Below are 72,089 nucleotides of genomic sequence, written 5' to 3'. Positions count from 1 at the left end.
AACCCAGGGATTGGAAAAGAAAGAAAGGGGAAAAAATGACAGATTTACAGGTCACCTTTTAGTTTGATGGTTCGACTTGAGCTCTGCTCGAGCGGCAACCTCTCCAAGAGGTGACATCTGGAGTTTGTAAGTGTTGCAATACAGAGAGACAGCAGGAAAGCTGGTCTGGAATGAAGGCTATCAGATAGACGGGCAGTCAAAAAGATCACAGTGAGACAGAAAGGAGAAAATGTGGAGCGTATCCCTGCTTGAGGAGGAACAGGCATCAGACAGGAAAAACAAGCAGGCAAACAGGGAGCAGAACAGGAATACAGAAGTCTGGTGTACAGGCGTGCAGGTTTATGCAAAGAATACGACTGAAAGCGACCTTGGGCAGCAAGAAAGTCCAAGAGACAGGATGTAATTCCACGTAAACTATCCACGACCTCTTTCATGATCAACATCTGGATCGCGTTAAAGGAGATATTTCAGGTGTGGGACGATTTCATATTAGATTTTTTTTAGTGGACACATCTTACTCGTTCACTGACTGTCAGACAAAGCAGTGGAAATGGGTAACTTTGAGGAGAGTCTGCCTTAGCTTCCAACTTTTATTCTTACTTTTCATGTAAGATATACTGATTCCCCCAGTAAAAGGATGGATTGGTGAAAATATACGGATAGCCGCCCAAAATAAGGCTCAAATTAAAAATGGGTGTGGGTGATGGTCAGATGTGTGTCCCCTCAAGTAATTTTTTAAAATAATAATATATAATAATATAAAATAAATAATAATATAATAATACCTTGATTTAAATCAGCTTGTGCCGAACTCCACCACATCCCATTTTTATCCCTAATTTTCTGTCTCCTCTATACTATCATAAAGATTTTCTTAGAGAAAAGCCCAGGAAAACGATAACATAAGAAAGTCCCTCCCAGCGCATGGGTCAACTAATCAGATCTGTTGTTTGTTGTGTGTGCAGATGTTAATGCGTCTATATCTTCTTCCGATAGACTTTATAAAGGAGTTGCAGGCTACTGCAGTGCATATCGTGGAGATGTTTGCCGCAATGTCCTGCGAGACGATTCACTGGTGTTCTTCAACTCCTCCCTCTCGGACCCAGAGGACATGCAGGAGTACCTGGTGCAAAGCTGGTGGGCAGAGCTGGAAGGACTTAGTGGCCTATGTAGCCCTGCAATACGCTCACTCCTGTGCCACTCCTCCTTCCCTGACTGCAATCCATCAGGGTTGGGACCTGCACCGAAACCGGTCTGCAGGTAGCACCTCTCTCATTGGTGTTTGTTTCTCTTTGAGCAATATGCGGAGGGAATGAATAGATATAACATACAGTGAACATTAAATGGATTGGATACACATAGTTAATTATCAAAAATAAAGGATCAGTGTTTTGAAATAATGAACATGGAATGTAATCATTTGTCTCTTCTTTTTTTAAAACAGAGAACATTGCCTGGCAGTGAAGGAGCTGTACTGCCATAAGGAATGGTTGGTACTAGAGGGCAGCTTTTCAGTCCAGCCTGGGCTCTTCAGCTCTATTATAGGGTCCCAAACTTCCAGTTCACTGCTGCCCAACTGTCAGGCCTTACCAAGTCTCCACATAGACCCTGATGCTTGCACCTATGTTCCTTTTGTAGGTAAGATATCACTTATAATGCTCTCCCATTACATTGTAAGGTGCGGTAGGGTATGGTAGAGCTCGATTATAGGTAGTACCACTTAACTGATGCCATTAGTATTTGGAAACACTGCAGAGCGCTGATTGGTTATAGAGCACCATCCTATGTGGGTGTAAAGAACCCACCAGCAGCACACACACTGACACACTTCCTTGTTCCACAAAGTGGTTTGAAGACAATTTACAACATAAATCCCGGATTTCTCATTTGTGTGCATGGATCGCATTGTGTCAATGACTAATGCATACATGAACATGTTTATTAACAACAAGTAGGGATTTATTCTCTCAGTGGTAATGATCTTTCCAAAAGATATTCAAAGCTTTTGAGCTAAAAGTCTGTCGCACACTCATTACTTCTCAAATGCAAGTTGCTTTAAAACACAAAATCTGCTAAATCAGTCCTCTTCTTCTTCTTCTTCTTCTTCTTCTTCTTCTGCATCACCTCACACAGTGAGATAAATAACTGATCCGGCACACAGTGAGGGAATACTGCCTGTAATGTTAGAACAAAGCTTTGAAGAACCGTCCCCAGTCTATATGCACTGTACAGGACCATGTAATGGAAAAATGTGCTGTGTAGTTTTTCATGGCATATGCAGTGGCATATGAAAGACCCCTCTGTTCATAGGCATGGGTTGCCTACTGCTGAAATGTTTGTCAATGTAGTGATTGTGTCTTTGTGGTGGTAGTGTGTTGAAGAAAACCAGGAGTTGGCTAGCTTTAGTTACTTGAGTATGCTGTGGACCAAATAAAGCCTGGCCGACTGCACCTGAGGCCACTGACACCGATGAGGTCATGAGAAAGGTTTAACTGAAATGTGCCTAAATACACAGATGTGTGCGAGTGTGTCATACTAAGTGCATTCCATGTGTTCGCTTTATAATGTAATCTTAAGGGATCTGAATTAACTATCTTATTTTGTACATCAAAACGTCTGCTTCCTCTTAATGTATATTTATTAATTTAATTTCCTATTTTCTTTATTTCAGACATGAAGATGGATCAGATCACAAGTAAGTATAAAAGGTGTCAAAGTTCATCAACAACATATTTGAATCCAAATGTCGTGCAGATATTTATCTTTTTGAAATAGTTGTTGTCACAAATAATAGTGTAATGCTACAATATATCCTTTCTGTTGGTTTCTACAGCAACATGTTACAATGACAGAGGTCGTTTCTACCAAGGTAGTGTGAATGTGACGAGGTCAGGGGTACCATGTCAGCCATGGAATCAACAGGTATTGGGGCCTGTGTGTGTGTGTGTGTGTGTGTGTGTGTGTATTCCCAAAGCAACAGAAAAGCACAGGTTTATTGAGTGATGTAATGTTAAATATGTCAGTGCAAGTACAAAATGTGAATAACTCTTAAAAAAAAAATGGGGGGAATTTGATTACTGACTAATAAACTGCATATGAATGTTCAGATCACAGCACCAATCAGTTTCTATCATTTTGAAGCAGAATCTACCAAGCTAAGGTTTGTTCATACACCAATAGGGAGCATGAGCTAGATTTAGACTGTGAGAGAGGTTGTTTCTTTTTTCCTCCTAAAAAACCCCAAAAACTTTTCAAATAGCTCATATTTTACACCTTTCCCTCATTTGATATGTTTGGTTCTTTGAAAATACATATTGGCCGGGCCAAGCTTAGGTTTAATTCTAAAATCCAGTTTTTAGGGGAGATAAAACTTGCCATTTCTTTCACAAGCTGATGCAATTTCCAGAGGTCTTAAAGACATTTCCTTGAGATACTTTGGTCAAACTAGCACAACTCTAAAGTACCACAACGCTCTTCTCAAACTTGATTAAATAGCGCTATTCCAAAACAGGTGCTTTTCAGCTGGGTTAGCTTTTTTATCTTTTAGATGAGTGAAACAGCTTTCACCTACAATACAAATGAAAATTTGGATTCAAATTACGCTTAGCCTAAGGGTTCACACTAGCACACACAGCAAATTAGGCTCAAAGGTGTGTTGAAGGTTTTGAGTTGGCTGTCACTTCAGATACAATCAAACCGTTTTTTTTATCTCCTTTTTTCATATTAACTTCTTATTTTGTTGATGTCTTTAAGTTTTTGTTTTTCTAAACAGAATTGCTTTGCATGTAGATAATGTTGAAATATTTTATTTCATTGGAGGGGTTTTAAACGGATGCACACAAAGATTTCTGATGAACTTTCAATATACCTGACATCCCTGAACATTTAAACAGATAAAAGTTAGAAGTTGTACTGATATTGTGTGTGAATGTTTAATATAAAACACCCCATTAACATTTACTCAAAAGCTGAAACAGACACACACAAAAGTGCATACAAGTGCAAACACATCACACACAGACACACACATATATGTGTTAAACACTGAGGCGCGCACACTCCCCATAGCCCAAAAGCCATTTTATGTTTTTACGGCTTTGCTCAGTGAGAGGGTCTGTTTGGGTGAACTGTTACTGCTACCCTCTGCAGATTTTTTTGTATTTATGTGTGTGTAAGCGTGTGTGCCAGGTCAGCAGAGAGGGAGGGGCTCTTCATGTCACATCCTGCCTCTGGAAGCAATTAGCTTTCACACGCATATGGGCCACAGACTTCAGTTCAGGCACACACACACACACACACACACACACACACACACACTCTAGTGTATTATGTTTCTACATATCCAAAGACAAACGTTATCTGCGTTAGATAGATAGATATACGTTAACTGCTGTAACGATTGCTATCTAATGCAATGCAAGTGTTAGTTCATTTCTTTCTACTCTCTACTTTTGGCTTGCTACTAAACTTATTTTCCCACATGACTTTTTTTTTTTTTTACTTCTGCACATACACAGACACACACCCAAATCCACATGCACATGAGATCACTTATTGCCAGATAATAGGAATGGTAAATTGAAGTATCTGACAAGTGCAAACACATTATCATCTCCATGATCTTGCTGAAAAGACATTATAGTTTAACTGTTTACTTTCAGGTGTTATCTCTCTCTGCTGGATGGCCCATCATGTCTGTGTTTCCTCTGTGTGTCAGTTTCATTCATGTTCCTCCATAAGCGTTCATTCCAACCTCCTTAAATATGGGGAGTGTATTCCTGGGTACTCAAGGAAGTGCAGTGCTCAATTATAAGTGACATGGATAAGTGATTTACTTATTGTGGCTAAAAATGCTTTCTCATCACTTTGGTAGAGTAGATCGACTGAAGGGATGCTGCACTCTGCAAAAATCAGTTTGTTTGCGAAACAGCTGTGATTGTTTATCTTGTTGTCAGCAGCCTTTTTTCATCAGAGGGTACTGACATCACCTTAAACTGTTTCCAACAAGCACTGGCTTGCATCTTTTGGTGTTGTCCTCTTTTCAAAGCAGTCTTTATAACCCAAAGAAGTGTAATCGCTGGAGCTTGCTTCAGGAAAGCCTCAATACAATTGTCTACTTTTTTCTACAGTCCAGAGCCGCTAACGGACCCCTTCACTTTTGCAGTTCCAGTTCCAGCAACTATTACTCAGTAGCATTGGAATTTTTTTGAGCAATGCTTATGAAATCTAAGAAAAAAGCAGTAGTCTTAATACATGACTGTTTACCAAAAAAGTCAAGAGCAGAACTGTAAGAGAATGATTAAACTCTTTTCGTAAATCTTATGAAGTTTGGCTAGTTAGCATGACAGCTAACCGCTTTAAGCTTGAGTAATAGCCTAGCATTTTACTACATACAAGGCCATGGCCTTTAATTAATTTCTAAGGAAACATACAACATCTTGTAAATGCCCCTTTGATAGCTAACACATTTACGACAGCATTTCCCTGCCATGTCAGAGCTGATCTTAAATTCTATTCGACTTGGGCTAAAACCAACTAAGACCTACCCTCAAATTAGATTTAGGCTAATTTACTCTCTAGCAGTCGAATGTGCTATTTGACATTGAGCTAATTACATTACTTAGTTCTCTTGTTGAAAAGCCTTATCAAATGTAATGTTTGCAATAAAACAGTCAGCGGGGTGCCTCTACTTCTCACCTTGTAGGACATGCTTTCCTCATACAAGTCCTTGCCACTTCAAGCTTGTGTTAAGCCGGACCCCGTTTCACTTACTCCACATCACTCCCACTATACTGATGATATTTTAAGATATGAAGGTGTAAAAGCCTGAAATAAAGCTGTTCTTTAACTGTTCTAATCAAATCTTAGCTATTTAGATGTAGCTTTTAATCCTTCAACTCCTATAAGCATATTGTTTACAGAACGCCTCCTGTAAAGAGAAGTGAGCTTGAAAAACACTGCTTTTTTACAACATTTCCAAAAATGTTAGAACACTGTGTAAACACAAATAAGAACAGAACTAAATTATTTGTAAATCTCATAAAACAAAATTCAATTCACAATAGAAAACAAAAGACTTATCAAATCTTAGAAGTGAGACGTTTCACTATTTTATGAAAAATAATAGCTCATCTTTAGGTTAATGGCCGCTACATATCAGAGAAAGTTGGGGCAGGATCAACTGCTTTTTGCTAATGTAATTAGGGTGTTGCTTTATGAGATTTGAAAACAAATTTTTGCATTTTGTTTTCATTTATATTTTACACAGCATCCCGCTCTTTTTGTAATTGGGGTCGTAATAAATCCATTAGGTTGCAGCCAATAAAGCAGTGAAACAGTGGACCCATTCTTTCAAAGCTAAACTGAGAGGCAACATTTTTATTTGCTGTGAGGGCTTGACAAATGTAGCGGCACTAAAACGGAACAGGGACCAGCAAACTGCCAGTGACTGTGGTAGTGATGTGTTGTTTACATAGAGGCAGTAAGATTTAAAGTAGGTGAAAAGATGAAGTGACAACAGGAAGTTAGACTGTAGCATGTGCTGCTTTTAGCTGAGAACTTGGACTTGATCATATATCCTGGCCGAACATTAGTCAGAAGACAGGCTATTAAACACAAGTGAATTATTCTGATGATTAGGCTAAAATCCCTGTCTGGAACCAAATCTTTCATTTCCTTATTCTTTTTATAGTAATAGCATCATATGGATAATTTCTGTTGGAATGGCTCTCCCAGAGGGCAGTGCTGCGATTGAACTATTTTGAGCTCAAAGGGTCTGTGTGTAAGCCAGTAGATGAGCAAGGCCAAGAAAAAGATATGACAAATGACCACAATATTTGGCTGTATTGATTTTTAACTCTGGTTCGCTCATCAAATTTCTCGTGTGTCGACCTGTAAATCTATTACAAAAACGTTTGGAGGTCAAATGTTAAAATCAGGCTGAAATCTCATCTGTGAGTCCTCCTCAAATGTCTGTTTTCAATTAGGTTTCACCCATGACCTCATAGTAGTAAAGACGAAGACTGAGTGTGCAAGACTAGAGTAAGCACAACTGGAAAAAGAATCACGTATAGAAAACTGAAGAGTTTTCTGTGATTCTGTGATTTTCAGAAACACTGACTTATCCATAGCCTACCAAGCCAGACCCGTACAGCAAAAAGCTGTACAGGGGTCTAGTGACGCTAGATAGCAATGTGGGCGGGATAAACGGTTGTCTGTCAAGTTGCCTCTGCACTCAACGCCACGCAATAGGATGGCGCAACAACGAATCAGAGCGATGAAGAAGGATTACATAGTCAGTGCAACGGACCAACAGAGCAAGCTGGTAAATTAAACTTTTACCGTACCCGGTGGGCAAAACTCCGAAAACGTCCTTTTTAAAAAAAAAAAAACTCAAGTGCAGTTATCTGTTCGTCTCGCAAAGAAAACTGTATATCTAAATTTTCTAGAATCGCTGCCAAAGCCAAATCGAAAGACTGTTCGCTGGGCGCAGCCATTGTTTAAATCTCTTTGGAACTACACACTGAAACGTCGCACCTCTGTCGTCACTAGGTAGCCCGGCCTCCGACCCCGCTCCTCACAATTTGATTGGCCCGATTAAGTTTCGATTTGCAGCCTCGCAAAACGACCACAAGTGACTAGACTAGCCCCGGAGCAAATTCAATTTGCGGTCGCTAGGGGCGTCTAAATTTCTAGGCTAACTTATCCACTGAATCAAAGAAAATCAGTCCAGGAAAAGAACAGAATGTTTTATATATGTAAGTTTAAATATGGTTGTTTGTGGCTGTTATATATTTCCTTTTTTGACTCATTTTGACGAATTGAAAAATCGAGTTTTACAATTCTGAGCAATGACTTAAACTTGAAAATAATGATGTTGTTATTCTGACCAAAACCAGACTTCAAAAATGCATTTCAACGTGTTACTTTGATTCAAAAAATCATGCAAAACTGAGGCTCTCAGAACAATACACCCAGATAGTTGGCGGTTTAATCACTCAACTAGCAATACACTCAGCTAGACGAAAGTTAAATCAGGCACTCTGCCAGTGCACCAAAGTTACACTATTTTGCCAAAAGTATTCGCTCATCTGCCTTTTCACGCATATGAACTTAAGTTGCATCCCATTCTTTATCCATAAGGTTTAATACGTCTGCTCACCCTTTTCAGCTATAACCAAGCCTAGAAACTGAAAAACAAGCCCACACCATAATCCCCCCTCCACCAAACTTTACACTTGGCACAACGCAGTCGGACAAGTACCGTTCCCCTGGCAACCGCCAAACCCAGACTCGTCTATCAAATTGCCAGATGGAGAAGCGAGATTTGTCACTCCACTGCTCTAGAGTCCAGTGGCGGCCTGCTTTACATCACTGCATCCAACGCTTTGCATTGCACTTGGTGATGTATGGCTTGGATGCAGCTGCTCGGCCATGGAAACCCATTCCATGAAGCTCTCTACGATCTGCCCTGGAGCTAATCTGAAGGCCACATGAAGTTTGGATGTCTGTAGCGATTGACTCTGCAGAAAGTTGGTGCCCTCTGTACACTTTGCGCCTCAGCATCCGCTGACCCCGCTCTGTCTTTTTCCGTGGCCCACCGCTTCATGGCCGAGTGGCTGTCGTTCCCAATCACTTCCACTTTGTTATAATACCACTGACAGTTGACTGTTTAATATTTAGCAGTGAGGAAATTTCACGACCGGACTTGTTGCACAGGTGGCACCCTATCACGCTATCATTCTGGAATTTACTGAGCTCCTGAGAGCTACCCATTCTTTCACCAATGTTTGTAGACGCAGTCTGCATGCCTAGGTGCTTGAATTTATACAGCTGTGGCCATGGAAGTGATTGGAACACCTGCATTTAATTATTTGGGTGGGTGAGTGAATACTTTTGGTGATAAAGTGTATTTTTTCAGCTTTCTTTGTAAAAACAGTGTAACTTGAATGTATGTTACTACAGCCAAATTCCCAATAAAGCTGCTCTCATTCATATTTTTTTCTGTTTTGATGACGTGCCATCATGCAGTAACTTGGACAATTTCTGAGACTTTCACTCTTTCACTCTCCTGATTTTATAACTGCTGCATCGTCTTACAAAAATCCCCATTCAAGTGACTTAAAATTAACTGTACAGAGATGTCTGCTAATTTTACATGTGGGATGAGTTCCAACAGAGAAATTGGAAGCAGCAGAATGTCTTGAATGTTTTCAGTCCACAACGTTGTGGCATTTGACATACATCAATAACTTGAATCCCATGTACATGCAATGAGAAAATGGCAGTGGTCCAATTAAATGGCCAGATCAAACTGTAACCAATGCTCGACCAAACTGTGCATGTACCGGTACTGACTGTAGGGTGGAGCAATTTGATCGATACTGCGATATATATCGATATTTCGTTTCCCGATAAAGTATCGATTTTTCAGCTACGAGTATCGATTTTTCTTAAAAATGATTTTTTTTTTTAATTAAATTTTTTTTTTCAAAGCAAACTTTATTGAAAAGTCAGACGTTACAATTAGTGAAAACATAAAACATTAAGGTAATACAATACAATGCCAGGGGGTCACATTATACAAAACAGTGATAAATTAGTTCATAAAAATGTTATATAAAGTGCACAGCTCTCACGTTTGTTCAAATGTTGGACCACCAGTCCAATTAGCGACGATTCATGTCAAATCACACTGTCCCTTTTTTTCCCCCAGAAAATGATGTAATCGTATGTAATCGTATCGTAGGCTGAATATCGTGTATCGTATTGTATCGTGAGATTAGAGTATCGCTACAGCCCTAACTGACTGTCTAACATATTTCACTCCTTATCCACGATGCTTTGTTTTTGTACTGAAGTTGGGAAGATGGATGCAGAAATTAAGCAATGAGTACATTGTACCCAACTCAGCGACCAGAAGCAACTGCTTAATGTTTTGTCAGTTGTATTCATACAAACCGCAACTCAAAATCACTCATTGAGGCCACATTTTAAAGTAAACCTTTACTTTCTGCTCATCAGAAAGCAGCCGCTTTATCCTGCTCAGGGTTGTGGGGAGATGGATTTTATCTCAATTGACACTGAGCCACAGGTGGGGTACACCACAGGCATGTCACCAGTTCGTCACAGAGCTGTTTGTGTATGTTGGAAATAAGCACGTTAAACTTTGACACACCATTTGCTATCCTCTGCAAAATCCCATTATATTAACCACATCATGTATAGTGTTGAAGGACATGTTGTATGTACAGTATGACAAGTTCACATTGGGCTGGGTCGTAAAGATGCATTACAATCAAACTCTGAGTCAGTTTATTGCACAGATGTGGAAAATACTAATAAATGATAACTAGTCGCATACTGTCATTCTGATGGTATGTTGAATGAGTCATTCAGACAACGTATGCATTCAAAATGTTGAGAAAATGTAACAATAAATAAATCGCCACCACTCCTACTTCAGAAAATGACACATTTAATGGTATATTTCCCATTCTGTGCAGTTTGAGTCAGGGTTTTTCAGGTTGAATTTTGACCTATTATGGGGTAATGCATGCTGGTTGATGCACTTGTAAAGCAGTTTACAACATCATGTGTCTTGCAAAAGGCTCATTGACATGGTCAGAGTGCTGCAAAAAAACCTGAAGGATGAGGGTGTTGATGGATGGTTAAAAGGACAAAGTAGATATAGAGACTTGTAACCCATTTCCTGCCAAGAGTCGCGGAATTCATATGAAAGTCTGTGACAAATCCCCTAACTTCTCACTTTGGTATGGAAACTTGTTGTTTTTAACATTCCTGGCACTCAACTCTTTGAGCAATTTGCTTGACACATTAAGCTTTAGGAACACATATTGAATCCAGCCTTCTCAGCTCATATCTTCCTGTCCCCCGGGATAGATTTGACCATTACTCTTCTTTAATATTATAGCTCATGACACAAGAGGACACCAGATGCTCAATATTTGAGTTGGCAGGCTAAATTGCAGGCATAATAATGACACCCCTAATGTACCCCACAGCGGAACATTTTATGGCCCCTGGTTTTCAAGTTATAACCATGTTCTTGATCCACCTAAGAACCGCCTGATTTATTTTCTAAAGGTCATCTGTGTTTAATTTGATATAAGGCAATTAAAAAACTTCCTCCCTCTCATCATTATTTTTTGTCCTGTAGGTTCCCCACCAGCACCGCCTGTCGGTTGACGTCATTCCCGAGTTGAAGAACTCTGACAGCCACTGTAGGAACCCAGGAGGAATCAGTGAGAAGCCCTGGTGCTACACCTCCAGTCCCAACATACGCTGGGAGTATTGTGCTGTGCCCCACTGTGGGGAAACAGGCACAGCGCCAGGTGCTGCCTGCTGTTTTCTCTTGTGCTTTATCCATATTTTCTTCATTCTTACTTCTGTCTTACATGCAAATGAGGGTCATGGCTTAGACTAGCAGACACAGTTAGGACATTCAGGCATGCTTTGACTTAGTAAGAAACTGGATTTGTCATTCAGTAGCAATAACCTGGTGACATCCCTGCCACTGTTTCTGATAGTGATGAAGCCAGAGTTGACGGGGCCTCATAAGATTCCTCGCCTTCCTCCCACAAGCACCGCATCGTCTCCCGCTTACTCCATGTCCATCATTGTTATCGTCTTGACCTCGCTTGCAGCTGCAGTCTTCTTCGCCATTATCATCCTCAGCTGCCATAGGCGGAGGAAGCAGTGGAGGAACCGAAAGAGGTAAAAAGATGAGAGAAAGTTGTGATATCCTCAATGCCATTCTATCTTTTTTACCCCTCACCATTTCTGTCTTTTAAAAAGGGAGATGGAGACCCCAACACTGAGTGCGCTTCCATCAGAGCTCCTGCTGGATCGACTCCATCCCAACCCTATGTACCAGCGAGTTCCTCTGCTACTGAATTCAAAGCTGCTGGCCCTTGAATACCCTCGAAACAATATCCAATATGTCCGCGATATTGGGGAGGGAGCATTTGGACGTGTTTTCCAAGCCAGGTTAGAAGGAGAGATGAATATAAAGGAGGATGGTCAGAAAGGGGGAATGGATGTGCTTTTTATTATCTGTCCAATTTGATCATAATAAGTGGAACAGGATAAGGCAAGGCAACAAGAGGTTAAAGAGCCTTCAGAGACTGTAGGAAAGGTTTACTTGCTTGAGCTTTTGCATTACTCAGACAAGTTCTGCCATTATGATGTGGGCCTTTGTCAAGCAGAGAAAGAGAAGAAGGGGTCAGACAAGACTGAGACAATGGGGAGGATAGCCTGATCATTCTGTGAACTGCTGCGTCATTCACAGAGTCACAGAGAGAGCTGTCACAGGCGCAACATGCAGTGCACTCTGAACCTGTTAACAGTAGAGCCAAATGTCTCATACTAATCTCTTTCATCAGACTCAGTATCCAACCTGAGTCATTAGTTGGTAGGTTTATTTCTAAATTGTCATAAATCTGTTGACAACAGGTTCGTCTTTAGAGCTTGAGGTTTACCCAACTATAGTTAAAGCTTGAAATATGGCTAGTACTGTCCCTCATCTTGCAATGCTTGCAAGCTTATGGTCAGGTAATTTACTGAATATTACAATTTTGGCTCGTTTTCATGGAAAAGAGAAAAAAAGAAATCACTTAAAATCAAGCCACTTTTGACAGGGAAAAAAATGACCTCTTTGAATACTGTGTATTTACCACGATTCACAGTCGCAGGAGGTCAGCACATTCATATAGCCAGTTGAAATCCTAGCACAGGAATTCAGGGCATTATAAATACTAAAATACTAATTTCTGTGTTTTTCTAATCTTGTTTGAAACCTCCCTCTTACCCTTTAATAGATTTAATATTATTCTGTACTTGATGCAAAAGTAAACTAAAATAAATGGCTTATTTGGCATCATAGGACTTATACATGATAAAAAAAAAAAGGAAATTGGAGTCTGGTTATGTTATTCGACACAGATGCAGCTGCTTGTTTACAGGGCATTTTTAGAAGCACAACAGTGGGCAGTTGAGAATTCTCTCCTTCTGCCAATGATGTCTCATGGACTCTACACCCAGCTAATGCCAATATGTAGGGCAAAGCAGACAAATGGGCATACAGAGACAGATGATATGACAGCTGGGACACAGCACAGGACTGTAATAGTTTGTGGCATTTTAACAGTAGCACCTGCAGCATGTAGCTAAACAAATCTGAGAGAGGTCCTTAAGGCTAACTGGTAATCCTTTAGTAAAACCCGGAATGGAATGGTGCAGTATACGGACACCCCTGGGAATACAATATATACACACATTCTTATGTACACGTTCGTGTGTGTCTATATATCAGGATGTTGATTTAGATTGTGTAACACAAACCCACAAAAACTTGTATGTTTATGTCATGTTATATGGTCCAAACGGACCTTTTAGAATACTTTCTAACCTCTCTGGAATTGGGGTTTACAGTTGTTATTATTTAACGCAGCCTAACCTTTACTCTAACCATCCAAAACCTCTTTCAGGAAGTATGGACTGACCAGAATGTCTTTATTCGCAGCAACATTGTTACTATCAAACAGTCTACTATCTACAGTTGTAAATGGGCCTTGCAAAGACAGCACAAGAGTCCCAACACACAAACATTCTAACTCACATACACAGCATACACAGCATATACACGCTGCTTTAACCTGTGTCCAAATACGGGCTGTTTCCTGTACGTGCATACACTCAGCGGTACACATAAATATTCATATGAAATTAGAGGCAGCGTGTGCATTTAGACATGGGCCAACACACACATATACGCACACACACACTTAAATAGGCCCAAGGAGTAAATAAGTTCTTCCTTGACAGATGGTCTTTAATCTTTAGTTTCGCAGTGTGTCACTGAGAGGGTGAGTGTTTCCATATGTATGTATACAGCTTGCGTGTGTGTTTTGTGTGTGAAATCTATAAATCCACGCTGAGGGACTTTGGTTTGCCCCAATGTGAGCCAACACAGGAAGTGTGGATAGTTTTGCATCCATGTGTGTTTCATGTTGATTTCCTCCAAATTACTGACAGTACACTTGCACGTTGGCTTCTTATTTGTAGAATTACAGAACGCAACAGAAATCTGGTTCGTGGTTTCCTTAAGAATAGAGGAAAATACAGTAGTTTCAATGAAAATTCTTCATCTGCTGAAGTGTCCTGTGTGACGTTTGCAGGGCGCCAGGCCTGCTGCCAATGGAGTCCTTCACAATGGTGGCTGTGAAGATGCTGAAGGAAGAAGCATCAGTTGACATGCAGAATGATTTCCAGAGAGAGGCAGCGCTCATGGCCGAATTTGACCATCCAAACATCGTTCGGCTCTTAGGTCAGTGTGTTTGTATGTAAGAGAGAGAGAGAGAGAGAGAGAGAAAAAAAACTGTGCTGGCTCAAGATTTCCAAAGAAACTGCAATCACAGCTGGAATTTACATTGGATAACAGCTGGATCTGTGTGTTTGCTAGAGGGAGAGAGAAAGTGCAAAAACAGATACTGAACCAGAGGAAAGAAGGAAAGGAAAGAAACCAAGAGACATAGAAAAGGCAGAATTAGACAAAAAGCCCATTGTATGAATTCAGTGGACATGATATATGGCAAGGAAAAGACATAGATTAACCAAAAACACTGGCAGTAACTTTATTTGATTACGTTCTGGCAAAAAAGAGAAAAAAAAGACCTACACACAGACTACCTCTTCCTTTTAAATAAATCCAGTCTTTCATCATGGCCAAAGCACAAGATCCAGTTTTATACATTTTAACACAGCACTTTTTAGCAGGCCTTAAGGATGACATGTTCACTCTTTCGCGCCGTAGTCGTAGTCCAATGCCAGGACAATCTAGGATTAATGCTTTCATTGGAGAATCTAAAAGTATTATTCTTCAAAAGCAATGCATCTAGATTTGCACTTTGATTTTGGCAAGTACATCTCCCAGTTCCTTAAAAAAAGAAAACATCAGATAACTTTCCTTAAAAACTGGACCTACCAAACAATGAGTAGAAACAGTCTCAGCAGGAGCTCTTTCGTTCAAATTTATTCTACCAGTTTCCACTCAAATACAGTAATTCTCCCGAATGAGGTCATTTTCCTCAGATCTTCCCTGTGTTACAATCAAACGACTCCAGACACGACAGTTTGTCCGTAAACAAGTTTGACAGCTAACAAGCTTTTGTTGGCCTGAGTGAAACAAATGTCCTCTATTAAACTTTATCTACTCTAATATAAGCCTATCTTATCTAATACAAACAGCTCCCATCCAAATATACTTTTAGGAAGAAATATAGAGAGAGATACAGCACGCTCCTTTTGGCGCAGGCAGTGGGTAAACAGAGCCATCGGTCATTGGCTGTGCTGAACGAAGGTTATACAGCTCTGGTGGTTGTGAAATATTTTTAAAGCCAACATTCCCTCACTCACATTTCAGTACTGACTACAGGATCTGATATTTTCTTTAAGCTCAGCTCTGAGTGACATTCGTTTCAGAGAGTCATTTGGAGTGTGACACACTGAACAGCACAATCTCTGGTGCACATGGGGGTAGTGTTGATTAGATTATTTGCTTAACCTCCAATCATCCTCAAGACTAAAAATACACAGGAAATCATGTGTAAAAATATATGCAGCATTCATATCATGTACAAGTCAAAATTAGAGATACCATTTGTCGCCATATCATGACTTGGTCACGTGTGTGCTGCATGTCTTCCATTTATTAAGTGATTTTAATCCAGCTACTGACCTCAGCCAAGGTTGCTACTGTTGAATTACACCATGCTGTAACAAGAACCACTCACACACAAACTCAAACTCATAAGTTTGGACACATGTCTTTATTAAGACAATGTTCTTTCTTCCACTACTTTTGTAAACAAAACTACAACCATTACCAATACATGTCAAACCCTAACCTTTCACAGAGCACCACAGAAATCACGCTCTCAGCAAGGTTATAAAAGTTATATATTTATGCATATTATATTTAATTTGTATGTATACAAATGGTATAAACAAGTACATATTTGTTTAAATGAGAGGTTGAGAAAATCACAATTCAAATTCTTCTAATTATTATTGTCATTGTTGTTGTATATATACTAATATAGTCCAAAATTATGTGAATAAGCATGTAGGCTACATTGCGTAGTTTTAGTGAAATAACCTATGCCTCATTGCCTCTGGAAACATACATGTAGGAAAAACCCTGCAACTCACTTGACAGTAAAATTATACATCTCTCTAATGACAAAAGAAACATATAGAAACAAAAAGAAGCCATACATACAGGCATACAGACATACTTTCCCCCCTCAGCACACTGTGTGTGGTTAATTAGCGGCTATAACTTATGAGAGTGTGTGCAGGGTCAGACGCACACACACAGGATGCTGCTCACTTTACTAACTTCGTCATTCATCTTGCAAGAATACACTGTGGCGTGCAGAAACAAATACCGCTGCAAAACCTACTCACCGGACCGTCAGTTGTGCTCTCTCTGTCTCTAGCAGCGTAGCAGCGCCTAGCTGCAGGGCAAGTCGTCAGGGCAGTGAGGGCATGTCTATGTGGATCATGTGACCGACCTAGGGTAGATCTAAATTATTATTATTTTGGGCCAGACAGACAGACTTTCCCACAAACACTTACAAAAAAATAAATAAATAATTGACAAAAGGGCATTTTGGGCAGAAAGAGCCAAAGGGACAGGTGCACCCCCCCCCCTGCACGCGCCTGTTTGGAAAGGTTGTGATATTGTGATATATAACAAAAGTCAAATTCCCAATGAGGCAATAAAAATTAGCACGCACACACGCACACACGCACGCACACACACACACACACACACACACACACGCACACACACACACACACACACAGCAGTCTGAGTCAGTTTTCTGGTGAGCTGTTTCACTCTGCGACCCACAGGACATGAGCTAACTGAGCATGAACTCCACATATCTTCAACTTGCCAAACGTTTCACAAAAGCATTTTGCAGTTCTTTGTCTCGTCTGGATATTACAGTTAGATTGCAGTGAAAAATTTTCTTTTCAGATGAAGTCTGAAAAGACTTCATCTGAAAAGTTTGTTAATACTGTTAGATTTTCAGTTTAAGAGTGATGCTTGTTTGACTCACCACATTGCAGTCAGCTAGGCTTTGAATTGTAACTTGACCACCAGTGATCTGGAAATTTCACAGGCAGCAGATGGTTTGTCTTTTTCCACCGAGGTGTGTGTTTACCTCAGCATTAACATTCACATCATTATGTGTCTGGTATTTATATAAATTATTTAATCTCCTTTTTCATGTTCTTTGGTCCTGGATATGTTTCTAATGATACAAACAACCATCATATCATATTTGCTTGAAAAAACGTTTTAAGAGATTCAGTCATCTGCCGATGACCTGCTGCCAAAGTAAATGTTTTGTCATTAAGAATATGACGTCATTTTAGAAATCCCCTGCTGAAGTTTCCTCTTCACAGCGCCCTCCTCCTGCACTTTGCATCTCTTGAGGGGAGTGTCCTGTGTAGTCCAGCTTTTAACTGAAAACTGATTCCCCTCTCAATTCTTGCAAAGTTCAGACTGATGTATTTTTATTCTCAAAGGTTTTGGAATCACCACAAGAAAAGGAACTAAATATCTTGGGTTACAACAAAGTATGAAAGCATTTCAAATGGCTTTGCTGCCGGCAGGTCATTGAGCTTCGGATTTCTTCTCACAAAAACAGAAGCTTTGAAGCGCAATGTATCAAAAAGATGTCTCTTGCCAATAGTCAGTTCATGTAAATGCACTGACCACATAAAGGGTGCTAGTTGTGCACTAAACTAAAAGGAGAGAAAGTAAAACTACAATTAAAGTTCTCGTGGGATATTTATTTTCTTTTGGACGAGTTTGGTTGTTTAGAAAAGACTTAAAGAAATGACATTGGTGCGTTACCCTTGTGAATATCAGATTACATGAATGGAACATCTGTAGCTTATGCAGGCTCGTTAGGGCTCTGCCCAGTCTAAACAGTGTCTGCTCTAATTCACACTGCAAAAAAACATTCACATACATCAAAACTTTCCACATCGAAAACACAAACTGGAAAATGTGTGAGACCTCTTCATTACAACAATTCCCAACAGCGGCACATGCAAGCTCAAAGAAACAGGGTTAATTAAGCCATGCACACAGTTCAGTGGGTTTTTGTATCAACAGTATGTTTATGTTGATTACATATTCTGTATCACAGGTCATTAAGTAGTTGTGTATGTCTTCTCCTCAGGTGTGTGTGCTGTGGGTAAGCCAATGTGTCTGATGTTTGAGTACATGGCCCATGGAGATCTCAATGAGTTCCTGCGCCTCCGATCTCCGACCCAGTCGGTGCGCACCCTCAGCCGGGCCAGCCTGTCAGGTCGGAGTTTCTCCTCCGATCTGGAGGCGGGACCTCTTTCCTGTGATGAGCAGTTATCCATTTCCAAGCAAATAGCCGCAGGAATGGCCTACCTGTCAGAGCGCAAGTTCGTCCACCGTGACCTGGCAACCCGTAACTGTCTGGTCGGAGAGGAAATGGTGGTGAAGATTGCCGATTTTGGCCTCTCCAGAAATATCTACTCAGCTGATTATTACAAAGCCAATGAGAATGATGCCATCCCCATTCGCTGGATGCCTCCTGAGTCCATCTTCTACAACCGCTACACGACAGAATCAGATGTTTGGGCCTATGGTGTGGTGTTGTGGGAGATTTTCTCTCATGCAATCCAACCATATTACGGCATGGGTCACGAGGAGGTCATTTACTATGTGAGGGATGGTCACATCCTTTCCTGTCCTGAGAATTGTCCTCTGGAGCTGTATAATCTGATGAGGCTCTGCTGGAGCACCCACCCATCAGATAGACCGAGCTTCAGTAGTATACACCGGATACTGGAACGTATGCATCAAAACAACCTCAGCTTGAATGCAGACACTGAGGCTTACTCCTAACTTTCCCTGAAACGCTTGTCCCTGAGCAGCAAAGCATCAAGTTATGTGCTAATTTGGTGCCTGGAAACACATTTTAAGTGACACTAAAGAGACACTGAGCACAAGCCTGCCTACTGTACTCAGATAATCTCATCAAGTTGTTTTCCTCCTCCAGGACATCCAATCCCAATCGAGTATTTTCTTTTTTTTGTATGACAGATATACTGTATTTTAATCATTTGTGTTAGAATTATTTTTCATTTCAGAACCTCACTTTGTGACGTTTACCTGGAGCTGTCCATCAGACAGGCCTGCTATAAATATGGAAAACATTATCTACACGATAGAACCAAATACCCATATCCCCGAGCCTTTACTGTTTGCTGGGACATCTCACAACATTCGTGCTAGATGTTACCTTCAACTGAAACGTAGTCTCAAGTGTTAACCCATCCAAAATGACAGAGGAGAATGTTGGATTACTCGGAAAAAAAGAGAGCATGAAGACAAACTACCACTGATAACATCCCCTGCAGCAGGTTCGCCAATAAAAATTAACTTGGCGTTGCATTACTGCAATGATATACTGTGCAGATCTAGGCAGCCACTGTAAGATGAAACATGAAGTAGTAGATTACCACAGCCATGCATCATTTTTGACTTGGTAAGTAACCAGCAAAAGCATTAGCAACGCTCAACATTTCCTGCCTTCAAATTTACAGTCACAATTGAACGGATCCCTACAATACGTTCAATTTTAGAAGAAACTGAAGAAATTCGAGCAGAAGAAATGTGAGCTTTGAATATACTCTTAGTATGTTTCTGGAGGTGTAATCATGTTTATATTTATAGAAGAGCCAAGAAGAGCTCTCTTTTCCCCAAAAAATTGTGATTGGTTGAATTCTCTTGTGACAAGCTACATTTTTTTTACAGCTTTGAAACTATGCAAAGAGGATCTGTAGAAAGTAGTAGTGTGTTTTTTCAGAGCACTTTGATTGCAGTCTACAATACAATACAATTTATCTAGAAGTGACAAAAAAAGTTCTGCCTTAAAGATTTGAAACTTATGCATGCAAATATACCATAGCTCCTTTGCATTTAACTGACTTTTTCTCTCCTTGATTTTGGGACAGTTTTACCGTGTTGTTTCGTGGTCACAATGAGAGGCAGAGTGTAGAAAGTTATTCCTTTGATAGTGTCAGAAAAAGGAGTTGATGATACTGACTCGTACGTGCTTTTTTTAAAACCTTCTTTTTAAGTCAACTCTAGCTAATTCCATGTTGGCACACAATCACTTTAAACCATGGCTGTTGATTATTTTGTAGACAAGTTGCTATTCCATTTTTCGGGCATTCTCTGTTTTCTCTTTTTTTTCCCCTCTTATTATGATACAAGTTGGTCTGTGTTGTTGATTTTTGTTTGAAATCCAAATCAATGCTCACCTGGCATAAGTTATTTCAACTCACTGAGATACATTCATGACAATGATTTAGAAACTGTAAATTTCACAAATGTGCAAACTATGAATAGAACTGAATTTGGGCTGTACTGTCACACATTACGGGCCGTAATGTGTGACAGTACAGCCCAAATTCCATAAATTACAGGCCGTAATTTACGGCTACAGCATGAATGTTGAATCACTAAACAGGTCAATATCACATTGAAGACTGATTCATTTTCAAATTAAGTTAAAATAACCACAAAAGACATCCAAAATGTATCAATGTAACTGTAACAATTGTTATTTACTGCTCACAAATAAACAATAATGTATTTGAGATCTGGGCAAGAATTACATTGTGGGAATGACACTAGCTCATTTTGCTTATGCTGGTGTTTTATAGGTGTCATGTTTGCCTAAGTCATACATTTACTGTGTTGATGCTAACAAATAGCACAGATAGCATAAAGCAAGAAGTTCATCTGAGTCTTTTAGTAGGTATGCCTTAAAGTAAAAGTTTTCAGAATTATGCTATCAGTCCCTCACATCGTAGAGGAATTTTGGCTCACTCTTCTTTACGTTGCTTCAGTCACTTGAAGTTTGCAGGCGTTTGTTTATGCACAGCTCTCTTGAGGTCCTGCCAATCAGATTGAAGTCCTTTACTGGGTCATTGCATCAACACCTTAGTTATTTTCTTTTTCAGTTGTAATCTGACCCAAGTTCAGCCAACCTTTAACTGCCAGATGGATGGCCTCCCATTTGGAGGAGTTCAGGATCCACTCAATGACCACAAGGTACCCGGGGCCTGTGGCTGCAGGACCTTTTGGTTTTGGTTTTGGCCAAACGTGTGTAACTGTTCACTATGATCAAACATCTCTTCTTCCGTCTCTTCTGTTAAAGGACATTGTTCATGACGTCTTATGGTACTGGGGGTCTGGAATGTCCAAACATTTGAAATCCCTGTTTATCATCAGGACCGAACCATGCTCTAAATGAAGATGGCCACGTTAACTGCCATGTCTGGCTCTGAATTTTTTTTCTTTCTTTAAACCGGTCACAATGGTTTGATCTGAAAAATGCAGAACCTTTATCTGGGGGGATCGCTCCCGACAGCAGTGAGAAGCTTTCAATCCCAAATATAGAAAAACACCTGCCCTCTTTCTACCAAATCATTGTTCATTTTGAGGTGAACAGGGATTTCACAAGTGTGGATGTTTTCCTCTCTGCGCTGTTTGTTCAGATTCAACTTTGCAAACCTAAGCTGCGCTGTCATGTTATTTTTAAAGAGACAGAGCTTTCATCTGGCAACCCTCCCTTGTCCAGATTTCTTTTCAAATTGTACGGTCTTAAACTTTAACAGTAAGACACTAACTGAGCCCTGTAGAGTCTGAGCTCTTGTGTTTTTGACAGCTGATCTGAGCATTACTCAGTCTGAGCTTGGACAATCTTTCTGGGACTCCTAGGAAGACTTGCAACCTGAATATTTTCCACTTATGCATGATCTTCCGGGTTTGAAAATTTGAAAATGGTCCTATTACTCTTCCCAGACTGTTGAGCAGCAACAATTGCTTGTCCAAGATCATTCTTGTGAAGGATTGCCATCTTTCCCTGCTTGACATTGTGTTAACACACCTGAATGCTGCAGAACGGCAAACAGTGAAAACTTCTGCTTTTATAGATGTGGCCACACCTTCTGATGATCAGTCAATCAGGTGCATTTGATTGGCAGCACCTGGCTGCAACTGCCTCTCATGGTTCCTGTTTAAGTAGTCAAGGTGCACTCCATTTTTCACATGCTACTTAGTTTTTGTAAAATCACACTCAATCGACAGAATTTCCGTGTCTTATTAGGTAAACTTTAGAAATGAAAGAGGGCATGCTTTCTTATGCTTTCTTATTCACATTGCAGAGATATCCCCCTGAAAAAAAAACCCAAACCTCTTGAGAAAAACATTTGCCATAGGACAAAATTCAACAGCGACCCTTTTGAAACCTTATTGGATATTTACATGCTGACCGTGTTTATGGAGAACCTGCTGGCCCACTCCCTGATGAGTCAGTAAAGCTTGTGAGAATCAGCAGCTGGAGGCCCTGTGCGTAATGTGTTTTACATTAAGTCACAAGACTTCATCAATTTGCTCATAAAAAAGAACAGTCATGGCAAAACGTTTAATCTAGGAGCAGGAAATGACCGTCAGACAAAGGTTTTTGTCTTTCATTTTACCTCTAGGAGGTAAGGTTCCTGATTGCTAATTGTGCTTTTTATCATTGCCATTATTTTTCTTTTTTTTTTCTGGGGTCGTGGAGGTCTCATTGAGAGTGCAGCAGAATAAACCTTTTATCTGAATATGCATACTGGATCTTCGAAACCTCGTTACTCATTACAACTTGATATTTCTTGTGCCTCAAATTGTTATTTGATCCCAACAGTAAGCTGCAAAATGTTCAACGAAAAAGAAAAGAAAATATAAGATGGAGACCAGGAAAGTATAACATACTGATCAAGATATGTCATTAACTTAAATTTGAGCAGAGACAAGCCAAGAAATGAAGACCGCTGTGTCTCCAGTCTTTTAGTATTGATTGCAATTAGTAAATTTTACACTGAGGGTAAGAAGAACTTCAGCTCAGACTACACATTTCTTTTTTCCTCTTTTCAAATGTCTTTATTACTCTGCTGTTTCGTCCATGAACCTTCCCAAGTGCAATAAGTGTTTTACCATGTGGATGCAATGATATTTATCACCACAGGAGGGATCAGAGAGGTGGTCTGCAGCAGAAAGAAAGGTCTGTGCCATGCAGAACGTTATACAGTCAACTTCTGTGTGCAAAGCTGAGAAACATTCTGTAAGGGTCCCACTTATTTGAGCTGGTTTTTACATCATCGTCAACATGTCTGAGTTTGCTTGTCAGTTGGTAAGTGTGCCTGTGCAAGCTTTATAGAGGAGATGTGCTTGTGTGCATGTGTGTGTTTTGGGGTTGCACAGTGTAAACTGTTTAAAGAAGATAGCATGGAGTTTGGCCTTGGACTGGTCATCCCTCATCTGCTCGATCTAAACTGTGGCTCAGACTCTTCCTCTCCCACTTCCTCCTGTGTCGCCTCACTCTTCAACTCCTACATTTTCTACGTCTGGACCATATTTGAGGCTGCGTTTCCTTTCCTTTCCAGAATGTAATACTTTTTTTTTGTTTTCCGAGGCAGCTTAATGTCGTTCCTTTATATGTCACCAAGTGACTTTCATCGTCACCATCGGTCACTTAATCGTACACATTAAAACACAGGACAGTTGATCAAAATAAATCAAATATAATTCATTTTGATTTCGGTGAATACCCTGAAATAATGAGGTACTCACATCACGTGTACAAGTGTGTTTAACTATGCATGCAGGTCGAGAGATTTAGCATTTTGTTGTTGTTTGCTTGATTATTTGGGATGTTATCAAAGGATATAATAGCCGCTTTCGGACAGACTGTTCTAAGAAAGTAGTTATCAGAACTACCCTCCTCGAATTTCGTTCTGATAACTATCCTTCCCCAGCGGAACTGTTTCAGTCTGCATTCGCACATGAGTCGGGACCTGATAGGGACTGATGCGCTGCGCACAGCCGTCTGCTTCTGTGACGTGTTAGCCGTTGGCGCTACATTCAAACACAAAACAAAACGGTAAAAGTAAGGAGAGTAGAAAAAACACCACCAAGAAGCTAATATGGAGAGCGTGTTTATGGTCTGCATGATGGTGATATTAATCATGGACAATCACATCAGGCGTCTAATATCGAGGCTGGAAAAGCTCACAGAGAGAGTCAGGAGACGATACTTTTTCATTTCAAGGAAGAAAGGAGAGCAGAGCGCTGCAGACAAATGAGACCAGTGTAAGTTTAACTTATTAAACACCCGCCGGTTGTGTCTGTGTCTATGAGGAAACATTTCAGCCGTGATAGCATGACATGGGGCGTAGCTACCGACCACCACACACCTCCGTTAGATTCGTTCTATAAGAACTGTGAAAAGACCCGACCTCGGAGAAGGAGCTGAAATGGTTATAGGAACTCGGGGAGAAAGCCCCGAGTTCCTGTATGTCCGAACACGGGAGAAAACGGCCCCGCGGATTAAAAGGTTATTAGAACTGCCAAAGATTCCTACAGTCCGAAAGCGGCTATAAATCTTCTTACTTTGGTTGCATCTACACCAGACTTAGTAGTCAGAGGATAGTTTTCTCCATACATAAACTGTAGGTTTCTCTACCCCATAAAAAGTCAGCACTGTAAGGTAGAAATGTGAACCAAAGCCCTGTGAGAGTTTTCTTTCTTTATTCCTCCATGACTGAATCCATAGGAACTCAGGTTTTCTAATTAAGTCGACTGAAAGTGCTTTGAGATTTAGTTGAAACACGTGATGCACAAGTGAGGCTGTTATCTGAAATCCAGCATCCAGAAAGTTCCCACAGATTCCTCCTATTCTTTTGGCTCAAACACCTCTTTTTCATGCTCGTTTTTTTTTCTTTATTTGTCCTTTCTTTCCTTGCTTTCCACCAGCTTCTAGTTTCTTTTCTTATCTGTTGCAGTTGCAGGCAGTTCCTTCTCCTGTCACCACTGGCACTGTCCTTCACATGTTTTTGTATTGCATTGGCAGCTGCAGATACTGGGAAGTACCACTCATTCACAGTGAATTAGGCGATCATCCCTTCTCCAAACAAAGGGTTTATCTGAATGGACGCTCTAACTGTCCTGCCAACTTTGCAATAGCAGCTTGGAGTTTGGCAGCTGCACATTATTACTGTTAAGAATCACTTCCTGTTTTTTTTTTTGTTTTTTTTTACAATAATCTCCTTTGGATCAGAACATCTTTGAAGCCCAGTTTCAGCATTAGAGAGAAGGGTGGAATGTTTCGGAATGTTTTTCGGGATGAAAGCAGCTCAGCTGGCTCAGCAACTGTCTTGCTGACACTAAAATAAACAAAATTCATCTCAGTCAAATGATGAGCTTTTGACTGTGGGGGCATTTAGTAGGTCAGTGAACCATGATGGGAACAACGGAAAGTGCCTATATTGACGTTGTGATGAAGATGTGACATCCCCCTCGCTCAGCAACCACACAGGGGAAGTTACTGCACTGGCTCTCATTGGTCCATTCAGGGAGCAACAGGAAGTAAGGAGACATATATCAGTCAGCTGGAGGCAAGCACTCCAAAACTGTGGAACAATAAACAGCAAAGTGCACACACACACACACACACACACACACACACACACACACACACACAGCATTCTTTCCTACCAAAATATTTGCCTGTCTTCGCAAAGACAGCTACTTGATTCATAAAAGAAGTAAGTCAGGGTACATGAGCACGTTAAGGACTGAGTGGGGCTTCTTTTAGGGCAATATTCTGTCCCAAATACAAATCATTACTGGAGCAGTTCGAGAAGAAAAAACATTAAAACACAAATCATCCAAGAACCAGCGTGCTTGATGCTGGATAAACTACAAAATCTCGCCCTGCTTAGGCCGGGTATCAGGCGTCCAGTCCTCTGTGTTGCCAGAGGCTGGTGGTGGGGAAGAGTTAGAGCATGCCAGGAAGCACAACAATAAAACAAGGGACTGAGATAAGAAAACCAACAAAACACTATCTCTGGGCACCTTCTTGTTGGCCAGAAGGAAGAGCGCACTACATTGTCTGGCAATCCCAATACAGAGTGTCAGTAAGATACGAGCTAATTGTAGCTTGTTGAACTGTTCACCTAAATATTACTCTGTAACACAAAAAGCAGACATCTTTGAAATAAAATCAAAGTTATTTTTCCTTGACATTGTGTTGGCAATTATATTTGAGAGATAGAATTTTGCTGCTGTTCTCTGTGGGTTTTACTGCTTTCATGCCACATATTTCTACAAAATGATCCATTAAAGTAGAACATTTGAATTCACTTGATTATCACTTAAAACCATCTATGTACCACTTGCTGTCTTATTGCTGACTGAAATGATTTGTCACAAAATGTGGGTGGTAAACTAATGTTCTCTAGCAAATCTTTCAAGTCCAGAAACTACACAGACCATATAAATTTGTGTTGTTAACTAATGTACTTTTCTCACTTGCTAAACTGCACAGCAATGCAAAAACAGTCCCAGTCAAACTGGACTGGGAAGAAACGTGTTCCTCTTACAAAAATAAACACACGGTCACATTAGGATTTAAGACAGTCAAGGCTGCCCTGAATGTGTGAACAGGCTCAAGGTCCATATAGTACTGGGTCTGTCTGCCTGTCTGTGACCCTGTGTGCTCCCTGTCCTGGCTTTCCTGATGTCATGGAAACAGAAACACAAGTGGATAACAGAAAGGAACAACCACGGCAAGACTAAACACACTGGTATCATTTATGCATTTCAGCACATTTCTCAAAAACAAAAGCACGCACAAATGAATTCAGACATTTCTGATGTTTTTATTGTTGGAGTATCAACACTACGACTGGGTGGACATTCATTGGTATTGGCTTCTAAAGTATAGATAGTATGGAAATCACATTTACTTTTGTGTCACAATTACCTTCTTAAAACATGGATGATGAGCATTTTTGTTAGATTTGAAAGCAATGTTTTTACTTTGTAAAGAAAGATTTTCAGACCCTATTTGATATTAAAACAATTGGAACTCTGAACTGCAGCACACAGTAACTGCGTCATACAACTTCAGTTGAAGGCCACAGTATACACTAGAAGCACCGTTGAGACAAAATAAGAAGCATAAGTGAGTAGAACACTGAAGATGTGCTAATCTGGACAGATAATGTGGTAAAACTCTTCTTTGGAGAGAGAACGCTGGTCATCCGTGGGAAGTGGGACAGTTCTGGAACTTCACAGAAAATAACAATAGTTGAAAGTGTTGTGTTGTTATTCTAACATTGCCATAAAACTTTATTAGTGTAAGCAGATAGTAGGATGTATTAGAAACACACAGCTCAAGAGGTAACTTAAAACCACCTGTTGTTTTTGCTTAGATGGAATGGTATCATTTCATCTCTCCCCTTGCTGATTTGTGACGCCACTGTTGGGTGTAATTACGTGTGAACACTGCTGGATGTGTTTGGAAGTGAAACAATCTTGGAACTTTCAACCAGAGAGGATGACTGCTTTTCAGACTAGTATTAAGTTACAGTTTAGTAAAGAGTAATGAAAGGCACTGCACACACAGATGTCTTGTTGTGGGTAACAAACAGGTTAATAACAGTTATAATGTCTACAGGAAATTCATTCATTAGGCGCACAATCCAGATTACATAAAAATCATAAACACAACCCTACAGTACATTTGAATATGAGTTCAATTCACAGACAAACACTTCTCCCTTTGGTGATTAACTTTGAATAATGTATTTTATATAATATATACATACTGTACACATACACATACAATGGTATACAAAGACACACTGGTAAACAAACTATAGAAAGTTTAGTTGGTTTGCTATAATAACCTGAATCAATACTTTGTCAGAGAAATGGTTACAGTGAATGTCAAACATGGAGGCAGGATCCAAAGACATACATGGACACGGTTTGCTCATTTAAACAAAGAGCGACAACTGGTCAACAGATGTGAAAGTTTTTAGAAAAAAAAAAAGTATCATTTCATGGAAGATTGTTTCCCTATAACTTCAAAATCTCGCACTTTTAATTTTTTACAGTGTAAAGGCATAGTCAGAGATTAAAAAGCACCAAAACAGTCTGGAAAGTTTAGATTGGTGGATAAGCAATATGCAACTGTTAACAGCGCAGTGCTTCATGTGCAGCAGAAAGGAAAACAGAGTGAAAAGGAGAAGACAAAAGGCGGCTAAACTCCAGAGTCCTCATCACAGATAAAACGGCATGTGTTGCCTGATAATCTGGATAACACTTTTGGCAACTTAAACAGGTCGCCTTTATGTTACCAATGCACCTTAACAAACCTCTTGCTTCCTGGAAAACATTTGGCTGATTTTTGGCAGGGATTCTTAGCTGTCAGCTGTGGAGCTGTCACCTGTTTTGATTACCCCGTAAAGACCAGGGGCACACTCCAGACATGGGCACAGGCCTTAGCATATGTTGCAAGTCAAAAGAAAACCTTCAGGGGGGCAATTTTTCTGGTTGTATGCAGCACAGCCCCTCATCCACAAACACAGAAAGTTAGTCACAGAGGTGGAACTGGGTGATTAAGTTACACCATTAGTCAGCTAAGTGTTCGAGGTCTTCCACTGGCTGTTGTTCTGGCAAAAGGTTTTGGTGCAACAGCTCCCTCGCCCCTACATGAAAGTGAGGTGTCATGAACATTTTTGGTTGTTGCCTGTATATGTACCACAGTCTAAATTCAAAAGAGTTTAGTGAGCATTTTACCAAGTAGTCTCCTGGTGCTTGGGAAAGAAGTTGCTCAGGGAGTCAGTCACACCAAATTCAAATAGAAAGCGTTGAGGCTACAGCAGACCGAATAAAGTTGCACTGTATTCAAACAAAATCTGGCCATGCGGCACCTTCCCGCCAGGTTGTACAGACTTTTATTTGTGCTCTAGAACATATCTGCAGTAAAATGATGGGAAAACAGTCTTACTAATCTGAGTGATTGCTTTGTTGTTACAGTTGCAGTCCTTTTTTTGAGTCAGTTCTGAGTTCATTCCACCAGAGTCGTTTTCCTTTCAGCCTTTCTCTAATCGAAGGTTGCTATTGGCCAAACTGTTGAGCACTGAGAGCATGACACCGATCTCACACTTTTATATACAAGTATGAGATACATACCGCATAGTAATTTTCTAATGATGTAAAAAAAAAAAAAAAAAGAAGATTTTCATGGGCTGATTATATTCGAAGCAGTGGTCATTGTGCGAGTGTCACTTATATCAACCCTTAAGGCTCGCTGGACTTTCGTTATCATCCTACACAAAGAGGAAATGCTACAAAGAATGTGTCACTTCTACATATAAATAACCATATAAATTTCCTCTTATCATTTTACTTTTAAGCAGTGTTTGACGCTTTAGTAGCATTTGCAATAACTGCACCTCCTTGGGTTTTTGAAGATTTGTACAGATGCTTTCCATCCGATTCAGAACACAAAGGTTTCAACAAAATGACTCCAAATCCTCCTGTGCTGCAGGTGTCACAACATTAATTTTAGTGTGTGCCTTCATTTGCAAGGTTATGAATGGCGGCCATAAACTTGGTATGACTGTGTACAGACAGACAAGACAAAGCAGCACGTTTTTTTCTTTTTTAACATTGTGAATTATTTTCATGCTCCATACACCAACTGGAAAGTGAGCAAAGGGATCACTGATCATGATGACAAAGCGATCGGAGAAAAATAATTAAAAATTTTCGAAGCAGTGCATTCCACAGCACAAATAAAAGCACTTATACCTGAGTAATTTTATATTACATGCAGTGGTGTATGCCGACAATCGGGTTGTGTATATCCAGAACTTCCCAATAAGGACAATTACTAAGGAAACCACATGCGACCTTGTTTGAAAGGTTCATGCTAGTCTCAATATGATGTACAACATTTTATCATCATGCTGATTTTAAGCTGGCACAAAATCACGAGTTTAAGGCAGGTCAAGGAGTGCTTGTAGATATACAATAACATCCTTCACCACTGCAGTATATCAATTCTGACTCATTTTTCATGGTCGCTCAGAGTGAGTAATCCTGTGACAGTTAACTGAAATATACTGTTTTTATCGGTATTATTTTTTTTGTAAGAGTTCTCTACCAAAAGTTCTTATTGTTGGGATATGGTAAACAACAGAATTATCATACCCTTAAACACTTCATATGGGGACACTATAAAACATAATATATTGTCCTGATATATCTGAAATACTTCAAATCAACAACACTGATACAACAACTTAAGGGGTTTTCTACAGTCAGGCACACCAAAGCAATATTCAGTTGTTGTTTTTTTTTTTTGTTTTTTTAAAGTGGGGTTGTGTGAATTACTATGCCATTAGTTGTAATTTTGTCAGTGTATCGACTACACAGCTGTCAAAGAGCACTCAATTTGAAGAAGCAGGGAGGATTTCTGGCAGGCTAGTCTATCTAACAGCAAATAAAAAAGAAGGAGAGAAAGGAGAGGAGCGAATTTTCACCATCGAAGATAACAAACTTTTAGAGGTTTGACCGAAGACTATATTGTTGTTTTTTTTTCTCCCATTGGTTAACTTTTACATAAGATTGTTGTTTTCTGTGGTGCCTTCTTTGGTTCTTTTGTCAACCATAGAACATCCAGATTCCCAAGTAGTTGGAGACACTATTAATGGCTATGCATTACCAGTTCAGTACAGACATTCTATGGTTGAGAAAATGTTGGAGAAATAAGTTTACAAGGTTTGACTTGTTGTCTATGGTGAAACAACTTACACCTTTATTTTTTAACTTCCTGCTTTCATTCGCTAGCTTGGCAAGCCCATTAAAATTTCTGCTTCTCCGAACTAAAAATGCAACCATTGCTGTCTACTGCAGCGAAGACACTGGCTCCTTTTAAGTTCTCTAACAAAACCCACCTAAAAACAACAGAGTGTCCTTTTAATAGGCTGTGGCATTTTAGCCCATGAGTCCCCAAAAGCATAGTCATAGAGTCATGGATGAAATAAATCTGAGCACAGCTTTCTTTTAAATCTGACATAATTTTGTACCATCGACCAACTGCAAACAATTTGGGTCTTGAGTCCTATCAGCTGTGGAATGCTTATTGCACTGCTGGGCCTAAGGAGAGGCTGACACAGCTGCTAGCACAGCTGTAGACTCCTAGTCATGCTAGTAGTTTGCTTGAGTGCTAAGGTCCTAGTTTACACTGATCCTTCAAACTCTCAATTTGATTTAAAGTCACCCAGTGATAAAGTTGAATTACCCGACATGTGCTGTGTAACACTGTCTTTAGTTCACTTCTGGTTAGCTGGTGGAAAAAGTTTTGCGCAGGTTTTGATGGATTAGTCATCATATCATTCAAAATTGGAATATTGCATTCATTTTCTTTCTGAAAAATGGAATACCCCCATCTCCAGGAACATATGCCAGTGTTGTTTTTTGTTTTATACTTTTACTTCATTTCATTAACTTTCAGAGTCCTTCCCTCAAACCAACAAAAGGCTGTTTTATATTAACACTGGCCAAACCTTTACACTCACTACCTTTCCTTCTTTTTGCTCAGCTTTGTGGACAAGGCAAAGCTGAGCACACTTCAGCTGAACACATTTCATGCTGTAATGTCAAGGCTGTTAATACTCAAAAGGTATGACCTTGTCTCTCCATAGTGCTGCAATGGAGCACTCCTCTCTTTAGTGGATCCCTGGAACAACTTGATTTTAAGTCCTTAGAAGGAATAACAACCCAGGATTTATTGTAATTCCTGGACCTTTGGGTTTGATGACAGAAAAAAAAACAGTTTGGGAGAATGCAGAGGCACTAAAAGAAAAGAGGTTGATCAGAAGAAGAATGCATTTCCAGAGTAGTTAAGCAGTTAGGCTGTAAGATCTCTATAATACTGTAGTAATAGTGTCAACTCCATATTGACTATAACAGTATTACAGTGGGTATTTTTTTTTCTTCTTTTTTTTTCTCGGGCTAGTAACAAAACATATTTTTACAGAAACATTGATGGGATAGATACGTGACTTGGAATTGTACTTGAGGTTTTTACAAAGCAAGGGGGTAGATCCAAAAGCTCACAAGAAAACTTGCCTTGAATTGCAATTGAAAGACAATTCTCAATTCAAAGTTCCTGTAAAAAAAAAAAAATATTCAGTTACACATAATGTGCATAGAATGGAAAGCTTGGCTCTGAAATTCCAAAGATTTAAAGTTGTTCCGGCCAAATCTAAATGAAAAAGAAAGAAAGCAAATTGTACAAAATTTGCGATTTGACCCAAAATAAAGAAAACAATACAGGTGAGTAAATGAAAGGAAGTGAATTAAATGCAAAAGGTGGTGTCCTGTTGCATTTCTGTGCCAAAAACACACATGCATGATGATATTATGACATTTGTGTTCATGATGTGGATCAAGGAGCAAAAGTTGAAAAGTCAGCTGAACTAGAGTGGAGAAAGAGAATGGGTTATACTGGCATCACCTTCATTTCACAGATCACTTTTAAATAGTTCATATCATCTCTGCCTGCAAAAACACAAATAGAAAACCAATAAACTAAACAAAAATACTAACAGCCTATCAGAGTCCTTGAAGATCTGACTCTTCTTCTCTGTCAAAAGAAGAACAAATGAAGTCTTTTTCATCTTTCATCATAGTTGCCATCTTCTTCTACTCTGATCACCATCCTGCTCATTATCAGCTCCATTCGCCTTCATCTCAAATATGCTCCACAGTCTGTAGTCCATGTCATATTCTCAGTTCCTTTTGACCTTAATACCTTCATTTTTACATACTTTCAGTCAGTATCTCAAAAACTCCAACCTTCTTCTTCTTGGTTTTTTTTGGTTAATTTATACCACCGAGTGTTCGTTGTGATGGTGGTGGTGGTGGTGCATGCCGCTACCACTCAGTACCGTGTGGTTGATGGAAGACGCAGAGCGGTCGGATCCCTCTGCCACCGTCCCGTTGACGTTCTCCTGCCGTTGGCAACACAGGATCTGCCTGAATGTGGCGCTCATCTCCTTGTCACGGTAGGAGTAGATGATGGGATTCATGGCCGAGTTGAACTCAGCGAGAAGCAGGAAGAACTTTTCATAGGTGAGGACATTGCAACTGGTACAGAAGACATCAAGGAGCAGGATGACCAAGCCGGGAGTCCAGCAGATGATGAAGGCTCCTGAGAGACAAAAGCCACATATCACATATTAAATACCCTGAGTAAACATTAAGTCCTTATCATTAGAGGAAATGTTAGTTTTGGATGAATGATGAGTCCACAGGAAAGCTTATTGCTAACACTCTACCAACCGTCAACTACTGGCACATTAACCCACTCTGCTTCACTGTCCGACACCATATAAATTTCAAATAAACGTATTTTGTAATTTGATTTTTTTTTTTTTTTAATAATCCACAATACATCATAAAATAAATCCTGTTTTTTTTTGTAGCCGCTTTTATTCTAAGAGTTTAACAAATCTATGTTTGACAGGTGAGTTACATAAATGAAAACTGCAAAAACAGTTTTAAGTCTGAGTGAAGAATGGTTTCCTGTGTTGATTACTGAACTTGATGAGACATCTGGACAGTGAGTCGACTGATTAAGATGTAATGTGAGTCTAACTTTCTTAAATTTCACCTTGCATCCAAACCTTGCAGCTTTGACTGTCATGACTCATGAGCTAGATTTTAAAACTGATTACGTAGCTGAAGTGTTTGCTGAGTCACAGTTGTTGTATCATAAGTCACTTGGTAAGAAAAGTTTTACTACGGCTGACTCAACTCTGGGTCGTCCGAGTGTCACGTAAAAAAATTCCAGCCTGATTATCTGGATGAGTCACATTTTTTGGTCTTTAAGGGAAGCTCGTGGCCACCTCCACTTTCAGTCTTATATTATATTAACATGAACATTAGGTTGATGTGACGACCTAGGTATTACATCATCATTCATTTCCTTTACAACCCACTTCAACAAAAACACGCCAAATAACAGAGCCAAGTGGGTCGAACAAGAAATGCATCCCGCATTAAAACCACTTAGGGATGATGAAACAAAAAGGTGAAACCACACTGCCTTTAAATCCAATACAGCCATTATCACCATCACTTAGCAACCACATTATCATTAGTCTACGAAACAAAGCACCCATGTTACTCTATGACCACATCCATCCATCTATTTTCTATGCCCCGGGACTGGAGTCTATCCCTGCTGTCATTGGGCGAGAGGCAGGGTCCACCCTGGACAGATTGCCAGTCCATTAGAGGGCCAAATAAACACAAACGAGAGAAACAACTATCCACACTAACCCCCACTCCTAGAGGGTCAATTTAGAGTCACCAATAAACCTAAAATGCATGTTTTTGGATGGTGGGAGGAAGCCGGAGAACGACTACATCCAAAACATTTCAAATGACATGAGGTGAGGGCAAAGCGCTTTAATTGCAAAGTGCTTTTAAATTGTGGGTGCATCTAAGAATGGACCCCAGAAATGAAACGTATCACTAAAAGGTAGGGAAGTAAGGATTAACCGATACGTATTGGACTGTGGTTTTTGACATAAAAAATGTTATTACATCAGTACATGGACTCCTTGATCAAATACAATGCCTCGTAAACTGGCAGATTCTGCCATTAAAATCTATGTGAATAAGGTTTTAATTGATGTAAATCTATGATCATAGGTAAAAAAAAAAAGTTCATTCATGTACGTTCTGTGTACATTAATGTTAAGTGATCCCCCACCCATTCACCACACAATTATTTAATTAACAAAAATACTTTCCATTTTTGAGATTTTTTTTTTTTTTTTAAATTGTAAAAATCCTTCAATGCAATAACAGTGGAGGAAAATTGAGATAATGATGATGATGATGATCATTATCATTATTATTATTATTATTATATGCATCTTACTCTTTATCTTAAAATGGTTCCTTGATGAAGAGAACTGCTGGCTCTTCATAAAAAAGACTATTTAATCTGCATTTACAGCACATAGTTGGGGTTTATGATTGATGCAATTTATGTCAAACAATGGGGTTCAATGTGATTCGATACAATCTTATAGAAATCTTGAAATATGTTTAATTTGCACATGTACTTTCCACGCTAAATTAAAACAAGTCACAAGTCTGGTGTAGTTATTGCTGCAAATGTACATTGGCAATGCTGTGCAGACTTTAGTTCAAATTCTTTTCTTTTTCATGAAATATAAATGATTTGCAGGCGTAGGTTTGGATGTTGCATTAACCATGTCAGAGTTCAGTGTCCGACATGTTATGTTGGAAGGTGGGCATATAAGCTGTTGCTAATGATACATCTGACTGGCATCCAGTCGCCAGCTGACTGAAAACTTTGGTGAGCACGTGCTGATTCATCAATAGTGTACACCCACCCTTACAATTACTTGTACGTTTATGTGGAAAACTAGAACTGACTTATGTGGCATCTTTAACAAAAAAAACGTATTCAACCAGGTTACTAATGCAGAGCTGGGCTAGTTTATGGCACATTTAGTTCAGTCCAGGGGTCCGGAGATGGAGGTGATTAAATTTTTAACGTTAAAATTGGGTTTGATTTGTATTGGTTTATCTTTCCAACCCTAATACTTTTCTTTCTCAAGCTCATATAAAAGAATACATTACATCATATAATTTCTGATACAATGAAGTGTGCAAGCACAGTGTGGACACTGATTCATTACTCATGAATGTCAAGTTCAAGCATTGTGAACTCAATCAGAACACGCTATTTTGTCATGACTATAAGGCAACTTTAGGGCATAGGCTTCTTGAGGTGATAAAAGAAAAACGAGATGAGAAATTGGGCAAGCGGAGCTGAGAGAGACAGAACTGACGGGCAGGCCTGTTATCTGTTAGTGCTTTGCAGGCGGCAGCTGCAGCAAAGGCTTGATCTCACTTCCCAGCTATGCAAGCAGACCCTCCAGAGTTGGAATTCATTTCTCAAGCTATTCACAGCCCATCAGAGAAACTATCTGAACTATTTGCGAAACATCTTAAATCTGAACAGGACAAGACTCCATACAAAACACATTCAGAACTCCAACAGCCCAAAATTATGAATAAACCACTTAAACATGTTTTCCTACCTTGAACAACACTTCTAATTTGATGTGATTTCATATGCAGATAGAAACACCAACAAGTCAATCATACCCACCACTCTTCTTGTTTGAAAGCGGATAAAAGTATTAATAAGACTGTGTCTTCATTTTCCCACAAATTGAGGAAGGAAACAGTACTTTTGTGTAGTTATGACCTGAAAGGCTACACCCTCAGGTTCTTTCATTTCCTCTGTGAATTCAGCGGTATATGTTTATTGCCATTGCATGCTTCATAAGACTCTTTTAAATGTTCTGCACTATAACCAAGGTATGCATTGTTAGTGTCACAACAGGTTAACAAAGGTTTCTTTGATTTATTTATTCACTTATTCTACTTACTCATTTTTTAAATCAGAAAAAAAATCTCATGCCCTGGAGGCATAAGAAAATGTCGCACGCAGGGGAGAGAGACTGAAGAAGTGGAAAGTCACCACTAAAAAAGTATATATTTGGCTCTGAAGCAGGCATGGAAAATTTTGGAAATGTATGGAAATCCACCTCCATTACACCTCTAGTCCCCATTCCTTGAAAGAGTCAAAGTCTGTCTGATATGACATAATTTACTCCTAATTATGAGTTCCTAGATATGTGTTATGTTGCTTGCAAGTTATATGCAACCTCTGCATGTGCATGGCAAAATAAGCATAAACGAGGAAGATTGAGTTGCAGCAAGAACACCATATACTTATAAAAGGTGTATCTGTTTATCAATCTAATACGGAAACAACCCAAACTGGGAGTGTCTCGACATCCTCCCTCGTTGGGTAGACAGGAAGGTCTCCAGCTCTGCCTCTAACTGTGTTCTGCACTCTGCTGAATACAAAGCCGCACTGTGGGATGAGACACTGACACTACTGAGGAAGAGAGCAATAATGATGGCCCCTCAGTATATAACACGGATTGGGCTTCTTATAAGATGTTTGGTGCCTGGAGACTAGTGTTGCACCGATACCATTTTTTGGCCCCGATACCGATACCTGGCTGTGCAGTATCGGCCGATACCATACCGATACCACTCTGTTTGAAAAAAAAAATAAAAAATTATATATATATATATATATATATATATATATATATATATATATATATATATGAAGAGCTGCATACTACTTGGATGTAAAATGTTAAATCTTTATTAGTTTACAAGTTCATAAAACATTCGGGGTGGGGGGCTCCGATCTAATGGAAAGAGAGAAGGATTGGGAACGCAGGCTTCCTTGGTTGCGACACACACGACAGACTAACCCTTAACACAGCACACGGAATGAAACCCCACTACAAGTCAGGCTAGCTTCACTAGCTTTAAGGCACGCTTTAAACACAGCACACGGAATGAAAACCCACTACAAGTCAGGCTAGCTTCACTAGCTTTAAGGCACGCTTTAAACACAGCACACAGAGTCAACACACCACAAAACACGCGGCCAACCTGCAGCATATGGCGCCTGTTTAACCACAGACCCGTCACTGCTCCCCACGCAACCCCACCAATCAATACCACATAACAATAGGCCGACCTATACATAAACACTAAAACACGAAGTTAAAAGGAGAGGAATACTTAACTCGCCCACTTGGCGAGACCCTCCCCCGGGGTCTGAGCTTGTGCTGCCGTCCAACTCCCCGGGGTAACGGCTTTGCTGGACGGCGAAGACGGTAACTGGCTGTCGGCTGGTAGTGCGCTGTCACGACCGCACAGGGAGCGATGGCGGTCCAGCACTCTCTATCGTGGACCCTGTTTTGACTACAGGAGGCACCCAGCCTGCCCTCCTCACACTCGCGCTGCAAACTCCCCCTGGCTAGCTGTCTTCGTCGCCGGCAGCTCTAGATGACTGCGAACGGCACCCTCCCCAGCTGACAGAGTGCCGTGTCGCCAGACGTCTTGCTCCTCACACATAGAAAAAGCTGCCCCGGCATTGGTTAAGAGCGGCTATTGGCCCGCTCTCATTGGTTTGGAGCAGGCCAATAGCGATAGCTGCACAGTGATCACAACACAGTGTAGCGAGTGTCGTGAGACGTTCATGTGTCATACAAGTATCGGAAATGGTATCGGCGCCCTATTTGTTGGTACTCGCCGTTACCGATACCGCCATTTTAGTGCCGATCAGGGCCCCGCCCGATACTGGTATCGGTATCGGTGCAACACTACTGGAGACCAATTGAAAAACGAAATGATCTGTCACTTAGATCAATATTTGACAAGTGTTATTATAAATACAGCTTTCTTTGGGAAAGAATAGGTTTACAGTGATATTCAGTCTCAAATCTTCTAATAAAAAGGTAACCATTTTGGCTTTTGTGTCTGACTATTGAGTATCTCAATATTGAGCTCAACAATTCATTACTTTCTTAACCGTAATCCTATTTTTTTCTTTTTCTTACGTAAATAGACTTCCATAAATAAGTGAAACAGAAGGCTATGGGAACATTAATAAGAAAACAATGGAGAACAGACCATGGTTGTGAACCCTGCACTCCCACAGGCATACACTCACGCAGGACACACATGCTAGACTGAGAGTATACACTCAAGTCCAGATGCAAACACACAAAAACACTCCCGTACATAATTACACATGACAGAAAGAGAGATGGAAGAACATTTGAACGATATTGAGAAATCCTAAAACTCTCCATTCCATCGCTGCAACCTCTGTCTCACAGTAAACATTGCAAACATTTTTACAAAATCTGTTATATCTGTCAGACAAGGCTTTTCTCTGAAGGTTGGCATGTTATGTTTCTTCCATTTGTCATCATTAAGATGTTTATGAAATGATCTGTTACTGGCACGTTGTCTATTCTTTCCAGTGACAGCATGTAGGCACAAAAACACACAAATGAGATTGAACGGCTTAAAGGATAATGCTGCTGTTTTTAAAAAAAAAAAAGTCCTTTCTTTCTGTTTTGTTTGTTCGCTTGTTTCTTAAAGGTGGAGTGTTTTTCTGTGGCCTGAAATTACCTACAATTACGTTTGAGGAACGTGCGACCTATACTGGCCGTACGGGTAACTGCATGTGAACTATAAAGATTTCAAGGTTTTTTATTTTTCTTTTGTTTGCCAAGGTCTTTCTGCAATTGTTCCCACAAATGAGAAGATAAATGTTGCTACATGCAGATCCCTTTGAATGATAGTCCTGATTCATCATTGTGCCATTTTGTCAAGGCTGTACGGGCTTGCGAGACACATAAGGCATCTGCACCAATATTAGAGTCTGAGTTTTTACTTATGAGAAGTCAACAAGGTCCTCATGAGGAAATTGAATAAGTTGTGGCTGTAAACCATGTGACATGAGACTGAGACCAGTTGGCTGTTATTTGACATTTTTCTATTCCATTTTTACTTTTCGTTTTCTATTCACTCTGCTTCTTTTGCTATCATTTGGTTGGTTGGATTTTGGCATTAGACTACTTTGTTAGGTTCAGGCACTAAAATGACTTGGTTATATTTAGCATCCAAAACTAGTTGGTTAGAGAAATGCTGCGTGTACACCAAGAGCGACCTACGCTACCTGGTAGCGGAGGTAGCTGGAGAAGCTTCGCTTGAGAATTTGCTTTGGTAGCTTTGGTAGCTCGTGACGTCACATTTAGAATGTTAAATTTTTAAAGGCCCCGCGGCTGTGCAGCACCCCCGCGAAAAAAAACATGAGGAAAGAGAGGGCAGGGACACGAATAAACGTGTTGTTATATACAATTTGTTATACAAGATATCCATCATGTTACAAATTATGTAAAACTACATTAGGTACACCTGAGAAGAGCAGGAATAGCAGAGGCAGCTGTGAAAATAAACTAAATTCGAAATAAAATCCGAAATAAATCCGAAATAAAACTTAATTGCAGTGAGAAAGGTATGCGTGGGGTTACTACACTATTGTATTGAAGCACTCGACACGGCAATTGCAACAGTCTCAGGATTAAACGACTATTGTTTGGTTAGGAACTAAAGTTTACACGTCTGTTTCCGCGAACCCCGCGGATTGTCGGACCCCTACAATCTGTGGATTGTCATTGGTTTTCGCAGAAACGCGTCATAGCTCATTACCATAATGTTAGCTTGAGTTTAATCGCTTGAATCCGCTCTGGTAGCCCAGGTAGCTCACCCTCCATAGAGAAATAATGATTTCCGGCGCTCAGGTAGCGTAGATCGCTCTTGGTGTACACGCAGCATTAGAGTTAGGAAAGAGCCTTTGTTTGGATACACACACACACAATTAAAAGTGCTATATAAATAAAGTTTGATTTGATTTGAAAAACAAATTAATTTAGATTTTTATACAATTTTTAATTTATTTCTGTATATATGTACCCTCATTTATTTTCTTATTCTTTTGTAGATCTTTATTTTCTTATTTTTACCATGACAACCTGAGACAATGGAGAAGGAACAGTTCTGGCCATTTCTGTCTATCTTGTATGACATTATCAGACACAGACGGTCAAAAGTGACATCAATATTTCTCTAAGTAAAGTTAAAGTTTTAACCTACTGGCCTTTTGAGTCTTTGATCCTGAAGAGCTTTGTTTCACACTTCTGAGAGTCTCCACATTGTGTTGATGTATTCCATGTGTAGGAACACGCTTTACTCATTTAACAACTTCACATTCTGCTATCTTGTTTTCTTTTTTTAAGCATTACTATCATTTCTCACGTGTCATCACGTCGGCTTAGGTTTCCACTAATGGCAACTCTCCCTGACCCTTGAGAATGAATAAACACCCAATATTAAATTACTGCTCTCATTCTCCATCTCACTCTCTTTCGGTTAATCTCCTTCTCACTTTTCGCCTGCCAGCTTCCTGTCCCTTTCCTCACTCTGTCTCACAATTCTTTCTTCGTGTCTTGTGCTGTTTTTTCATATTTACCCCCGAAATAATCAATCTTTTTTTCTTTCCTACCATAGTCAAGCTGGGTCTGTCTCTTAATTGCATCCTTCTCATGTATCTCTTGCTTTCTCTGTTTACTTCTCTAAAATGGTTTTCTAACCAAACCATCATCTGTGGTTGTGACCAAGATCGCAATATATGTTTTCTGAAATGGCTCAGTGGCTTCCCATTTGTCCACAGGAGGATTTATTTTTCCTCTCTTGTCGTTCCCACATCAGGGCTTCCATACACAAACTACCGATTAGATAAAAGTTCACATTCAGTAGCTGAGTGTTTACAGTTATTGATAAAGAGACCTGTGGTGTGCTCAGGGATGGAGTCTGGTAGTGGTGTCTCTGATCTAATGGTCAGAGAAGTACAGTGAGTTATTTTAAATGGCAGTAATGGAGTTTTTTTTTTTCTTCCCCTCTCTCTGTTCTGTCAGCATAAAAAGCCCATAATACATCTGCAGAGTTGTCAGCCAACAGCAGTGACACACTTCCAAGAGCTGAGACTTCTGGTTTGAACTTCTGACTTTTTCAGAAGGACAAAATCCAGCAGCAGAATTCTGAGACATTTTCAAACTTGCTTTAAAGCTGTACTTCGGTCCTTCAGACTCAACTTTACAACAATACCAGCCTGCTTCTTTCTTGCAGATGCTGTTTCCTGTGTGTGGATATTTTTTTTTTCCTTCTGTTATCTATAAGGTGCCACTAGGCTCAGTGACTTAGGGATATGAACTCCCTCAGGCTTTGGTATTTGCTTCATAGTGACACAGGAAACTACAACCAGTTACAAACAGCCATGGCCGTGAATGATTAAAACCTTACCAAAAACTGGACTTTGGGAGCCAGTACCAGTATCACTAGACAACTTAATGTCATAGTAACTGCTTACATTGATTAGTGTTTCCAAACAAACTTGACTAAAATGCTAAATCACACATGTCATCGATGGACTCTCATGATTAGACGCAATTTTGAGCCACGCTAAGAGAGTGGACGCAGCAATGCATCTGTGAGATCGACTTGAGCAAATAATTTACATGATGTTTTGTCACAGCAGTATGAGATTCTTCTGATGTTATTGGGAGCAAGAATGAAAATATCTATTTATGAACGAATGGTTTGGATCTAACAAACAATGGAGGACAAACTTAATGTAGCTGTCTGTGGGATCCCAGAGCTATATGATTAAGGCCGTTGTATTAAGACAGAACTGAAAAAGAGGAGACTTGGAGAAAAGATGAATTATAAAAATATTTAACTGGTACTGAATTTTATCTATTAGTTAGTATTAGTTTGATTTATCACGGTCCAACTGCCTGTCCTATAAAACGAATACACATTCTGTCTCATGTTTAACCACTTAAGCATATAACAACTAATGGGAGATGATAAAACGACTTGCCAAGGTGAGGCTGATCTCTGTGGAGTTAATTATCACTGACACTCGGCCATCTTAACACCTGCTAAAGCTACCCTGAAGATGTCAGAACAAATCCTAAAGTAGACCTTTTAAAAAAATCTTAAAACTACATTATGTCAGAACAGATCCTAAAGTAGGCCTTTAAAAAAATCTTAAAACTACATTATGTCAGAACAAATCCTAAAGTAGACCTTTAAAAAAATCTTAAAACTACATTATGTGACAGGTTCAAAGCTGCTCATTGCTGATTACATAAATAAATGTGGATAATTATAGAGGTAACCACCAACGCGGGGGCAAATTTTTGCGTTCCAAAAAACCTTCGGTCTGAACGTCACAACAATCTTTCACAATAGAACTGAAAAAGAGAAAAACGTTTTTGATTAAATGAAAAAAATTGTAGGAGTCTTGTAATTTGTTTTTGTTTCGGGAACCATTTAACAGTTGACCTAAAGTAATGGCTTAATAGTAGGACATTTTGAATTCAACACATTCGTCATACACATGAACAAATACAACCATATAAGTTGTATAATTTGTATGATTTATCTTTTATGATACTATGGTCAGCATTTATTCAACAATAGTCATGTGATCCATTATGTCAAAACTTTTTCATAAGTGAATTTCACTTTTTGTGGTTCCACCATTACTGTGCTGAATTTAAATCATCCACATAAAATGAACTCACTCTAAACTGTGCTGCCATTTAATACAACATTAATGTTATGATTTTTCTCACGTGTTCATCTTAATTGTTCTCTCAAACATAAAAGCATCTGAGCTGTATTAAGTTTCCTGCTAATGCTGTTCCAGCGTTTCTTATTGCCGCTAATTCGCCTTTAAAGCTTCCAACTGGAAATCTTTTTATGGTGACAAGGTTACAGGAGACGATGCAAACTGAAACTGTTCACCAAAGTTGAGCAAATGATGTACATTATAACTTTTCAATAAGGCTTGATGAGCTTTTTTGGTTTGATTTGATTGTCTCTAAGGACAGGAATCAAGTAGGATGAGCGGAACATATTTTATGTTGCAGTTATGTGCAAGAGTGCTGGAAGTTCAGTCATTGCTGTAAAAGTGCTTTTTTTACTATCTGACAATTCTGCACAACAGCTTAACAATAAAGACAGACTGTAGTTTTGAATTTCTCATGTACTGGTCAGGCCCCAAGACACTGGATTTCCTGTGACCACTTTCTGTCATATGTTCAAGGATAGTTACGAATTTTGCCAGATCGAGCAACTGATGCTGCTGAAACAGGATTCACATGGACAGATGCAGCTATTGTGAGTGATTAGAAAAGCTGCACTGTGCACAATAATTTCCTGACACAGACAGACACACACTCACACACTAAACACATGAAAACAGGTGACATTGCGAGCTACATGCCAGGCATGTTTCCGTGCTGACAGCGGATTGGAGAGTTTGGCTGGTGCATAGCCCTGATTGGTTCTGCTCTCAGTTTGCCAGGAAACACACATGCATTGTAGCTGCAAAATCACAGCAATGCGTGTATGTGGGAGGGATGTTTGCCAGGATGTAACCATTACTTTCTGTCCTCCTTTTGAAATCTAGACATTAAAGTCAGTGAGTCCTTGGGGTAAGTTATACACTGAGATTCTGAAACAAATGGAAGTCAGTGATATGCCATCTGTTTGCATGTGTTTGGGGATGGTATGGCCTGGCGCTCCACACTGTCTGACAATGTGACCTCATACGACATCATGAGCTTTAAGATGATCAAATCATTGACAGAAGACCCTTACATGAGCCAAAACCTGACATGCCTTTCATTTCCTGTAAAAAAAATTGTGAAGTTGATCCATTTTTTCTTGTAGCTGAATCATTTACATTTAAATCTTCTTTTTCACTTCACTGCAGGTAATTTTTTTGCTATTTTGGCACATTACTGCCAGTGTTACTATGTGATGCTTTTGTTACGAAAAGGTATTGAGACTCTCTCGTGCCAGTGCCAATCAAACAGTGACTGAGAGAAAAAGTAAGAATAAGCCTAGGTATTGTGCCTTCATTGTGGATTGAGTCTTTATACTGTCCATGAAGACCAATCTGAGCCAATAGCTGACTTCTCATTGACATTTTGTCTGTTATGTCAACATTGTACGTGTCACCACCATGTAGTGCTGTGTTTAACAGTTCTCTCTTATTCTGTTTGTAAAAGTGTTGCTTCATGGCTATACTTGTGGACAATGAAAAACAATGATACATTTATTTAAACGTGTATGTTTTAATGCTATGTGTAAATTGCAGGGGAGGGGACTTAATTGTTTTCCCATCTCAGAGTTTATGTGAATGGAACCAAACTTGTGTCCCACCGTTCTTTATTAAGCTTGGAGTTTTATGTGACTGTGGGAGACTCAGTGTCTTCACACTGTATCCGCCTGTTTATGCACATGTGTGTAAGAAATGTTGTTTTGTTTTTTTTTCTCCAGTTTTCCAGTATCCTGAGGGGACAAATGGATGGAGGGCAGCAGGCGAGCAATTATAATCATCTGGCCAGATATTGAGAGAAGCTGGACAAGGAATGATGGTGGGATTTACTTTTTGTGCATGCAGGAAAGGCTGAATTCATGACAGTGTTTCCCTGAGAAAAAAAACTAGCTAAAATGAGAACTTAGTGACAATGGAAATTTGACAACTTATGTCACATTTTGCTTGACTTTAGCTGAGTTATTCATAAACAGACAAATAAGGATTTTAAAAGATGTCTAGAAAGAAACTGTTTCAGGCATGTGAATCAGAACTTGAATTAATTTAGTTCAAAGAGGCAAGTGATAGAAGGGAGGGTCCTAATATTCAATATCCTTTCAGTGATTCAAAATGACCTCACTCAGAAACTGCAGTGGATTCCAGACCGAACAAAAACACATCACACCCACACTCAGAAGACCTACTTTACCGGTGACATTTTGGCTTCAAGATTCAAGTTGAAAGTTGAATACCAAATGAATGAAGTAAAGTAGAACTGTAAACATCATATATCCATTTTCTCCACATGAGAGAGTGATTAAATATTTCCACAGCTATCACGAGTGCTACTGAATGCAGGCATATTCAAACTACGAAATGCCACAAAAAAGTTTAAAAAACAGGCTTTTATACATGAATTACTCATGTAATGTGGTTCGGTCATCATATATGACACACCAACAGTTGTCATATTTAATTTCTTTCAGTCTAAACTGAAAAATGTGTGTGAACCTTTGTGCTGATCACATCTCTGAAGCTACTTGGAGTCAGTTGTACGGTAAAGGAAAATAGAGCTGTGGTTTTGTTCACGTGACCCTCCCTATAAATAATAGCATGTAAAGTGTTGTTAATGGCAAAGTCTAATCTTCAAAAGAAACTGGTTGACACGAACCCTGCATCAACCATGTTAATGATATGCAGAGCGACAAAGGTTGAAACTTTTGTAACGACATGGACTCTCAAAAAAGAAACAAGCAAAGAACCAACAGTTACAGCAGTAACTCTAAAAGAATCTCTAAAACATCTTTTACACAACAACTCACACATGCCTAAAAAAGGAAGCTCAGTCCCATATCTTTGTGTCGTTACACCCTTAAAACCGGTGTCGTGCAATCAGCTGAGTGAGGTCAGCACCATTGGTTAGAGCGGCGAATTCTGTAAAGACTGCTTTGTAATCTCAGAGCAGGGACATTTTGCAGTCATTTAGGAGACAATGAATACAGATTTTTGTGAACATATTTTAAAGGAGAAGTTTCAGTGCTGCTGTGAAGGTGTAAAAAGTCCTCTAAATGATGTGTTTATCATCAAAAAAATGAATGAAAAAGAAGAACATTTCAATTGGTTTTGGATTTGCATGGGCAGAGTACCATCCTGGATCCAGTTAAAGCTATGGTAGGTAATCCTACAGAGCTAGCAAGAGAGCTAGCAAGATTCGAAAGTGTCCCCTCCTCTAAGCCCCCCCCCCCCCCCCCCCCCATTCCGTCAGTGCTTCATCCAAAGCCGGTAGAACCGCGTGCGCACACGGAGCAGGGAGCCAACAGAGGGGGGCGTAGGCAGAAAGCAGAGGCATCTGATTGGTTTTTTGTAGGCGCTCCAATCCGAGATCAGCGTCCCGCTGATCTTGGATTGGTCAGCTTTTTCTCAGTCCTGCCGCTGCCACAGAGGTCTGATTATTTTCGTCCCTTTTTCTAAATACATCTTGTATAGATTTCTCTCAGGATAGACGGACCATTTAACCCAGTATTACAAAATGTGTTTCTGAACAGGATTACCAACCATGTCTTTAAGGTAGGAATGACTAAAATAGAGCTGATTAATAAAGACAACTACAAAATATTGTTGAACTGAGAAAAACTGTGGTGAGGAATGACCCCATTTCCCCCCTCATCACTGTAATAGGCTCAAATAGACAGGAAGCATCTGATGACGGTTGGTGTTGCTTATTGAGGTTCTGGCGGTACTTAATTCTAACAGTTTCACTCATTCCTTCCATCTGTGTTCATTGAAAACATATAAAAGTCCAGAAATTTGTATGTAACTTTAGTCTGATTGTGTTTATCTATAATTGATGAAGATCGGACCAAATTTATAAAATGATCATTTTGAAAATTCTGTTTATCCAACAAATTTTTCTGGCCAGCTGTAGCTTGGTTGATTTCTAAGAAATCCCAAACTGTTCTCAGGTGCTGAAGCACAACTGTATTTGAAACATGTTTGCATTATTAATTGGGGATTTTCAGGATGACAGCAAATATTAACAGATGATTCTGCCCTTTCTCTGGTGGTATGTTCAACACACTACAAAGATGGAGAAGCAACAGTTTCTCTAAGCAACAGAGCGCATATGTTCCCACTTTTACACATATTGTGGAATACTGAGAAGATTCTCCTGTCCACTGCTCTGAATTAAGTGCGGAGTAAAGACAACAAATGCAACAGAATGAGATAACACGGCACATAGGAGACAAATCACATGGAATCCTTTGGTATGTTTTGTCTAGGACCAACATATCCTGTTTTCAGGCACAGAGAAGCACTTTTCCCACAATTCTCCCTCTAACTTACCACTGGCTGAGCTGGCTATAATAACTGGCCATGCAAGAAAATGAAAATAAAAAATAACACTGTTAGGTACACCGTTGATTACACCGAAGACGTCTGGACCCTTGAAAAGTGGTAAACATATCTCTGCTGAATGCTGAGACATAAAACTGTCAGGCTGCACACACTGCTGAACTTTACACATAAAACAGACCCCATTTATCACAAGAGAGCTTTTTTTCTTTTTTACACTGTACCACATGATCAGGCACAAAAACAACTGCAATAGTGCAGTTAAACATTCTGGCTCTTATTTTCACTTCGCTGACTGCTGTATTCATCTCAGAATGCTTCACTGACAAAAGAATATTTCACAATTCTTCACAAGAAAACACAGGCATCCAGGGACTTAGCAAAAAGGGATAGCGTTGTGATGATTAGAATGCTGGCAGGAATAATCTTTCTTAAAAGTCAGTTTTAAGACTGCACAGGCGGTATACACAGTGTTCTCATTATTGTAGCTGTGGCAGATATCTATCCCACTTTAGCCGTGACAACAAGGTATTTTATTTTATTGTGCCTAATTGGCATTGCAAAATGTAACCAGAATTCAGCGATTGGGAAAATATTTTCGGGTTGCACTAAAAAAATCTTGTATGTAAACAGCTTGTGCTGAATCACAACCTCCTGGCATAATCTGAAGAAGACAGCGATGGATGAGATCATGCACCGCATGGGAAGCCTGGAGCTGTGCTAGGCGGACCCTGTGCTTGTCATGTCTGTCAGTTTTGTTAGGTTTTAAGTTCCTGGTTCGTCTTTAGTTTTTGCCATGTTTTCCTTAGTTTCTCTTGCCCTGCTATCAGCTTCACTAACGTCACCTGTGTTTCTCCAATCAACCTTCTCAGTATTTATTTATTTTCCAGGTTTTTCGAAATGCCTCACTGTCACTGATGCCATGTCCCAGCACGCCTTGTCAAGTCAGGTTTGTCCATGTCAGGTATCTTCATGTTTTCACAGTCATGGTCAGGTTTTGTTTTGAAAAGTTTTTCCATAGTTTAGGTTTTTTTATTCTGTATTTTTGTATTTTGTAAGTCAAGTGTAATCTTTCTTTTTTTTTAAATATCTGCATCCGAGTCCTCCTTCTCCACGCCACACCACAACCAACGTGACAGTGCTATGGCTGAATGCTGCAGTTTTTCAGATGAGCCCGTCAACACATTAATTTAGTGCTGCAATGACTTCAGAAGTTGTATTCACTACAAGATAAACAGTCTTGCTAGACAGAGATATGTGCATCATACATAGATTGCTTAATAAACAGAAGGATATATATTTGTATATAGGTTGCTTGATAGCTTGCAACCTAAATGAAAAAAGAATATTAGTAAGGTTTTGGGCTTATTTATGAAACCACAACAGCTTCAGTGCATCTTGACACTAATTCAGTGAGTTTATAGAAGTCTGCTGAAGGGATGCAACATGATTCTTCCAAATTATATTCTCTCATTTTGTGCATTGATGATTGTGGTAAAGAGTGCTATCTAACCTTTAAGTCCAATGATTCGACAAAGGTTATAAAGTGGGGATCGGACTGAAAATACCAAACCAGATTTGAAATTTTTTTTCCATCGATTTCACACTTCATGAAACCACTCTTGCTTGATAGATAAGGTCATTGTCATTCTGGAAGAGGTCAATCAATCAGGATAGAGATGTTTTATCCCAAAATGATGGTGGCCACCCAGCAGAGCTTGAATTGTCTTGCAGTTACCCCCGCCTCTTTAGACACAAGTGGACTCAAACCATACCAAAAAGGAAGCAAGATCGATAGAAGGAAATGACAGATCATTCTTACCCAGTACAATCACCACAGTCTTCAGCAAAGACATCATTGTATCTCGGTTGCGTCGTGGTCCTGAGCTGTGCCGTGACATCCTCATGGTCCTCTGCCGCACATAGACAAAAATATGGGCATACAGTGTCACCATGACAACAAATGTCACCAAGTTAAACACTGCCCAGAAGACCAGGTAGGAGTTGCAATAAAGGGGCGCCATGCTGGAGCAAGATTTAAGGCTACAGATACAGTTCCAGCCTACGCTGGGGATGGCCCCCATCACAATGGACATGGTCCAGATTATGACGATCACTACCACTACACGTCGGTTGCTCATGCGTGTATGGAGCTGCATGCGAAACACAGTGATGTGACGCTCTATGGCGATGGCCAGCAGGTTGGCCACAGATGCTGTCAGGCTAGTATCGATCAAGCCTTGACGCAGAAGCCATGTTGAAACAGTCAGACGCCTTGTGTTTGGTCCCGTGTTGAACATCAAGTAGAAGTAGGCCAATCCAGCAAAGAAGTCAGCAGCTGCCAGGTTGGCCATCAGGTAGTAAATGGGGAAGTGGAATCTCCTGTTGACATAGATGGCAATCATCACTAGAAGGTTGGCGAGCATGATGAATATACACACGGTGATGCCCAGGCCCATCACCAGCCTGCTGACAGTATTCCAGTCAGTGGCGAGGTATTTGCCACTGCGGTTGTAGAAGAAGGCGATGGTCTCATTGTAGTAGCACTGTTCCTCATCCATGGTGCTAGTGGTGGTTACTGAAATTAGAACAAAATTAAACTTTTTAGAAACTTTTTTTTTTCTTATTGACATTTCTTCTTTGGGTGACACTCTTATCTTTTATTTTCATATTATTGGGGTACTGGACCATTTCTTTACAAGTTGAGGCATGAAAAGCTTTCTATCAATTCAAAACAAAACTTATAGAGTTCACACAAGCTAAGATCCCACATCATGCAAGTCCTGAGAAAACTATTACTGCCCAATCTAAGAAAGCAAGCAAGTACGTTACAGGACTCACTGCAGTTTGCTTATCATCACTGGATTGGAATTGAAGATGCCATTGTCTACCTGCTTCAGTGAGCCCACTTTCATCTGTACAAAGCAGCAGCACTGTGGTGTTGTTCTTTGATTTGACAAGTGCCAGTGACTCAAAGAAACTGAACAAAGTAATAAAGAAGACTGACTCTATGCTAGGTACTACTCTACACCCCCCTGGAGCTGATTGTGTAAAGAAGGATGAGCTTGTGATTTTCAGCATAATGTACAATACAGCTCAACCTCTACAGAACAAATTGTTAAAAATGAGTATCTTCAGCCAGAGGCTTCTTCAGCTTTGCTGCAGTAAAAACTAGTACAGGAGGTCATTCCAACCCACTGCAATAGTCTTTCATTATGACTCTGACAATGATGCTTTGTTCTTATGTTGTATTCTAATCTTAATGCCTTTCTTTTTAGGGAAAAAGTTGTCCTGCAAAAGTCTATTTTCCCTTTCAGAATTATTCAGTTAATTAATCAAACACTAGATTTCATTAGCAGTTTTTATTGTTGCTAAGCATTTTGTTGTTTGGTTCTATTTGACAAATGGACCATTTGCTATCCATCACACACAAACTATTAGTGACATTTCCATTTTCAAAGAAAAACAATGGGAAAACTTTTCAGTTGATTGTTTAGGTGGGCAGATAATTCAAAGTATTTGGCCCAAAAAGAAATTAAAATTCAACTTGCAATAATGTGTCAATAAAAACTAAAAACTCAACTATCCCAGAATTCACCCTAAAATGTTCATACCCAAATTGAGTTGTTAGAATTGAAAATATTCTGCACTAAGACTACATGCAAAGATATTTTAAGTTTACTAGTGAAAAGGAACCACTGTTTGCACAGCAGAAAGGTTCTTCATCATCGTACATATACAGAAGTCACCAATATCTCAGTGAAATGATCAAATGGATATTTTATGGCTAAACGTTTACTATAACTTCCATTTTAAAACGGTATTCAATTCTAATTTGATTAAGATGGATGTGCCAAAACAAAATCTGTCTATACTAAACGGAGTGGACTCTGTTGGCTTCTCTGACCTTTTTCCTAAGCTTTAGTCAAGTCTGAGTTAATGCATACGTTACTCTTTCATAATATTTAGGACAAAGCCCTGCTTTATTAAAAACGTGTACACAAGCCAGTCCTGAAACGATGAAAAAAATCAAAATCCCTTTTGGATTTTGACTCAGCTTGTTTGGTAACAGTTTGTATGTGTGTCAACTTTAGAGTTTCACATGTGAAAAGCAGCCATCGTGAAGTGAGAAGCAGAAAAAGGAGAAAAGGAGACAGAATTAGTTTTGTCGACAAGTCACAGTTTACAGCAGCTCTACATAAGGGTTTGGTGTGTTTTTGTGCATGCATGCCTGCCATGTGCGAGAAGCTGTGTCAGCGTGACTGTGTGCGTGCTTGCATTTTGTGTCAAGGAACCTCAGTGTGGTGTGAAAAAAGCTAGAAATGTTTAGTTTTTTTCCCATCAGGTTGAGATTTATACACGTTTCTGCCTAAAAAAGTGCATCTAAGGAGTCCAAGATGCACACAGTCAACTCACACACTAACAAATAAACAACACTCACAGGAACACATGCGTGTATGTGTGTGTGCGTGTGTGTGTGTGTGTGTTTGTGTGTGTGTAATAAGCTCCAGTCCTGCACAGATGCTGGTTAGTCTCACTCATACACTCCAGACCGGAAAAAGGACCTCAGGGCTGGACTAAAGTGTATTTGTGTGTGTTTGTTTGTGTGTAAGTGAGATAGAGGCAAAGAAAAAGGGACGAGAGGAAGGAACTTAAGAAACAAGAGGGGGACGAATGTTTTTTTGAAAACCTCTTTTTATTTGTTTTGCTGTGATCATCCAGATCCTTTAAAGGCGGGGTAGGGGATCTTTTTCTGGAACATTTTTTTACATACTGCTTGAAATACTCTTCACACCCCCATTGCAACCAATTAATTAAAAGTTTTGACACAAATATGAAAAGTTTTAGTGGCCTCTAGAACGTACAATCTAGGAAAAACAGTATTGATGCCGTCTATCAAAATGCAATCTGCTCCCCCTCTCTCCCCCCCCCCCCCCCCTGTGCGCGTACCCTGCTCCGTGAACGAATTACGTCCAGAAGCTTGGCAGGAAGCTAAACTAGAGCCAGCTTGGCTAGCACCTAGCATTATTAAACGTATAGTTAGCATAAACTAAATACTAAATACGGCAACGATCGATGCTTGCTGTCAGAACAGCGCTCGTGCACCTTCGTGCTCGTGCGCGTTCATGTACTCTAGAGGCGTGCCTTCGGGGGGAAAGTGAAGAAAAGGGTTGGGACTTTTTACCTGTGTATTTTCAAAATGCAGCTTCGCTTGACTCAAAATCCAGGATCTCCTACCCTACCTTTAAGGCTTTGTTTATCACACAGAAGAATTTCTTCACTTGCAAAACTGAGTTGTAAAGCTGTGACGACTTTTTTTTTGTTTCTTATTGGACTAATTTGTAGTGTTGGAAAAACCCACACATTACAAAAATAAGGGATTGACTGTATTTTATTATTTAGTACTCCTTTCTGTAACATTAAAATCTAGCCGATTATGAATGTTCTCTGAAAGCAGTGCTGCATGAACCACACAGACTGACGTGGGATATTGGCTGCGTGATAAATGCTCACATTGTTGATCCAAAACGTGTGTTTTTGGCATGGCAGCACCAATGGCTGAATAAAGGAAGTCTTAATCAATCAAATAAACAGTTTTGTAGATTCTGTTATATGTCTAATTTCCTGAAGATGGCTGATAAGGAACATCTGCTCCCACCTTTGCTTGGAGTGGAATTAAAATGTTATTTATTTCCCTGAAACAGCAATCGTATATTCTGTTAGTTGAATTGAATTATTGCAAATTGTCCACGACAAGCCGAATGTGTCTGCTTAATTTCTGCACTTGGAGTTTTGCCAATAGTTTTAAAATGACTGTCAACCCTATTCATTCAGTTTAGTTTGCTGATGTAATATGTCCTGTGGAAGACTCCTTCCACCGACCTTTACACAAAAAAAGGTATTCTAGCTGTTTTTGTTTCTCACATTAGATCAGATTAGATTCATTAGATACAGTATTTGTAAAATAATCAATATTCATGGAGACATAAGGGCCGAGTATTCTGAACAAACTGCAGCATTTGTGATGCATTTTTTTTTCTTCTAATAATTGTTTTTTCATGTTCTCTTTCTTTGAGGTAATTTTTTTTTTTTTTTTCAACTCCAGAAAGGACATAATCAAACTTGCAAGTAAATTTGAGGATTTTAATCGGCACTTAAATCCAGACAAAGCAGTAGCGGGGCCATTAGTGGCAGCGGAAGGAGCAGCTGAATGACAGCAGCAACCCTAATGCACTATAAATCTACAGTGACGGGGCCTGTGAGACAACTACGAGAGCAGATGAAAGCCCATCTATTCTGCTTGTCATGTGCGGTTTATGGCCATTAAACGTCTGGAGGGAGCAGTCAGTGGGGCATTAGATGCCGGAGGCGGGTCGTCAGTACTAGAAAGTGGAGGAAGTGTCAGTGACCTCTCAGTGCATATTCCCAACACTTTCATCAGACCCTTGGAGCCTGCAGTGGGAGATCCTGTCATTGTGTGTGTGTGTGTGTGTGTGTGTGTGTGTGTGTATGTATGTGTGTGTGTCAGTGTTTGTGTGCAACAGCTGGGGACTGGGTCTTGTAAAAGGGAAAGATTGAGCAAGAAAGAGCACACAGAAAGAGGGGAATTTAGCATTTCTGCACCTGGGTGTGTACATATGCACAGTATAAAAGTGAAAATGTGGATGACTTGTTTTTTGAAGAATCCTTGAGTGTGCGTGGGAGTGAATGTTGAACTTTTATAAGTGAGAGCAACCTGAGTGTTAAAGACAGAACAGAATTCTGTGTGTGGACACACTCTTCATACTTGTTAGTGATGTGTGATAAGGTCTGGCTGTGTGGACACAGAGTGTATTTTGTGTGCAAACGTTTCTAACAAGCTATGAAAGGACCACCCTGGAATCCATACAAGTGAGGTCATTACTCAAGCACTGATAGCAAGACTGCATCCATATATTCATGTCATATGCCTAACTTAGACACACTCACCAGTCATCTTTGGTCTGTCTGTTAAGTTTTAAACTTATACATACATAAACATTTGTTAACAAATGTGAAAAAGAATCAGATATAGTCCTAAATGAATACTAAATGTTGGCACACAGGGATGAGCTGCTAACATTTCACAACAACACAGACAACAGCCCATTCATTTGTTTCATTAGTACCCAGAGAGTACCCGTTGAAAATAGCCGTTTCCATCCAATTTTCAAGCAAACTGCAGATGAACTTTTGAAATATTGCTTCACAACAAATGTAGATCAGCCTTGTTTTTATTACCTGGTTTATACTTATAAATTAAACTGCATATTGTCATCAGAGGGTGGTGAATTGGGACACCTCTTCACTCTCACACTTGGTCAAGAGGCCCCCCAGGTGAAAAGTATATACATAGAAGTGTCACCATGGCATTATCAATATGTTACTGCAAAGTCTTTTGCAGTAACATTTTAATAATTACAACCTGACCATTAAGTTTTCATACTTTTCACAAAGTACTGTTAAAGGAGACCTATTGCTCCATTTTTAAACAAGTTGGCACACTTTCCTGAGGCCTTACTGAAATGTGATGGGACAGGCATTGGTTGAAATGTCCCTAAATTGAAAAATAAATGAATATATAAACCCTGACAAATTATTTGTCCAATACTTACATTCCCCTTATCTGAAGTTCAGGTATGGAGAGGTGGAACTGATCCCTTTATATGACACAGTTTCTTCACAAGTTTAGCATTGAACTGGTCAAAGTTGGTGGAACAGTCGAATGAAAAGGGGTTGCTGCACGTACACAGTCTTTACTCAGTCTTGCTGGAGTCATCTGGGATCTTAGGACCCCAGAGGCTGGTGGTAGATGGAAGATGCATGCCACTCGGTACAGCTGACAACACAACATTTCCAAGCAAATCTGGCTTCATTGGTCTCGCCGGATGGATGTGAGCGGGCAGGGCAGAGGGGTTGAGTAGTGGTAGTGATGTAAGTTTACTTTGCAAATCTAAATAAGCCTTTGAGTGAGATATTTTCAAACCAAGGGAGCTCTTAATAAAATGCCAGTGTTGTGTTTTCTATGAGTTTTTGAGTTAGTACTGACTTCAGACACCCTAATTAGTGCTCTAAAGCACAGAAACAAAGTTATTTTTCCATCCATGTCCCCTTCTATACATAATAAACTATTACATTTGTAGAGTGAAGGAAGTCAAAATAATAATTCTAAATTTGTCCAGTTTCTACAAAGCTCTTTAGAATGTGTTTTTAATTCACCCATTCAAACTAAAATAATCTTAACTTCCATTAAGGAACGCTTCTTATCGTATATTTATACACTATATACAGTATGAAGCTCTTTTCTTTGCAGTCACACACCGGTGAGCATGTCAGATGCAATGTGTCATTCAGTGTGTTGCTCAAAGACACTTTGTCTTGTAGAGGAGCTGGAGATGGAACGGCCAACCTTCCTGCTGGCTTCTACCACTCTGTCCATTGATCCACATCCAGGTAAGATAAATAAAGTAAAAATGATCAGTAGAAATTTGATAAAAGCAGCAATCTCATGGCATGACTTGAGCATCAGTCCTATGTTTAGTAGCCGGGTGCCTAATACCTTTCAACCTCCCTATACAGTCTGAAAACATTAAATAAACTAGCACAATATAATAACGTTCTTTTGGTTCCCAGCACATCCAAATTGATGTGAAAGGGGTACCCTGTGCATCTAAAACTGACAAGAGGGGCTCAAGCATCAGTAGGCTATGTGACATGATTGTAAGAAACAGAGTTTTGTTACTAAATGGAAATATAAGATAATGAAGGAGGACAAAGAAACTTAGTTTCATTGGCTACGTACAGCGGAAATGGAGGCCTTCAGAAATGTATTTGAGTAGGTTGTGATAGTTTTGTTCTGTTAATGAGCATCAGTCATTTAGCCGTTCCCATGGCTTTTGTTTCTAATGCGCGATTTCAGAAATGTTCAGTAAAAAATGCTGATCACACGGCAGCTGGGTTAAACTCACCCAGCTACCTGGAGATAACAGAAAATGTGGCAACAGTCTCAGTCTCACATTGGAGCAGATGGAATGACCATTCTGACATCATCTGAAAGAACCGTGAAGCCCCCTCTCTGAAAATGTGAAATTCCAAAATTGAATTGTTTCATGTCACATCAATTTATCAGAAAAGATTCTGTCCAATTGCATAAGAAAGTCAAATAAAAACCATCGTCCCTGTCAGAATCAGCAGTGTAAGCAATAGCACAAGCCTTATTACGAAGGGTACTAGTGTCTGGAACTGGTCAAAAAATAAATATTTCTCCCCACTTAAAGGCAAAGACCCTGATGATGAACACCCTCTACCCCTGACAAAGAAATACAATAAATTAAAACCAAACTCAAATGTTTTCCGAACAGCAAAGCGTTTATGTAAAAATGCCTAAAACGCCTTTTTTGGTGTTGAAAGCTGAACTGACACCATTTAATCTGTGTGCTTGGAGTCCTTCTGGTAACAATTCCTCAATTAAGAAGATTTCTGGGATTTAACAGGCTTTACAGGCTATTTGGTGAAGACAAGCGAGGAGATTTAATTACAGTCGGGCTTGCGTCATATACAAAATTATCATCATTATTGCTGGACTAACGGACTCAAAAGCCCATATCCAAAGTCCCGTATCTGTTTACAGGAAGGGATTATTTATTTGCTAAAAGGTTTCCAATTTTACAGTAATTCACTTCAGAGAAACCTTATTTTCCCCCTTCCATGTGCACATTAACAGCTATAACTTTTAATGTGCATACATTGTCATGTAGATCTTTTAAAACTGCATTTTCATTTTGCTATTTTCAGTTTAAAAATAAGAAAATAAATTTTGCAGAAACAATACATGACGAACACACTTTGAACACAATATGTGAGTATGTGGTCAGACGCCTAATGAGATAAAAAAGCAAGGTCCCATCCTAGCACTGCCAGACTACAAGCCTTAATTCATACATGAGCTAATTTCAAGTCTGCTTTCAATTCCTCAACAATCTGTCATCCATCCTCCAATATAAGCATTTTTTTGTTTTTGTTAATACGGAGGAATGAAACTTACAACATATGTTATTCTTTCACACGCTGAGAGTTTAGTCTGGATTTGTGAACACTATTAGTATGTCATGTATTTAGATGGCTACTCTCTGTTCTGGGATTCTTTTCTGAGCTATATTCCACAGTGAACTGATGAAAAGCTGGGTAACTGACTGTATTCACATAAATTTCAAACCATTTCACCGCCCTCCCCCCTTTTGTGCATTAAAGCCTGTTTAGGAATTACTAAAGACCACAAATCCATTGCCCACTAAAGGAGCACAAGTGTCCAACTGATTTAGAGTTTCACAGGGAGTTATCTTCTCTTTTTATGGGTGACAGAATAATCTTCTGGTTTTGGAATACAAAAAAAAAAGTGAACATATGAAGCTTGTTAAATGTAAGCCATTCTCACAAAAATGGTCATATTTTAAATAATCAAAACAAAAAATACATATATATTACCCTATAGATCATCAGCACAATATGTCTGGGTAAAGTCTTAGATCTAGGGTTTGAAATAACAAATGCACGGAAGAGTTTCTAAAATAAATCGACTGTTAAACTTTGATGTGAGTGAATTATGAGCGAAAAAGAAAGCACGTAACAAATTTATACAAAGCCTGCTCAGTCTTCAAATGCTACTTGCTGTAGAGTTAAACTTCTCCAATATTTACCTGAGGCCTACTGATTAGTTAGTGAACAATTTATGTCTTTTCTAACATCTAAGACACCAGTGCCTCTAAGTGAAATGCAATCCAGTCCATTTTGGACTGACTTTAAAAAAAACAAAAAACATTTTAGAAACCACTGAGAAACTCTTATTCTTATTTTTTGAGAAATAAATTTGTATCACATTGAAATGTGCTGAAATTATATGAGCTTTGCTCTATTGGAGCTCAAAAGAATTCAACCTTAAATCCGACTCAAATCCCAAATTCTTACTGCACTACTGTGGCAACATGGACATCAACAGCATAAAGGAAAATGAGAACTCAGACCTTTCTAACTCATTTTCTCTCCACTCAACACTGATAATTCTTTTCTTTTTCTTGTCTTATTTTCATCTCGCTTTTTTGTCTCTCCTCCTTTCCCTTTAAAACTTCCCTCCCATATACCCATCTAATGTCATCTCAGCTCCCCTTTACTCTCTCGTCTCCTCCTCCTCCCTTCCTCCTGTCTTTGCCAGCTCCCCACACAATGTGCCCATTGTTTCCACACGCCCTCTCCAGAAAGCAGAGAAACAGGACTTCTACGACCCAGAATTCACACGAACTCTCACACACATTGGCTTTCTTTCTCTAACTCTCTCGTTTGACATCATAGGCAATTGCACACAAACAGCACACACACTCTCACACATACTGTCATTCGCTTGTCGCGTACTGACAGAGCTCGGGAGTCATGTGTGCTGGTTAGTCATGTATGACTGCTGATTCACTGCTCATCACTGGATGATGCACTTGAAAACACTCAAGCAGTTACATCTCAGAAAACGGGACTCTAGAGAATTGTGTCATAATTACTGTTAAAAAAAAGTCAAAACATAGCTGCTATCAAGTGAAGCTTGCTCAATGATTTATTAGAAAAAAGTCCACCACTTGAAATGATGAGATACATCAGTGTGGGTCATTAAAGCAGCGACATTTCATCACACCAACAACAGAAGCTTTTTGGGAGCGTTAATTGGATGCTCTCCATCATAATCATGCTTTACTCCCCAAAGGAAAGGAGTTAACTTGTTGCCGCTACGTGAATTTCGCAGAGGTCTCTACATTGTCCAGAGCCACTAAATGCATTGTGTTCTTTCTAAATAATAACCAGAATCATCAGCATAATTGGGCTATAAATCCTCCCAGGGATCGTAGCTTCGGAGAGCCAAGTGACAAGCAAAATCCAGCTCATGGGGTATTATCTGTGGAGGAGAGTATAACGGGCCCTTTCACTTTTCAAATGTCCATCTAATAAGCTACTTTATTTTTCTACACTGATCTGTTCCACATGTTTAGGTCAAGCAGGTTTTCAGACTAAATGGCGGGAACAGGGGAAGGAGTATCACCATGAAATGAATCATTCAAAAGCCCTCACAAATGCAGCTTGACTGAACGTAGTGGCAGCGTGTAGTTTGGCAGGAAACGGTAGTCATGAGAGCCTGCCAGTGTTATTTGCATCTTGTGAGCCACTACCACATCACCTAATGAGTCAACAGCAATGGTGAGACTTTCACAAAGAGGATTGGTAGTGAAATGTGGATGTTATTTGGGAATTGTTACATTAAAGAAAAACCCTGCTAACCGCATGACGCAAAACAAAAGGAACTGGTGGACTTTCTACTCATCGGACATAGAAAGATTCAGTATGTATCGCAGGTACTTCAACCATTTATAGCTGCATAGTAACAGCTTACAACAAGTGGTTTGACTGTAATATCCTAACTTCTCCAGCTACTTCCCGAATGGCTCGCCCCAGATAAGCAGCCTCTACCATGTGTGTCAGGTTTGTTTGCAGTTTATTGTTGGGTGTGGTCAGCCATTCTCTAATGAAATCACACTGTTAGAGACAGATTCCACCGATTACATCACCAGAGCTTGGATGCAATATGGCATTGCGTCAGCGATGTGGTCCACGGAGATTTCAGGGTTTGACTCAAATGCATTCAAATTCATCACTTTAGTGTTCTGGCTTGTCAAAATTACTATTGCTGTGCGCTGAGTGAAAACAAATGCTAGCAGGAGGCCTTGATCTGTAGTGGCAGTATAATTTCAGTGTCTTGTGTAATAATGATTAGACCTCCAAAGAGAATTTTGGAAGCAAAATACAAATCCCTTAGTTTTGTATCTGCTCAAATAACAGATACAAGAACATACAGTTCACTCGTGACTAAAGCGCACTTTCTACACTTTAATTCAAAGTCATATTTTCATACATTTCAGTGCCACCATGCAGACATTACAATACTTGTTATACATACCCTCATTTCAGGGAACCATAACGTTTGGGACAAGCTGCTTCCCAGGTGTTTGTGAGTTGAATACTCTATCAACTTCCTCCCCAGGTCTCTTCAGTGTATTATTTGCCTTTGTATTATTTGAGTTCATCAAAAACCTTCCTCTAACCAGTCATGTTTTGTCTTGGATGAATGGAACAGGTGGTTGTCTTGCTAAAAGATAACCCTTCGCTCCAGTCTGAGGGTATTTTGAAACTTTTTAAATGATAATATAGAACATGAAAACTTTCATTGTTTGATATCTCCTAAATTTGGAAAACAATTGTTTCTACTTTGTCATGATGAAATTTTAGTTATAGATTGAGCCACGTTACCCAAGCACACACACATATATTCGCTGAAGATAGCAGTATGTTTTCATCTGGCTTTTGAGTGTAAAGTATTTAATCAGCATTCAGTCCCACGTTAAATGACTCAGTGTTAGTCTCAAGTTTTTATCGGCTCTGAGTCTAATCTATAACAGAGGAAATACAGCACCCAGATGCCTCTACTTATTGATGAATGATTGCATTATTTCCTGAGCCACAAAAAAAAAAGCTGTATTAAACTGTATTGCGTAAAGATTTAGCACATGTAAATATGTGCTTGACTTTTTTTCCCTTTTCTGTTCCCCTACACCACTGGTTACGAAAACATTTCCATTCCCATGAATTGCGCTGATACAGTAAGCATCCAACTTTTTTTTTTACAGGACTGATGGGTAATCTTAACAGTTTCCTGCCCTACAATGTAAGGACAAAGCAGCTCAGTCAAATCTCGAACAGCGATGTCTTGGACAACCGAAAATTGACTCGCAATTCCTCTGAAACAAGCCAGATTCCTCTCAAAGTCATTCCAATAACTCAAATATCTACTGGGTATGTAACAAAACTGTAATGTTGGCCTTGGGCTTTGTGTTGTTGGGTTGTTTTATTTGATAGCATACGCCATACTCCATCTTTTCCTTAATTTACTTGGCTTTTAACTGCAAATTTGTTTACAAGAATGTAAAAAGGTCCTGTTCGCAAGATTAGCACCAATGTTATATAGCCTAAGTTTGCCAATGCCATTAAGCCAAGGAGACAGTGGCAGCCAGTCAGACATCCTAAGCCAAAATCCTGATTTTTCAAATCAAACATAAGCGTTACAATTGGAATCAGTGAAAATCTCCTTTTACCCTGGAAGTAATTTTTCATTTCAACATGTAAAAAGGCATTCACGTGCCGACGATAGATGCAAACACTTGGGAGAAACTACAAAAATCAAAACACTCGTGTTTGAATGTAAAGGGTCTGAGGCTGCATGCAGCTCCTGATGCAGCATTAAACAGTTCGATCCCATTTTTACTTATCAAACTGTTGGTAGAACTATTCAAGAACTGCAGCTGGTCACACGAAGATTGTCAATCTTTATTCAAAAGCCGTGAAGTACAGAAGCGACAAATGAAAAAAATACAGTACTCTAAGGCTGAGGAGAGAATTTTGCTTTGCAGAAAAATTGTTTCCTCTTTCTCACAAATGCTGGTTCCTCTTTTAATTTGCCCATGACTGACAGGAGGCACCCTTTGTACGATTTTAACCCACATCCCCTCCAAACAGAAAGAAGTGATGAGGACAGCTGAGAGATAAAGGGTGAGTGTGGGATTTTTTCCACAAAGCATGTTTCTCACCCACCTGATGCTGCATACATGGTCACAAATGATTTAGTGATGCATGAATGGTTCTAGAATGCGCTGCTGAGGGTGGCAGCACGTTGGAGTAGCTCTGTACCTCACATTGAGATTTTTCTTTTTTTCTAAATTTCATTCCTGTTATTTCTTAGAAGAAATTGCATTTTTTGGACAACTGTTCCTTCCTGCCTTGGATGCTGTGCAGCTGGATTAATTTTTCCCAATACTTTTGTATATTTTACTCTTTTGTCATGATGCATAACCATAGCAACAAGGTGGTTTACAACAGGGAGCAGCTGAATAACATTGGAAAAGCAGAAATAATTCGACAACTGAAGCCAGAAATCCCACTGGAATTGAAAAGGAGGCGTCGTGGATGCACAGCAGGAGCAAAGAGGAGAGAAAGAAAGAAGAAGTTCAAACCATCTCTGCCATCCTGCATCATGGGAAATGTAAGATCGTTAGCTAACAAGTTGGATGAACTTCTAGCCTTGACAAGGACTCAGCAAGAATATCGGGAATGTAGCATTATGTGTTTTACTGAGACATGGCTACAGGATCATATACCCGACTCCAGCGTCTCTCTGCCGGGCTTCCTGACTGTACGAGCAGATCGAGATTTAAAGAGTAGCAGGAAAAGGAAAGGGGGTGGATTGGCAGTGCTTGTCAACAACAGATGGTGTCACCCAGGACATGTTACTGTGAATAGTCGTATCTGCAGTCCTGACATTGAACTATTGGCAGTAAGTTTTCGTCCATATTATTTGCCAAGAGAGTTCACCAGTGTTGTTTTGGTGGCTGTTTACATTCCACCCTCAGCTGTTGCCGACACTGCATGTGATGTCATCAGTTCTGTTGTTGCTAAGATACAGACACAACACCCCAATTCTTTTGTGGCAATATCTGGTGATTTTAATCATGCCTCACTCTCTGCTACACTGCCAACTTTTCAACAGTTTGTCAGCTGCTCTACCAGAGAAAACAAGACATTGGATTTGTTTTACACAAATGTCAAGGATTCATACATTTCCAAATCAAGACCTCCCCTGGGTAAATCAGATCACAACCTTGTTTTTCTCTGTTCAGCATATAAACCCCTTGTCCAGAGACTACCTGTCACAAAAAGGACTGTTAGAAAGTGGTCAGAGGAAGCTGAAGAAGCCTTACAGGGTTGTTTTGATGCAACCGATTGGATTTCTCTTTGTAAGCCACATGGAGAGGACATTAATGCCATGACTGAGTGTGTGACTGACTATATAAACTTCTGTGTGGACAACACCATCCCCACCAGAACAGTGAGATGCTTCCCTAATAACAAACCCTGGATCACCAGTGAGCTAAAGGAACTATTGAACAGGAAAAAAAGAGCCTTTAGGGAGCGAGACAGGGAGTTACTGAGGAGTATACAGAAGCAGCTCAAAGTCAAGATCAGAGAGAGCAAGGAGGTGTATAGAAAGAAGCTTGAGAGTAAACTGCAGAGGAACAATATCAGAGATGTGTGGTCAGGAATGAAGAAGATCACAGGCCTCAAGCAGAGGGAGGATCGGATGGATGGAAGTCTGGACAGAGCAAATGAGCTGAACACATTCTTCAACAGGTTCAGTTCAGGAACAAGCTCACCATCCTCCCCTCCTGTTCCCAGCCAAAGAGACATCCCACCCTCCTCTGACCCACAGCTTTCCTGTAACATCTCCACCTCCACCTCAGTCATGGATTCTTCTGCTTCCACTAGTTTGTCATCAACCCAATCAGGAGATGCTGCTGTCCCCTTTGCCTCCCCCTCCCACTTTTCTGTTTCTAGAAGTCAGGTGAAGAGGCAGTTGGAAAGACTGAACCGGAACAAGGCTGCAGGTCCAGATGGTGTCAGCCCCCGAGTCCTGAAGGCCTGTGCAGAGCAGCTCTGTGGGATTCTGCAACACCTTTTCAACCTTAGCTTGACCCAAGAGAAGGTACCACTGTTGTGGAAGACATCCTGTCTGGTTCCGGTACCAAAGAAAACTCACCCTTCAGATATCAATGACTACAGACCTGTTGCACTGACATCCCACATAATGAAGGTCCTGGAGAGACTCCTGTTGACCCACCTGTGTAAGCAAACCAGCACATATCAGGACCCCCTGCAGTTTGCTTATCGCCATGGAGTTGGAGTTGAAGACGCTATCATACACCTGCTTCAACAAACCCACTGTCATCTGGATAAAGCAGGCAGCACTGTGAGGATCATGTTCTTTGATTTCTCCAGTGCATTTAACACAATCCAGTTTGATCTGCTTCGTCTGAAACTCCAGAAGACTCAGGTGGAGGCCTCAACAATCACCTGGATTAATGACTACCTGACAAACAGACCACAGTTTGTCAGACTGAAGAATTGTGTGTCTAACCAGGTGATCAGCAGCACAGGAGCACCACAGGGGACTGTACTCTCACCATTCCTTTTCACTCTGTACACTTCAGACTTCCAGTACAAGTCAGACTCCTGTCATCTACAGAAATATTCAGATGACTCTGCAGTTGTCGGGTGTATCAGAGATGGACAAGAAGCTGAGTACAGAGAGCTGGTAGACCGCTTTGTGGCATGGTGTGGGAACAATCATCTCATCTTGAATGTTAACAAAACAAAGGAGATGATTGTAGATTTCAGGAGAAACAGGGTCAGATCAAACCCTGTTTCCATCATGGGAGAAGAAGTGGAGGTGGTTGAGGAATATAAATACCTTGGTGTTCATGTGGACAACAGACTGGACTGGAGACACAACAGTGAAGCAATCTACAAGAAAGGACAGAGCAGACTGTACTTCTTGAGGAAGCTAAGGTCCTTCAAGGTTTGCAACAAGATGTTGCAGATCTTCTACAAGTCTGTTGTTGAGAGCGTCATTTCCTCTTGCGTCATCTGTTGGGGCAGCAGCATCAGAACCAGGGACCTAAAAAGACTCAACAACCTGATAAAGAAGGCTGGTTCTGTTCTGGGGACGACTGTGGAACCTCTGGAGACAATAATGCAAAGAAGGATTTTGCATAAAATCAAGAGAATTTTGGACAACCCTGAACATCCTCTCCATGAGACTGTTATCAGAAAACAGAGTCTCTTCAGTCAAAGGCTTCTTCAGTTTGGATGCAAAACGGACCGCTACAGGAAATCTTTCCTGCCCACAGCCATCAGCATTTATAATAACTCTTTGATTTAATTGAGCTACATCAACATTTAATTTCCCTCTGGGATAAATAAAGTATTTTTGAATTGAATTGAATTGAATGACTTGTGGCTAGTATGTGAGCCACACAGAATGCAATGCATGCATCCGTCATGTAACAGTATACTTGGTATTAGTTTCATTACTCAATTTCTAGGAATGCACATGCAGTCAAGATATGGTGAATCTGTTTTCGAATTTGGACAATGGAGAATGATCAGTGAGTTAGTCCTGAATTTTTCCACTGTTAATTATTCATACGTGCACATCCTCTCCACTGAGGATGTGTTGCCATGGCTCAAACTATTCTGGAGTGGTAATTAATTGGCGGGAGGACATGATGCAAAAATTACAATTATTCTTTTTTAAAGTGTCTGCTTTTCCCCAAATCATTATGTGGTATTAGATAAATATATAACTACTTAGGAGAATAGGAAATTCCTCTTTGAACATTGTGAAAAAGCATGTGAATTATGATAATTTTCTTAACCGTAAACAATAAGTTGTGTTGCCTAAATCTTACCAAAAGACAAATTCAAGCGTACATGACTTGCAAATGATAGTGGTAGTCTAAATAAAAATACAGGTCTGAAATAAATTTAAAAATCAATAATGATGGCTATTGACTTCAAAAGGAAACTAAACCCTAACTTAAAAAAAGAGTGGGTCAGAGTTTATGAAGTTTATCCATTACAAAACAATAAGCACAGATGAGGTGGATGTGGACTATTCATTATACATCATTGTGAATAAACACAACTTAAGGCTATGTGTGAATTTAAATTACTTAAAACTTCTTCAAAACTTATTGTCAATTAGAATCCAGCTATATAAAAGGAAAATAAAACACAACAAAATACAGAAATGCTGTAAGAGGCAGAAACTAGGAAGGAAGGAATTTTACATCAGATAAACATTTCAATAAGTCAAATAACTGATTCCCTGAAAATGACTTGGTCTGGATGGAAAAATCATTTTTAAAAAAAACTTGTACCTAGTTTCCCATCAAAATGACCTCAAACTTAATATTTTCACACAAGTTCTAGCAATAGATTAATAGAACCCAACTGAACAAATTGCAAACTTACTATACGCTGTTATTAGTCTATTGAGGAATATTATACTGGGACTCTCAGTTCATATAAAGGTGAAATTAGAGTCAGATAGCCTAGTTATACAGTCTGACTCATTTTCCCAATATGTTTGTGGAAGTGAGTAATGATAGAACTTTTTGTTTAAAGACTTTAAGATCAGAGAATGGAAAGCAGTAGTCCAGCATGAATATCTTATCCCATCTGCAAAAATCTCAAAAATTTGTGTCATGCAGCAACACAGCAACCCCTAAACATGCATATTGTTTGATCAACAAATGTCTGAAGTGCCCCTTCTGACAAATTGAAACATATCTAAAGTTTGTATATGATGAGGAGGAAATAGCACAGACTTTTAAACTATCTTGCACCCCTCTATAGTGTGACTTCATCTTGACAAGCAGTTAAAGAAGATATTGTGGTCTGGCTTTTTGTCTTTCATCTTTCTTTCTTCTAAAGAACAACAGCCACATAGATGCAGCAGCTTTAACACTTAAGAAGGTCAACAGTTATGCTGAGAAGTCCAAAGCATGCAAATAAGAACTGACATCTGTCAAGGTACAACTTTTTGATCTACTTTGTACAGATTTACATAGCTTTTTGGAAAAAGGTGAGCTCTAGCTAGAATCAACTTCCTGTTCACATACCCTTTTGGGAAATTAGTGTTTTACAACAAGAGTTCACAGATTGTGAGTCTGCTACCTTCCTGAATGTGGAAACAATCTGAAACTTTGGAGTAAGAATGGGTGGAATGCTGGTCTGTAGACAAGGGGGAGGAGAGATCATGCTTTCAACAATCACAACACAGATGTTTCAAGGACCCTGTCGTTTGACGGATGTCAGGGCTCATGTAGGGAAACATAAAACAGTCGTCTGCAGGGGAGACACTACGTCTTTGCAGTGGGAGTTTTGTTTGGTTTGACTAAGAAGGTCAGAAGTCAGAAGCATCAACTTCACCCTTCAACTTTTGTTTAGTTTTTAAGCATCTCACAAGTTGTGGAATAACTCCCAGATGAGTATGTATTTGTAATCCTGTCAAATCTATCAGAGAGAACTTTGACAAATAGCCTTTCCTGCTCTCCTCTGTGGTTACCGGGGAAACCACTGAGCTCCTGAAAACCATCCTGACCCCATATCTGAAGTGCTAGCGCATAACGTCCACAGTGACATAATATGATTTTCCACTGAAAAGTCACATGGCTTAACATTTAGATACATGAGAGTTTAGAGGACAGGCAAATTAAAAATCATTTGGAAAAACTGCGTCAGCCAGTCCATGAAGTAAAATACAAGTTCAAGAGAGAAACGTAAACTCTGGCACCTTTAAACAACATATCTTGCTTTGTATGGAATTGCCCTGATGAGGACTGCCCTTGCTATCTTATTCCTTTTCTTCAGTTTTTCTGCCTCAGTCTGTTCTTGTCACGTCTTACATTCTCTGCTTCCCACTTGCTTCATATCCTCATTTCATGACCCTCCACAGAAGCTGTGAATGGAGTAAAAGGCTGAATTTCTCAAGGATGGGATAGCTGGAGCTAAATTGCAGGCAAAACAGCTATTTGCTGTTAGTAAAATAGAGGTGAAAGGTGAATTCATAAAAAAAAAACTTAATTTCTTACAAGTGAAATCCCATCAAACGGGCTCTGATGAGACTGATGACTTTATCAGAAATTATTTATTGCTTAATTGTGCATTTACACATTAAGTGTGATTGGAAAATTAAAAACACACTAATGCAACACATTTTTAAACAAATTAGAGACAATTACTAAATTAAGGAATATTTATAAAACACCGCCCTTTGGTTCAGTTAAAGACAGATCCTGGCATCACTTGTTTTTCAGCACTACAGCATTTCTAAGGAATGCTCCAATAAGTTACTTTATATAATTATCAATACACTTCTAAAATAGAAAGGCAATGATTCGGGGAATCCATAATTAAAACGGCTTGAAAGACATTGACCTCTTCTATCAGCAGCAGTGCAAATGGTCCTCACACTCCCCCTATAGCATCAAAGACCCCCTGAGGTGTGTGGCAGTGGGTGGTAGGTAAACAGTGTTCTGGCCTGCTCTTGAGTATACTCAAATAAAAGATGCTCACACACACACATACACACACACCATTTGAGCCCCAGATGAGTTAACACTCATGAGGTAAGATCAAACGGACAACGACAGCAGGCCGCTACAATCAGTTAGAACCGACTGATAAAATAGAAACTTTGTTGTGTTATCATGTATCTGTGGTGGCATGTGTGGAAATGTGTGTGAGCGGGAACAGCCATGCAGTCATCAAACTGAGAGTCCAGGGTGTCTTTCAAGGTAATCTGCCCATTTGTTGTTTGCTTGTTTACTTTGTGTAAACACATAGACTAATTAGTTTTAAAGCTGGCAGTAAAGGTCACAGAAGGATCTGTTCCTTCAGGTGATGCCCCCCCCCCCCCCAAACTTTCAAGGATGCAAGGATGAGAACTCTTACCCAACTTTCCAACTGAAGACATGGCCAGCGGTATTTGTTGGAATGCATGACTAAGCCGAATGTAGCACTGACAAATGCAATCCCAGGTCTCTGCAGAGAGGGATGGCTCCCAAACTTTACTTCTGTGCAACCCGTGGGCGTCATTAGAGGTCCTTAGATACTTAGTAATTTCTTGTTTCTACTTTAGATAGAATGCAAGATTAGATGCAAGATTTTTAAGCTGCAGAAGGTACCTTTTAGCCTGAAGGCCAATTCATGGTATCGGCATCGGAGTGCTTGGACTGACAGGGGCTTTGTAGAAGCTTACACAACTTCATTCATATTCCAGTTTTGTCGGTAAACATCTGTGCATTCCATAAATGCTTATTAGGAAGATGGCAACTTCGTGTCAGCAAAAAGAGAAGCTCTTTTGCTGGCAGAACAATTAGAAACAATTAAAAAAAAAAGAAGAAGAACCTCATCTGTGTCCTTGCATGGCTTCTAATTGTTTTTAATGACAATAACAGCGAATCATTGCGTACAGCCTTCCCTTTAAGGCTACGTACATACTCATAGGACTTTCTGATTTTCATGCTCGTGTGAGGTCAGGATACTTTGTGAGTGAAACTGGAATCACTGGCAGATCAAGTTGCCACTTGACCTAAGGTGACTAAATAGACAGCTTTGCAAATCCCACCACCGGCTCATCAGTTGCTAGTGCCCGCTTTTCTCTGGCCAGATCAGTAGCTGGCGTCAGCAAGGACACAACTTCTGCCAGCTTCATGGTCCTCCTTCTCTTTCTTTTGACTGTTCCATACACAGGAGTCATCAGATCTTTTTCAGCTACAATACCCGAAAACTTCTCAGCAGTGCTCATCGTGGCATCCTTCTGTAGCAGCATGATATAATTTACTGATGGCAATCCTTTTCATAATGCACCTTGTGGCTTCCATCAGTTTGCATGATTCATGGCTGCAAAATGATTTCACGTCCAAAAAAAGGAGGATATCTAACCAGAACCTGCCACTGTAAGGGAATCAAACACCCTGCCCTAAACGCATTAACACTTTATTTCCTCTTTTTAAAGTTTACTTTATGGAGAAAATAAGAAACAACTAGATGTACTCGGCGAATAATCTTAACTTTTTATTCATACATTTTTTCAGGGCTATGGTGAACTGACTCCTACCAGCAGTAGACATAATCAAAGTGAATAGTTTGTAAGGGTGCCAAGTGTTTGAGGACTGGTTAATGTGTTTTAATAATTACTCAGACTGTCAACAAGTGTTGGACAACCAAAGCAGAGTACTGAATAAAGTTTTTTACAACGTTTTGGAGGGGTGGTTACATTTTGGAGAGAAACATACAATGAAGCAATCTAAAACAAAAAACTCTAGAAGCATTCTCTGAGCGCTAATTAGTGCGGAAAATTAAAATAGATGTCAACTTTTGACTCCCCACTACCCGTTGTTTTTCCGCTCACTCCCTCCTTACTGTACAAGAGTTGTTCTAGTCTCGGAGTTTGATAAAGAGCCCGGCTGTGGCGCAACAAGTCCCTCATTCCAGCCGCGTCCCAGTGCTCACCCTCTGAAAGGCGCACACTAACCGCGCGTCTCCTGCTGAAATAACGGTGCGCACAGAGGCTTCAGCCATCCGCTAGTGCCATCAAAGCCTTTATCTGAACCGCATGCTGCCTCGCCACGTCTACGTGGCAGGTAGCTATACTTTGATCATATACAGATGCCCACATTACACAAGCATGCATGTCTAAAGGAGACGGAACGGTCCCAATGAGTGTTTCTTCGCACGCTGTGGATCATTTGTATCTCATTCGGAAAAGAAAAAGAATTCAATACTTACAGTGATGTGAGTTCCAGTGAGAGTTGAGGGTAGGTGGTTAAGCTTACACCGTGACTGGTTCCTGAATGTCCAACTCGAGTTCGATTCGGGGTGCCTTAAATTCCTCCAACAGATAACTCAGACAGACTCTGCATGCGCAACTCTTGTGTCAAAGTCGCAGCATTAAAGACTCCAAATCCAATGTAGAGCCAGGTAAGCCTTTCATTTTATGTCCAAACAGAAACGCGATATATCCCACCAGTATGTTACTGTTTCCCTTTTTACTCTCTCTCTCTGTTTGAATTGCAGATTGTTTTTTTTTTAATTCTCTCCCAGATGTAGAAGCCTTGATGCTCCCTGCTCCGTCTCCGTGCCTCTCTGCGCTGGCGCGTCTCTCCCCTTCTCTCACTGACCGACTGCCACACACACTACACGGGACGGGACCTTTGTCTGCATATGACGTCACTCACACATAAGCACGCAGACGCGCAGTGCAAAGAAGAAAATAAAAAAAAAACTTGCCGCATTTTAATAAAAAAAAAAAAAGCTTGTGTTGGTAATAGAAACCACACACTAAAAAGAATTGTGTTCATTTTTAACCCAATTGCGGTGTTGAATATGGACGAACCCATTTTTTGAGTTATTTTAACCCAACAGGTTGGGTTAATTTTTTCGACCCAACTTTTGGTTTAAATATTCACAGCAACTACAACGTTGGTTTACTTGCATGTTGCAAAACTATATTTAACTGAACAAAAAATAAATAAATAAAGAAGTTGAGTGAATTTCGCTCTTTAAACCGAAGACAGGTGAAAATTTAATAGCAACAAGTGCATTTGGTTCTTCCAGCTGGCTTTCTCTTATTTATCTATTTGGAGAATAATAAAAAAATAAATATAACATGTAAATGTCACGCTACCAAAAGACATTCCTAAAGACTTGTTCTTTCCCCTCAGCACCTAATTGGAAACACATTTTTTTTCAGCAACTTGTTAAGAGAGAGACAGGAAGGGAAAGAGGGGTGGAGTGGAACAGAGAGACACCGAGGGACTTAAAGTCATATTGTGTTCCTAACCAACTGACCCTCGACATAATACATTAGAAATATTTCCTCCTGTCTGCTGGCTCTGCTCTCCGTGAAGGCAAAAGCTTCTCATGTGAAGCTCTCAAGTTGTGAGAAAGCGTTGGGTAGGCACAGTTATGTCTGCCAGCTTTACACCATCTGTGAGCACTTAGTGAGGTGTTTGGACTAAACCAACCATGGGCTGTGGAACGAAATGGAGCGTCAAAGGCACATTGTTG

The 72,089-nt window shown here is 39.9% G+C and overlaps 2 protein-coding genes across 2 annotated transcripts in view; one reads left to right on the top strand and one right to left on the bottom strand.

Annotated features, from left to right (window-relative positions):
• The window catches only part of musk (muscle, skeletal, receptor tyrosine kinase), a 32,228-nt gene extending 11,514 nt beyond the window's left edge, over nucleotides 1-20,714 (top strand). The window contains exons 9-17 of the mRNA XM_075456203.1: nucleotides 997-1,260; nucleotides 1,445-1,638; nucleotides 2,672-2,695; nucleotides 2,834-2,922; nucleotides 11,180-11,354; nucleotides 11,550-11,736; nucleotides 11,818-12,009; nucleotides 14,199-14,347; nucleotides 18,282-20,714. Coding sequence (XP_075312318.1) covers nucleotides 997-1,260; nucleotides 1,445-1,638; nucleotides 2,672-2,695; nucleotides 2,834-2,922; nucleotides 11,180-11,354; nucleotides 11,550-11,736; nucleotides 11,818-12,009; nucleotides 14,199-14,347; nucleotides 18,282-18,982 — 1,975 coding nt within the window. The 3' untranslated portion in view covers nucleotides 18,983-20,714. The remainder of the gene's footprint in view (nucleotides 1-996; nucleotides 1,261-1,444; nucleotides 1,639-2,671; nucleotides 2,696-2,833; nucleotides 2,923-11,179; nucleotides 11,355-11,549; nucleotides 11,737-11,817; nucleotides 12,010-14,198; nucleotides 14,348-18,281) is intronic.
• A 9,453-nt stretch (nucleotides 20,715-30,167) lies between these two features.
• Nucleotides 30,168-71,202, bottom strand: lpar1 (lysophosphatidic acid receptor 1). Its single transcript, XM_075455723.1, has 3 exons — nucleotides 70,809-71,202; nucleotides 49,336-50,091; nucleotides 30,168-33,203 (listed from the first exon to the last, which is right to left on the bottom strand). The coding sequence occupies exons 2-3, from the start codon at nucleotides 50,072-50,074 to the stop codon at nucleotides 32,878-32,880; spliced, it is 1,065 nt and encodes a 354-aa protein (XP_075311838.1). The 5' UTR covers nucleotides 50,075-50,091; nucleotides 70,809-71,202; the 3' UTR covers nucleotides 30,168-32,877.
• Nucleotides 71,203-72,089: the final 887 nt, after the last annotated feature.

This window comes from Odontesthes bonariensis, chromosome 22, assembly GCF_027942865.1.
Source record: "Odontesthes bonariensis isolate fOdoBon6 chromosome 22, fOdoBon6.hap1, whole genome shotgun sequence".
NCBI classification, from domain to species: Eukaryota; Metazoa; Chordata; class Actinopteri; order Atheriniformes; family Atherinopsidae; genus Odontesthes; species Odontesthes bonariensis.
This window is presented reverse-complemented; position numbering and strand designations above follow the sequence as displayed.

What these genes read in the sequence shown, in the direction of transcription:
- lpar1 (XM_075455723.1), bottom strand. Translation starts at nt 50,074, where the DNA reads ATGGATGAGGAACAGTGCTACTACAATGAGACCATCGCCTTCTTCTAC. An exon ending in GACTGTGGTGATTGTACTGG is followed by an intron (nt 33,204 to 49,335) that starts GTAAGAATGATC and finishes TTTGTCTCTCAG; the next exon opens with GAGCCTTCATCATCTGCTGG.